At 40.4% G+C, this 72,089-nt stretch overlaps 2 protein-coding genes and 1 long non-coding RNA gene across 3 annotated transcripts; 2 read left to right on the top strand and 1 right to left on the bottom strand.

Moving 5' to 3' along the window:
* Positions 1-15,956: 15,956 nt before the first annotated feature.
* On the bottom strand, positions 15,957-50,462 carry LOC117767920. The gene is made up of 4 exons (XR_004614956.1): positions 50,274-50,462; positions 34,307-34,310; positions 25,113-25,121; positions 15,957-16,174 (listed from the first exon to the last, which is right to left on the bottom strand). It is a non-coding gene; the product is annotated as an uncharacterized LOC117767920 (long non-coding RNA).
* Positions 36,349-50,123, top strand: LOC117767803. Its single transcript, XM_034595676.1, has 3 exons — positions 36,349-36,393; positions 40,447-48,342; positions 49,432-50,123. The coding sequence occupies exon 2, from the start codon at positions 40,497-40,499 to the stop codon at positions 48,333-48,335; it is 7,839 nt and encodes a 2,612-aa protein (XP_034451567.1). The 5' UTR covers positions 36,349-36,393; positions 40,447-40,496; the 3' UTR covers positions 48,336-48,342; positions 49,432-50,123.
* A 7,813-nt stretch (positions 50,463-58,275) lies between the features above and the next one.
* Positions 58,276-70,767, top strand: LOC117767771. The gene is made up of 4 exons (XM_034595625.1): positions 58,276-58,327; positions 58,485-58,529; positions 61,387-69,318; positions 70,393-70,767. Exon 3 carries the CDS (start codon positions 61,437-61,439, stop codon positions 69,309-69,311), a length of 7,875 nt encoding a protein of 2,624 aa, XP_034451516.1. The 5' UTR covers positions 58,276-58,327; positions 58,485-58,529; positions 61,387-61,436; the 3' UTR covers positions 69,312-69,318; positions 70,393-70,767.
* The last annotated feature ends 1,322 nt before the right edge of the window (positions 70,768-72,089 follow it).

The raw sequence follows: 72,089 nt of genomic DNA, 5'->3' as shown, positions 1-72,089 counted from the left end.
GCAGCCGCTAGAGGACAGCAGGGTACAGGTTTTAATCCTGCACAGATGAGGCGTTACTCGGTTGATTATTCAAAAATAAAGTAAATATTACCAACAAAATGAACAATAACACTGCACAACATGTCAAGTCTTTTGTGTGAATCTCATGGGTGGAGCTATTGTCACTTTTGCAACTATTATCAACCACTTCTGTGACTGCAGCTGCCATTAAATGTAGCTTTTTGACTCCTTTTGGAAACTCCATGGCAACAAAAACAGTTTCAGGTAACAGCAGAAAAAGCTGGATCTGGAAAACAGGCTTTAAGAAAATTACACATCGAGGCGGGGAGATGAGGAACTCCTCCAACCTAAGACACTGATTTCTTCAACATTAGTTATTTCCTCCATTGTTATGTTAAACTCTGTTATTTGCTCATCATTGGGCTTGGGAAGTGTTACCCCCCCCCCCAAAAAAACCCCCCAACTCTTTATTATGTATGCCCCTAATATTCCATGTACATATTTTAATTACAGCGTTAGTCTCAATGATAGCACAATAATAGCTGAGGGCGGTTGTTGTCCTAAATCTGTATTCACTTTTAAGTCCATAACGACTTCGATATTTTTGAGTCCATAAAATCAATGCAAGCAAATATTTTGTCAGCCATATAACTTTCATATTGATGTCTTTTCATTAATAAATGTAGCCTACTAACCATGCTGGTCATGTCAGTAGGATTCTTAGGATATCCTGACATAAAAGGTACAAAATGTTAAAGAACCTAAGTACTACAAGTGATATCCACAACAGCAGCTGACATGAATTCAAAGTGAGAGGAGTGGAAAAGAGGCTTATAGTGAACATTGAGTCACTGCTGCCATCTACTGGTGCAATCGGTAGGGACGGTGAAGAGGACAATCTGAGCTTGACACTCAGTGTATAAAGCTTTTCTGATCATAGTAGTGCAGATGTTTCTTTGTTGTATGAATGCTAACCAGTCCTCAGGGGTGGCACTGGATCTAGCCCTGGACATGGCTTTGTCTCTGTTGGCAGTGGAAACTGTATCTGTTTTAAATAAGACATTTGAAGGGGGCGTGTCCGTTAGCAATAACACTAAAAGGCTGGGAAAAGTTTTCCAATCTCTTGGCTGGATTAGAAATGATTAGAAAATTAATGATAAAGGGAAGTCGCTCTTTGTAAGAGTGCTCGATGCTGCACGTTTCACCATTACTAACACAGTACCTGTTTTAATCCTGTTTGGAATGGGCTGTGTACTTGGTCTGTTCCTCGTCATTAGTGAGTCCTCCTCAAACATGATCCTGTTACTTTTTAATGTTTGTGTGCTGGATGGCTTGTGCATAGCTTTTTATAAGCAGTCTATGGGACAGAGTGAAGTTAAAAAAAACTGTGTGTTCATCCTACCTGGTTTATCTGCAAGGAAGATTTGATAGTCAATGTTTTTCATAAAATGAAACTGAATGGTTTGAAATGGTGAAATGGTTTGTGAATGATGAAAAAAAATGATCAAATAATCTGGTAGCAATTTAGACCCACAATTTAACCCATTTGCCAACAGCTGTTGAATTTGATCTGAGGACGTAAAAGAGGACATGTTCAACTCGGTCCTCAGACTCAGGCCCACTGCCCTGTCCCCACTGACTGCTACAGTGCACTGGTCACCTGTTTATTACATTTGTATTGAAATTGAACATACTGTGTATGCATAAATTCGACACTGCCCTTCCCTAGGGCAATGACAACACACATACCAAGTGTGAAGTTGATAAGATGAATGGTTTGTGAGATATACATTCATATACATTCAGATATATATTCAGACAGACAGGCAGACGTTTGTAGAATAAGAAGGTAGATAATAATGTCATTAAGTTCAATTTTACACAAATAGTTGTTGGTAGTCATTAAATTGTATGTGTTTGTGTATTTCTTTTATCTTTCAGGACTTATCTGGTCACACTTCATTGCTTAGATACTGAGAAATTAATAAAAAATGGGGAACGTACCATCAGAGAGTAACATGGGCAACAGCCTGAGATGCTGTGTATGTGATAAAGTCTTGCCTCCGTGCCATTCTTTTGACAATTTGTACCAAGATACTCTCCATGGCCAATATGTTCATGTCTTCAATGGAGGCGAATACTACAGACCAGTCGGTCACAATAATCTATACCAATGCCAACATTGTTTTTATAAGCCAATCAGAGATGAGGAACACAGGAAGAGAGAGGAGGAGAGGAGGAGAGAAGAAGAGAGAAAGAGAGAGCAGCAGAGACAAGAAGAGAGAAAGAGAGAGCATCAGAGACAAAAAGAGATTTTTTTTGGTTTTTAAAACCTTTATTTTCAATATGTATACAAAACATTCATACATGGCTCTTCCTTTGGCTGTGTGCAGTTCTACCTGTTTCCAGTCAGTTTTATTTAAAAAAGGTCCTGTGAGCCCGTCCAGATTCGGAGTAAAACCCAACTCTGGGAAAGGGTCGCTGTCGTCGGGGGGTTCTATTCCAGTCCTGTACTCCTGTAGCATCTTTACCTCCTTGTGAGTCTCTTAATCCATATGTTTAAAATGTTTCCTGCCTGTTGCATGGACCTCTGTCCGATGAGGGAAGCCACAGCCGGGATGTCGGTCAGTCCAGGACCTGCTGCATTGACTATCTTCCTCAGGGTTACAGCTCCGGTGGTGCACAGCATACTGGTGAGGCCTGGTGTTGAGCTGCTCTGGACATCCAGCCTGGCTCCATTGATTAGCGGCTCTTCCAATAGCCAGTGCAGTGAGTTTGCAGGTTCCAGCCTTTTCCATTTAAAAAGGTTCCATGTCTTAAAAAGTGACTGATAAAAAGGAGATAATCCATACAGGGTTAGAAGCTTAAAATCCATTAAGAACAGTGCCCTGTCTAAAACCAGACCAGTTGTCCCCCTCGGGATGCTGTTTGTCACTTGTCTCCAAACAACATCCTGTGGACCTGCAAGATACTTTTGGATAAACTGTAATCTAAAAGTGGCTACCCTGCTTTGAATGTGCACCAGCCCTTGCCCCCCTCCTCCTTTGGTAAAAACAATACACACTGGGGCACCCAGTGTAATCTGTCCCAAAAGAAATCTGTTAAAATGGCTTGTAGTTTTTGTGTGAGTCCTTTCGGTGGTTCCATGCACGCGAGTCGATGCCACAGAGCAGAAGCTACCAGGTTGTTAATTATCAGTGTTCTGCCTCTGTACGATAACTGTGGCTTCAGCCATTTCCACTTGTTAAGTCTCCCTTGTATTTTCTCAGCCACCCCCTCCCAGTTCTTCTGAACTATGGACTCATTGCCGACATATACCCCCAGGTACTTGAGACCATCTCCTCTCCACTTCAACCACCCGGCAGACTGGGTAGCCCCCCCTCCCAACTTCCAACTGCCAGCGCTTCACTTTTCCCCCAGTTTAACCTGGCAGCTGACATGGTTTTAAAATCACTGACAATTTTTCTGAGTTCTTGGATATCCTTCTGTTTTTTACAAAGACGATGATGTCGTCTGCATATGCTGATAAAATGTGGCTCTTTTTAAAATCATTTAAAATCAAACCCTCAATGTTAGCTCTTATCTTATTTAGCATTAGTTCAATCGAAAGTGCGTATACCATCCCTGAGAGCGAGCAGCCCTGTCTCACCCCCCTGTGCACTTTAAAAGGTGCACTCAGGCCTCCATTTATCTTCAGTACACTCTCAATGTCCAGATACAAAACCTTGATCATAGCTATGAGACATGGGCTGAGGCCAAACCTCTCCAGTCTTCCAGAGGTAAAGGTGCTCAACCCGGTCAAAAGCCTTTTCCTGGTCTGGAGAAATGAGACCAGTTTTTATGCCTAATGAACTAGAGAAGTCCACAATATCCCGAATTAAGGACACATTGTCCAGGATAGACCTACCAGGCACACAGTAGGTCTGGTCTTGGTGAATCACTTCCTCCATCACCTCTCTCAGACGGTTTGCCAGCGCTTTAGAAAGGATCTTGTAATCCGTGCATGAGAGTGAAACAGGATGCCAGTTTTTGATCTCCTGAAGATCTCCTTTTTTTGGCAGGAGAGTTATTACCGCCCTCCTGCAGCTTATCGGCAGCACCAAGTCTCTAAAACTCTCGTTAAAAACAGTTAAAAGATCTTCCCCCATCTCGTTCCAGAACTCTTTAAAAAACTCTACCGGAATCCCGTCGATGCCCGGGGCCTTTCCCCCCTCCATGCTCTGCAGGGCCGTGTAGAGTTCTTGCATCGACAGGGGGCCATCCAACCCAGTGTTCACGTCTTGAGGGACTTTGGGCAGCTCTCCACAGAAGGATTCATACATGGCATTGTTCTCGGTGTATTCACTTTTGTACAGATCATTATAAAAACTCACGGCTCTCTTCCGGATCTCCTTGCTGTCACTGAGTTCTTCCCCTTCAGGAGATCGTAGAGTGTGGATGATTCTGCTTTGTCCGTTCTTCTTCTCCATTCCAAAGAAGAATTTCGATGGTGCATCCATGAGCGCTGCCATCTGGAACCGTGACCTGACCAGCGCTATTCTTTGTTTTCTGGAGAAACACTTTTATCTTCCCCGCACTGTAGCTTCTTGTGCTCTTCTGGCTTCCTGACCTGAAGTCGGAGGATTCACTGTCAGCAGAGTCGGTCTCCATGTTGGACTCGGACTCTGCTGCTCCTCTCCCTCCTTTCTTCACTGTTCCTTTTTTTGCCTTTGAGCTTCCACTGTTGCTTCTGGTCTTTCTTTTCAGATGAGGAACTTTAAGCACCTCCTCATCTCTCTCCATGTCAATATCACTTACTTGGCCCTGTTGGACCCCGCCTGTCTCCTCCTGTTCCCCCTCACCTACCTGATCTACCTGTTGGACTCCCCCTGCCCCCTCCTGTCCTTCCTCACTCACCTGATCTACCTGTTGGACCCCCCCTGTCCCCTCCTGTCTTTCCTCACTCACCTGATCTACCTGTTGGACCCCCCCTGTCCCCTCCTGTCCTTCCTCACTCACCTGACCTTCCTTTGGGACCTCCCCTGTCCCCTCCTCACTCACCTGACTTTCCTTTGGGATCTCCCCTGTGACCTCCTGTCCCTCCTCACTCACCTGACTCTCCTGTTGGACTCCACTTGTCCCCTCCTGTCCCTCCTGACCTTCCTGCTGGACGCCCCTGTCCCCTCCTGTTGTTCCTGAGTGTCAGCTGTTTTATTTCTCTGTGGACATACTTTAGCTTGGTGTCCTTCCTTCCCACAGCTGAAGCACTTTGTGTTATTTGATGTCACAAAAATCACGTAGTCAAACTCCTCCACTCTGAGTTTAAACACCAGGTTCAGGTCCTCAGTCCTGTTGTTCATAATCATAAATAAATGCCTTCTGTGGGACACCACGTGTTTTAACAAAGGGGACCTGCATCCTGAGGACACTTTCTTTAGTTGAGACACTATCTTTCCGTGTCTGGATAGTTCTCTTATCAGAGTCTCGTCTCTAATGAACGGGGGGCCGTTGGACAGAGTCACTTTAACCGCCGGTGTGGCGAGAGGCAGAACCGATACAGAGCAGAGACAAGAAGAGCAGAGAAAGAGAGAGGAGCAGAGACAAGAAGAGGAGAGAAAGAGAGAGCAGCAGAGACAAGAAGAGAGAAAGAGAGAGGAGCAGAGAAAAGAAGAGGAGAGAAAGAGAGAGCAGCAGAGACAAGAAGAGGAGAGAAAGAGAGAGGAGCAGAGAAAAGAAGAGGAGAGAAAGAGAGAGCATCAGAAACAAGAAGAGGAGAGAAAGAGAGAGGAGCAGAGAAAAGAAGAGAGAAAGAGAGAGCAGCAGAGACAAGAAGAGGAGAGAAAGAGAGAGCATCAGAAACAAGAAGAGGAGAGAAAGAGAGAGGAGCAGAGAAAAGAAGAGAGAAAGAGAGAGCATCAGAGACAAGAAGAGAGAAAGAGAGAGGAGCAGAGAAAAGAAGAGAGAAAGAGAGAGCATCAGAGACAAGAAGAGAGAAAGAGAGAGGAGCAGAGAAAAGAAGAGGAGAGAAAGAGAGAGCAGCAGAGACAAGAAGAGAGAAAGAGAGAGGAGCAGAGAAAAGAAGAGAGAAAGAGAGAGCATCAGAGACAAGAAGAGAGAAAGAGAGAGGAGCAGAGAAAAGAAGAGAGAAAGAGAGAGCATCAGAGACAAGAAGAGAGAAAGAGAGAGGAGCAGAGAAAAGAAGAGGAGAGAAAGAGAGAGCAGCAGAGACAAGAAGAGGAGAGAAAGAGAGAGGAGCAGAGACAAGAAGAGGAGAGAAAGAGAGAGCAGCAGAGACAAGAAGAGGAGAGAAAGAGAGAGCAGCAGAGACAAGAAGAGGAGAGACAGAGAAAGGCTCAAGAGGCTGAAAAGAGGAGACAAGAAGAACTGAATCAAAGGCTTGAGGAATCACAAAGGCAAGCGGAAGAGCATGAAGAGAGCACCATAAAAGAGGAACTTGTGTCCAAGCGACACGTTCTAATAAGCCATCTGGATGAGTTTGATGCAAAGTACATATCTGATTATGATGATCTTCTGGAAACTCTTTCATCAAAAGGCAGCATCCCGGTGTCAGACCTCAGTCTGGTTCAGCTGAGTGCTGACCAGCTGGGCAGCATCCTGTCAGCCCTGGACAAACTCCTGTTTGATGAATGGATCAGTGCTCCTCCATCTCTGAGCACTCTGCAGCATGCCCAGGTGTTAATCACAGAGCTGTGTGCCCTGTCCCTGGAGATATCTGAGGGAGTTTCCCTGAAGGGCATCTCCAATCATGTGCAGTCCCTGGTGAGCCACATCAGCCAATCAGCATGCAATGTCTCTGAGAGTTTCCTGCTGACTCAAGCCCTGTACCTGAACCTGATGCACTTCTTCACTGACCCTGGCAGCTGTGATGCAGCTTTCATAGCTAAACAATGGGCTGAGCAGGACCTCACAGCTGAAGATCTCTTTCTTATAGAATTCTTGGGCACACTCACAACATCACTACAGAGTGCAGTTGGAAGAGCATCCACGTTCATTTTGAAGATGGAGATCCAGTGCTTGGAGCTTCTCCTATCCACACTCACACATCTAAATGGCAAGGAGAGACATGTAGGATTCAATGAAATACTCCTCAGAATTGTGCAAACAAACAAATGGACACCAACTGAGGCAGTGACTCTGCTCAAAGTGCTGTCAGAGAAATATAAAGAGGATGCTCCCATCACTGAAGTGCTCACATTAGTACAAGTGTATGACCTATCACCAGAGTGGACAGATGACTCCGGACACTCCCTCACCCAAGCTCTGGACGTCCTTGGCCCTGAGAGATTCCTACTTGACTTCTGTAAGACTCTCAGGAAACAAGATGAGAGCAGTCTAGATTCAGCTCTAGCAGAATTAAAAGCACTCAATAACTTAGATGATTCTGTTGTCACCATGATGAAAAACATTACCAATGGTGTCCTAAAATATTCAGAAAATGCCCCAAAAGGTGAACCTTTTATGAGAGATTCCTTTAAAAGTGGAAACCTGACTGCAAATGAAATCCAAAACTCACTCTCTCAGCTGTGCAGAGCAGTGTCTGACACCAAAGGCTGGTGGCCAACAGTGCTGCAGATGCTGAGGTGGTGTGTGCTGGTGCTGACTGAGAAGACCGCAACACTAGGATTTGTTGGTGTGGAGTTGGACCCATGTGTCACAGCCATGTTTGCAGCCACAAAAGTCCTCATGGGAAAGAAAGTGGACATTGTGTTGAGCTCTAACATTCACTCACTCAATCAAACTAAAGAGTGGTCTGACTTCTACAAGCACCTGGGGATTTCACTCAACACAAACTTGAGGAAAGATAACACATCATTGATGGTTGTCTATGAAGCCGACATTGTGTATGGTACAATGGATGACTTTGTGTCTGATTACCTTCAATGTGGCTTGAAGGGAATGGAAGGGGGGAGCCCTCTCCTTAGTCGAGGATTTCTCATTGAAGACAGATGCCTCAGTGCTTCCTATAATCTGGAACTCTCAGTGCTCAAGGAAAATGATGCTTTGGTGTTTGCTTCAGAGACTCTGCAAAGCCTTATGGGTACTTTTTACAGTGAGGAGATGGAACTGAGAGACAGATTTATCAAGGCTCTTTTTCAGGTCCTCCATTCTCACCTTAACAAACGCACAGATGAAGACAGTAAAGTCATAGCCATTTCACAAAAATGCACTGGAAAAGATTTGCCTTCCAATAAGGTCTACATCCTGTCCATTCTTGAGAAACTCCTCCAAGAGTTTAGTGGAGAAACGGAATGTGAGAAACAAGGGGCATCCCTGGTTGGCAACTTGTGTTTGGAGATTCTTTTTTCCCATGCAGGGCAATTCCAGATGGTGTCAAACCTTACAGCACAAAAAAGATGGTCACCAGAGGAAGTTGTAGCCCTCCTTGTAACATTAACTGACCACCATCACGATAAAGACTGTATTTCTATCATGAAGATTTTACATCTGATAGAAACATATCAAGTGTCTTCTAGGTGGACAGATGAGAAGAATCAGTCTCTCCTTGAGCTCTTGAGCATGCTTGTTACTAAGAAAGTGATGCAGCATTTGGAAAGAGGCTTTGAAGATGAGGAAATAAAAAGCCTTGAGTGTCTTTTTGATGAAATACGGCAGATGAAAAACATTGACGAAAAAACCCTGGAGAAATCTTATTCTATAGTAAAGGGGGTTCAAAACATGATTAAATCTGGTGAAATCAAAAAACACACTAATTTAAAGCAAGCTAAGAAGCTGAGTCATAGCCCAAACACAGAGGACTTGCAGGAGATCCTGGCAGTCTTATGCAATGCTGTACATGTGTGCAATGCTGAAGAAGTCCAGCTCATCTGTGTTATGTCAAAGAGATGCAGAAGAATGGACAAACTTCTACAAGTACTTTGACATCACGGCTGACACAAACACAAACAAGACTAAAGATGAAGATAGAAAAAAATGCTACCAGAAGGACGTGGTCTATGGAACAATTGAAACCTTTGCTGCAGATCACCTTCGCCAGATATTTGAGATGAAGGATGTGAGAACAGATCGCAGCTATCAGTGTATCATCATCGATGAAGTGGACTCACTGCTGTTGGATCAGGGAGTGCAGCTGACATATCTCTCCAGCCCCATGGTCTCCATGCAGCACCTGAATGTTATCCTGGCCATGATCTGGGGCCATGCCAGCCAGTATGGCTTCTTGTCCACAGGACACATCACATTCGTACAGGGTCCCCCTTCTTCATTCTACAAGAGCATATTTGACTCAATTGACATGGATGGAATAAATGACCCCATGGACGTTTTACATATTGCTGAAGAGTCAGGGATTGTGCATAAGGGATTTACAGAGGAAATCTACAATAGCGAAAAAGATGAACTTCTCAGGAAACTGAAAACTGTGAGTTAGGATGTTGTGATAGATTTTTTCCAAAAGATTGAGCAGTATGTCCCCTATGGTTTCACTGTGTACACGTTAGATGATAATGGATTGCTCTCTCTTAGAAAGGCCACACCGTACAACAACCCCGACATTCCAGAACTTACATTTTTGTTTTGGATGATGGCTTGTGTTCTGCTCTCTATGATTCAGAGGAAGTTCTCGCCAATCCCATCACAGTGTCATCCCTGGTCAAATCATTCCCTACAGCCGAAGTGACAGACAGTTTGAGCAAAATAGATAAGAAACTAAGGAACTCCAGGCATTTGGCCGAACTGCAGCAAGGGTAAACCTGGATCTGCACAGATAATCATGACCACTGATCATCTACAGGAGTCCCTCAAGACAGTGTCTTCTCTGGAGGAGGCAAAGGAAACAAGGAATAGACTTGTGGACAAATGACAAATGACATGATCGCTGATGTAACTGAGATGAAACTGCGGGAGGACCTTTTCGCAGAGTACTGCAAGACCCTCCACGGAATTTACAGGAACACTGATGGAGATGAGCAAAGAGTTGTTGTTGCCGTCATGAATGAGTTCTGGGGGATTTGGTTGCAAACTAAATCAGAGGAAATTGACAACTTAAAAAGAAATGAATTGGAAAATAGCTTGAAAGCTGATTTGTCCCTTGCACAAAGTCAGTCTCAAAGTCAGACTTCACCATGCTCCAGCATTTACCACTACATCAAGTTTGGGAATCTCGCACTGGGCGAAAAAAAAATGGGATGTCAGCACAAAGCTATTTGAAAAACCAATGGGACAAGATGAAAGTTGGGCAGCCATAGCGTTTTACAATCATGCATACTGCTCTATAAAACAGCAGAAGGGAGATTACCTGACTACGGCCAGCAATGATCTCAAGAAAGCACAGGAGTCTCTGAAGTACCTCAGTGAGGAATGCTTGGTCTGCCTGCAGTTTGTAAAAATATCCTCTGCTGAATTAAAAAGCCTTGAACAACCAACCAGCCTTGAAAAAGTGTTAACAACCAAGTGCATCTTGTTCAGCTACTTTGATAAAAACATTAGTGAGGCTATCGAGAAGCTAAAGGAAATAAAAGACAAAGGAAGGGATGCAACAACCAAGAAATTACGCATGTTCTCCCTGGTGTCAAGCACAGATGAAGATCTCCAAATAGAGGCCTACAATCTGTACAGTAAAGGTCTGGAATATGTGTTTTCCGTGGAAGAGCAGCCTCGGTTCCCATGGGAAGCTCTGCTGGTGTTCTGTCTCGGAATTCTGCAGATTGTTGGAGGGGCACTGCTCACTGCCTTTACGTTTGGAACATTAGCTCAAGTCGGCATGGGGCTGATCGTTGAGGGAATATCAGACTGCATCACTGGCATTGAGTCCATGATTACAGGAGAATTCAGTTGGCAATCATGGGGTATAGAAAAAGCAATATCTATTGGTATTTCTCTCATTGGGTTTGGGGTTGGAAAGCTGATTACAAAAGGCTTCAAAGCTGCTAAAATATTGGTCAAGGGACTAGGAAAAAAATACCAAAGTTTTTCTCCAAACAGGTTAAAGAAGGCCTTAGCGTTGTTACAAAGACAAACATGAAGAATGCAGTGAAACAAACAGCAAAGAAAATGGCAGAAGAAATCATTAGCTATGCATTTGGGAAGGCAGAAGATGCTGTATTGCAAGAAATACTGAAAGGCATTAAGAATGAGATGACAAAGGATATTGCAAATGATGTAAAAACCAACATGGAAAAGGATCCTTTGGCTGGATTGGTAGACTCCATTTTGCTCTCTCACCTTGAGGATAAAAAACAAATGTCTGATCTCCTGCAGGATAAGAACAGAAAGAGCAAACTTCTGGGTATTTTCAAGCAGATAAGCAAAACAGCCTTACAGCCATTCTACGCTGACCTCGAATGGCAGAACAAGCTGAACTCATCCATCGCCAAGGTGATTGACAATGCAGCATCAGAGGCCAAAGGCAAAACACTTGCAGTTCTGAAAGTCATTCAAGGCATTCACATGGCCTCACTCGCAGCAGAAGCCACCAGTACAGTGCTCAGGCTTTCAAGCCAGTTTTTCTCCAACCTTCACAAAGAGCTGAATACATTTAAAGAGAAAAACAAATTGACAGAGAAAGTGAAACGATATGATCTGTCTCCTTCAGAAATGAAGATCCTGAAAGACTTCAAGCAGGATTTAACCAACGAAACCAGTGCTTTATTAGCAGATGCTTTGGTAGAAGTGTTCCACCAAAAGTTCTCCAGTCACTTTGTTTCCAATGCCGTAGGCCAAGTGAATAATGTCATAGGTGGTTATGTAAGAACTGGCTTGAAGAGTGAAAAAACAGAGGACAAACTCAGGGCTGGACAAAACAACAGATACATCTCATACATGTCAGTAGACATGAATTCAAAACGTAAACAGGACAGAGAGTCTGGTAAACACTCAGAGTCTCATGCTGAAAAGATCAAGGACTCCTCGACAGCCACTACTATTCTTGATATCAGAGTCCTTTCAGAAACCACTGGCACTAAGGTTGTCATCCTAACACAGGACAGCCATGGCAAGCTTACCAAAATGCAGGAGCTGAGCCCGAGCACCAAATCTGCCAGTCAAACGGTGACACTGATTTACACACCAAAGAGTTCACAACACCCAGACGGCCATTATGATGTGTCCATCAATAATAAGACGGTGAAAGTAACCAGCAAAGAAAAGAGCAGCCTGTTTCATGCTTTGGCACAAGGCATGAAACCAAAGGCCACCAAAGAAGAGATTGCCTTGGAAGCAGGCCGTCTCCGATCTTTGGATGCTGACACTCTGGTGAAACATTCGGATCGATGGGAGCCTTTCATCAAGTACAAAGAGAGGACGGATGAAATCAGAGGAGGGGACTGGTATATGGCAAAGGAAGCTGGACTAAAAAAGACAGTAAAAGAAAACAAAAAGGTGATCAAGGATGGAAAAGTGACAAAGTACAACGACTGGGTAAAACATGTAAACAGCAAGCCAAGCACTGGACAGTTCATCAAAGCAGCTCACCAACCACCAGTGAGTAGTATATCGCAAGCTGTAGAATTGAATCAGAATAGCAAATTACTATTGGCTCGCACAATCAGCCAGGATAATGTTGTGAGTGCCCTAAAACTGACCATTCTAGGTGCAATACCCAGATTCAAGTTCAATAGTGCCAAGAACTACAGAGACTTTCAGAACAACCGAGTGAGTAAAACCAGGCTTGCCATTTTCGAAAAAAACTTTGAGCAACATTCTAAAGATTTGGTCAACAAATGGTTCAACCATCTTCAAGACAAGGCTGTCATGACAAAGGCTGATCTTGACACCCTAACTGCATGGATCGACAACAAGGGCTTCGAGAATCAAACTGACCCACACAGGAAGCAAGTCTCCAAACTCCTCTAATGCAAAGGTAATATGACATTTAATGTAAAGTGTTTGATAAGGGAGTCTGGTTGGATGGTAAATGTAAAAGAGGCACGTGTTCACAGAGCAGCTTTGCATCCCATGCTGTAGCCATACCTGTGGCAAGAGACGCAAATTGGTGATCAAAGTTATGATCAGATCATAAATTTTAACTTTTAAATGTAACCTCTCTCGACTAACCAGGCATCTGCAGGAGTGTCAGCTGAACATGTGCTCACTTCATTTCCTTCAAACAGCATCAGCAACACATGCTTGGCACCCTATCTGCATGGCACCAAATCATAAAGGATAGTTGCTATGTGGATCAAAGGAGCAGTGTGTAGTCAGATTGATAATGTAGTTTAATTCAAGGATGACAAAAGGTCATGTTTTTAGAATACTTATTCCAAGAGGATAGAACATTTTCAAATAAGATCTCTTCTTTGTCTATCCTTTGCTCCAAGCCCAATTTAAGATCAATATGACATTTCGACTATTTCCTCATACTTGTATGTATGTAGCTCCTGAGAAATGGTCTTCCTCTTGTCTCAACCTGATCCTTAATCCATATATTTAATGATCCGACTTCTGTCTCCCCCCACTAATCTTTATTTGTGTCAGTGAGAACCAAAACACAATGTGACTGGCTTACACATGAGCCTACACAACTTCTGGAATTTGTTTCAGTGATCAAATTCAAATCAAAGAAGCCAATGAACACAGTGTAAGAATTCCTGGTCATGATGATTCATCTCAAATAGAGCTTGTCTCTTGCTCCTCATTTCTCCTACAAAGGGAAGTTCAGGAGAAAAAAATAAGATGATTTATTTCCCAAGAGAAAAATGATGGATAATCTTGGGCAGGAAAATGTTTTTTTTGTAGTTACTAAAATGTGGGAAAAACCTGACAAAGATCCCACTCTGGCACAAAGTGGCATAAATGTGCAAGTTTTACTTTGTTTTTGTTTATTCACTAAAACGTACACGCAAGAGATGACTTACAGTGAATGGTCTACGTTATTATGGTTAGCACTTGATCTAAGTGAAAAATGTACTTGTGTTCTTTTGACAGTGGGATATTGACACCTGACAATATGGCTGGCAAAGAAGTCAGGAAAACTACAGAGGTCTACATACCTGTCATGACGTTCGTGTAGACACCTGTCGGTATTCATTTTAATTATGTTTTTGGGGGGTTTGGTAAATTTATATTGTTTGGGATTTAAAGCTATATCTTATCATACATTGGAATTTAATATTCACATTTAAAATGGGATTTTCTAGTCATTTAACTTGAAACACAAGAGATGCTCTGTGGCTTTCTGCAGTAACCACATGATGTACACTACCGTTCAAAAGTTTGGGGTCACCCAGACAATTTCGTGTTTTCCATGAAAACTCACACTTTTATTTATCAAATGAGTTGCAAAATGAATAGAAAATATAGTCAAGACATTGACAAGGTTAGAAATAATGATTTTTATTGGAAATATTAATTTCGTTCTTCAAACTTTGCTTTCGTCAAAGAATGCTCCATTTGCAGCAATTACAGCATTGCAGACCTTTGGCATTCTAGCTGTTAATTTGTTGAGGTAATCTGTAGAAATTTCACCCCACGCTTCCTGAAGCACCTCCCACAAGTTGGATTGGCTTGATGGGCACTTCTTGCGTACCATACGGTCAAGCTGCTCCCACAACAGCTCAATGGGGTTGAGATCTGGTGACTGCGCTGGCCACTCCATTACAGACAGCATACCAGCTGCCTGCTTCTTCCCTAAATAGTTCTTGCATAATTTGGAGGTGTGCTTTGGGTCATTGTCCTGTTGTAGGAGGAAATTGGCTCCAATCAAGCGCTGTCCACAGGGTATGGCATGGCGTTGCAAAATGGAGTGATAGCCTTCCTTATTTAAAATCCCTTTTACCTTGTACAAATCTCCCACTTTACCAGCACCAAAGCAGCCCCAGACCATCACATTACCTCCACCATGCTTGATAGATGGCGTCAGGCACTCTTCCAGCATCGTTTCACCTGTTCTGCGTCTCACAAATGTTCTTCTGTGTGATCCAAACACCTCAAACTTTGATTCGTCTGTCCATAACACGTTGTTCCAATCTTCCTCTGTCCAATGTCTTTGTTCTTTTGCCCATATCAATCTTTTCTTTTTATTGGCCAGTCTCAGATATGGCTTTTTCTTTGCCACTCTGCCTAGAAGGCCAGCATCCTGGAGTCGCCTCTTCACTGTAGACGTTGACACTGGCGTTTTGCGGGTACCATTTAAAGAAGCTGCCAGTTGAGGACCTGTGAGGCGTCTATTTCTCAAACTAGAGACTCTAATATACTTGTCTTCTTGCTGAGTTGTGCACCGGGGCCTCCCACTTCTCTTTCTACTCTGGTTAGAGCCCGTTTGTGCTGTTCTCTGAAGGGAGTAGTACACACCGTTGTAGGAAATTTTCAGTTTCTTCGCAATTTCTCGCATGGAATAGCCTTCATTTCTAAGAACAAGAATAGACTGGCGAGTTTCACATGAAAGTTCTCTTTTTCTGGCCATTTTGAGAGTATAATCGAACCCACAAATGTGATGCTCCAGATACTCAACTAGCTCAAAGGAAGGCCAGTTTTATAGCTTCTCTCACCAGCAAAACAGTTTTCAGCTGTGCTAACATAATTGCACAAGGGTTTTCAAGGGTTTTCTAATCATCCATTAGTCTTCTAAGGCGATTAGCAAACACAATGTACCATTAGAACACTGGAGTGATAGTTGCTGGAAATGGGCCTCTATACATCTATGTAGATATTTCATTAAAAACCAGACGTTTCCACCTAGAATAGTCATTTACCACATTAACAATGTATAGAGTGTATTTCTGATTAATTTAATGTTATCTTCATTGAAAAAAACAGTGCTTTTCTTTGAAAAATAAGGAAATTTCTAAGTGACCCCAAACTTTTGAACGGTAGTGTATGTGTCTTAATACAAGCTGTTGTTAAACTGAAGAGCATTCATCTATTCCAATGTGATCCTCAACTAAAAAGGAATTTTCTCTTTATTTTCTTTCATTTTATTTGTATGTTAATTTTGGGGTTTGGGTGAAGGTGTGGTGTGGGTGTGGGTGAGGTGTTTGGTTGTTGAACTGTAAGTATGTATGTTCAGATATATGGTATATATACACTGTCTGACATCTATCACACTTCGATATAATCTTCAGCTGTCTTATACAATGAAGAATTTGTTGATGTTCATTATGGTTGGGAAAACTTAATAACAAAGTGTGTGAAATTTGTAACACTAGAAGACTGCGGTATCAGTCATGACTCCATAAACTGTGATCTACTGGAGTGACTAGATTTACTCTCTACCGTGTCACTTAAAACATAAGTATTGGTGTTTATTTCAGCAAAGGTTACATCTGTACAGCTGCTTAAGGCAGATATAAGGCTGATATAAAATGACCTGTCTTATAGAATTCCAAATATTGTCATGTGCATTATACTGTTGGGACCTGGTATTTGTGAACTACAGTTCGGCCTACATGTGTAGTCAAAAGCCTAAGGCTGCATGTCCTTTTATTCTGGAGAAATCCAGAGCCTCCAGAACTCCGTCTCCCAGAGTGCCTCAATGTCACACAGAGGTGTGAAAACCAACCGGGGACACAAGTTTCAACTACTATTGGTCACTCTGGCCCCCATGACCTATGAGGTCACCAAGTCAATATAAGGCCAGGTCTCCCTCTCTTCACTCTCTTTCCATGCACCTCTACGAGAGGAGCACACCGCATCCACAACTCCTCAATTCCTCTTTCGACGCGACCGTCCGAGAGGAGCCCACCTCTCTGTCTGTGCACCGAGCGAGGGAAACCTCCTCCAATCCAAGCTCTACCAACCTTCAAGCAGCGACGCGATGTCCTGCCGGAGACCTTCAAACAGCAACTGAGCTGCACCGCACAACAGAACCACAAAGGCAGGAGCCACAAAACCAGCAAGACGACTTCACAGAACTTCGAACAGCACAGCAACCTTTTCTCCCTTTCCATGGACGGGTAACACAACTGGACTGTTTATTTGATTCCATGTGATGTTTATAAGTTTGATTTGTGTTGCTGTGATATTTTGGTTACAAGTTATTTGAAAGTTAATGTTAGTTATGCTCTTCAGTCTTTCCTTGCATGCATCTAGTAACTTTCCGTAATTTGGCACCAACACAGACACACGCATATCTCAGCACCCATCTCTCTGACCCCCGATACATGTCGTAAACATTCCAAAGGGGGGGGCGTTATCTTTGGAGTGGCCAGCCGCCATTTTGGAAGCACGCTCACTCACACAGACACACAGAGACACAGACACACACAAGTATACTCACATACACATCTTTGTTTAATAAGTACACCGTTAGTGATTTGTGTTTTTATACTTTATTATATTCATAATAAATGTTTTTCTTTCACAAATGTTTTTTTCATTAATGTTGCATAAGTGAATTTTGCCAACCCCTACACTGTCAAGAACTCTATATCCTTCAACTAAGCTAACTATCTACATGGTAATTTTGGTTATAGTTATTAATTTAATTGTTAATCAGAGTTCCAAATTTGTAGATAGTACTTTTATGAGAATTAATCAATAAATTATTTTCCCTTCCTTTGAAGGGTGGTGCCCCGAGGTAACTTTAATCAATTAAAGTTATTATTTAATATTAATATTTTTAATATTATTATTCAATATTTTATTTTGATAACCAAATTTATTGAATGCCGAAAGGCACACCATTTTATGGTATCACGTTTAATGCATTATTGCACAACAATACATACCATCAAAAATAACTGTACTACAAACCCATGATATGGCTGATAATAAATAAAACATTACCCATGATAGAACTCTAACACAATCAAATACAATGAAGTACAAAAATACAATGCAACACTTTAAATGTTTAAGCACAACGCATCTAAGATTGTTGAAGGTGCAGTGGGTCAACATTGGAATCAACTTAAAACAACCCTGTGTGTCACTATACAGATGCCTTGTGCTTATCTGTGAGACACAAGCTGATCAGCCAGTCCTCAATGACCTGAAAAATAAGCAGCCTCGACACTGTTCCCAATTTTGGTCTCCAGATGGCAGTAGACGACATGAAATAATACAGCGTCAGTCCCTTCATTCACTCATCTATCCCAGCAGCAGAGAAGAAAGTATCTTAGAGGAACACAGGTTTTGACTTTCAAGACATTTTTCTGTAACAATTATAAAAGTGTTTCAAACTATCTGATCAGTCCCTGGAGTTTGTTGGGCTGACAGCAAATACATGGAAAGTTGACCAGAATGCTGTGTTGGCAATGCACTGAAATCACAGCTGTGGGAACATTCATTCATCTATCCACTCCATACTGCTCTCTGAGCCTATAGGTCACAGAGAGACCTTCCCCTCATCCTTTGGTGTGGTGGTGGGATGTGGACCCCCAGGCAGATGGTTTGAGGAAAGATCTGCATGTGTGTTTGTGTTTCATCCATCCCCTCCTCCACACTTCCAAGTGGGTAATCAATTAAATGCATCCTAACCACCACCATCCCCCCGTCGCTGCCCCTGCAGATGCAGGCCTACGGATATGACTCAGTGTGGATGTTTTGCATTTTCCAGGGAAGTGGGGAATTGAGCTGTGCTTTGGGGGAGGTAGGGGTAGATTGACCCAAGGATCTCAGCGCACACACAGAGTGAATATATTTGCATCTCTGTATGTGCTGAACAACTTGGGGAAGCCTCTAAAAGTGCGTAAGCAATCATTTGGCACTGGACTGGTCCTTGGCTAAGATATTGTTGCTATAGCTTCAATTCTACCGCGGCACATATGCAGATCACTGTATTAACTGTAGAAATATCTTAAGTGTATTTTTGCTTAATTTGATGAAGGCTGTCAGATTTGATCCGCTCCAATAGAAGACCAGTGTCTGTCTCAGTTGACCAGAAGCTTGTTTAAGCCTTAAATATGCCTTAAATAACACTGAAGCTAAAGCAACAAGCCGCACACTTTATGTCAGCATCCTGACATAAAGTAGATAGACAATATTACACAGACAAACCAGAGGTTACATTAACACTTTATTGTTTGTATCCTCAAACAGTATGTTTCACTTTTACAAGAGAAAATAAAAGTCAATCAATCAATCAAATCAAATCAAATTCAACATTGATGAGATAAGACAGTGTCTAACATTAATGGAGAGGTGTCTGCCATTAGTTTTGTCTTTTTTCTAAATTGCAAATGTGGAATCGCAACACAAACTGCAACCCAAAAATTAACTATCATTAAGAAATATAACAGAACAATGACATACACAAAGTAAAATAATTAGCATTATAATGGTCTATTTTCTATAGCTTACAGACTCCCTGGTTCAACATTGGTCTGTAATGTCTATGTTCTATGTGCACACAGTTTCCCTGTAAGATGATGGATTGTTAGGGACGCAGTTTGAATAATCCGGCTCATAGGCACTGAATACTGTATGTTGGTGCTTAGGAGGTCAAATGTGGTTGATCCTAACAGGAGAGTAGAGATGTATTTAAACAAAGAGGATTAGACATTATGTCAGAGCCATGGGTTGTACTGCACAGTGACATAACCTGTTTCCATGTTTATATTTAAAGAATATAAACATATTATGACAGAAGTGAAGAACCCAGAGAGAATAGTCACCAACTGTGCAGTTCCCCTCAGTGTTCTGGAGCTTTGTAGCATCATTCAGCCTCTGGTTTTATGGCCTGCAGCTTCAGTGGAGCATTATTTTGGTGGAGATCATCATGTATTCACATGATGATCATGTATTCACATGATGATCTCCACCAAAATAATAAAACACTTTTGGAGTGTTGATTTGGCTGATTATTTTAAATATGTTCACTTTATAAATGGTTGATAAGTTGCTATTTATTGCTCTTTAAATGCCATTTTTATTAATAGTTAAAAAAACATTTACTTTGACCCCAAAAAACATCCATCAACCTCATTTCTTGTTGAATTGAGTTTTCGATCCGAATATTTTCACTTTTATTATATATATTTATAATCAAAATAATTGCTGAAATATTAATTGACAAGATAAGACAAAATAATTTATCACATAATAATAATAATAATAATAATTATAATAATTATTATTATAATTATAATTAAACAAAAATAATAATAATAATAATATCACATAACTATTTGAGGTAAAGTGAAATATTAAATATGTTAAAATATGTGTTTTTCTTTTGTATTTCATCATCTCCTGCTGCATATTCCAGCTCAGAACGTGTTTGTTTCCTTCTTTAGTAACTTAATAATAACCATCAGCTCTGTGGTTACGAATATTTGTAAAGTTTTCCAACTCAGCAACAAAATGTAGTAATTTATGTGCAAAAATAAACATTTCAACTGAACTGACATTCTGAGAGTTGTTTAAAATGAAACTTTTGAGAAATAGGAAAACACTCACATGGTACTCAAATACATATATTACGTTTTATATTAATTTAGTTTTTTGTTAAAGATGTAAAATAACAAGCAAAGATAGTTCAAATTCTAGTCCTGACAGGGAAACAAGAAATCCTGTTTTCATTTTCAACAGTGTGCAATGAGGATTAGATGTTTTATAAATGCACATGTCTTTCAGTCTTCATATCCCCAGTTTGTAGACTTGCAGATAAAAAGCTGCAGTCTCCAAGTCCAAACTCAGACTAAAGAGGTTGAGAAACACCAGCCATGACTAAACAGAGCTTGTAAAAATGTCCCTTAAACTGAAGATAAATAATAAAACAGAGGATGTAATACTGAAATATGCTTTTAAGGGTTAATAGCTTTTAGCCAATCTACATTATAAAGCACAACTTCCTCATTAACAAAGTGTTTGCAGAATCAAACATTTCAAACATGTTGAACTCAGTTAAACTGCTCAGTTTAAATAATTCCATGTTTTGTGAAAGTAAAGACAACATTGACAGCATATCTTTCAGTTCAGTACTTTATTGTCCTGCTTGGGGAAATTCAGCTTGTAATAGTCTACCTGTTTGTAGATGTTCTATTGCTACGTGTTAGCATTAACAGCTGTTTACTTACCATTCTAGCAGAAACAATGTTAGTTCAGCATCAAGCTTCATTCCTTCAATCCAGTGGTGGAAAACAGCACCAATGTTAACTCTCATTTCACTTCTCTTTCTGTCACTTCTTTACTCCTACTGAAGTTAGCATGCTAACCAGCTAGCCCCGACCTAGTGTTCACGCTCCAATATTGAATCACTCCAGTCTCCAGTCTGCCCTGAAGAAGTAGCTGTGCTCAGAGGACGTATTACAACCTCTTGTCTTGTAAAGACAATGATGGTTGAAGCTTTTGAAGAGAGACCATCACCACCACCTGCTACCAGCAAGAATCTTTGTACATATAGCACCTTCAACTGCTGTTGGTGTGTTTTTTAAGTCATCAGATAATTCAGGAAAGTAAGTAGTTGGGTTAAAGGAAACGTTTTCCTTCAAATAAATAACAAGGGGACCTGTTGCAGCCATAGCAGCTTTATTTAGCTCCTTTTTCTGCAATAGGGAATCAGGTAATTTACCTTTTTTTCAGACCAGACAGTCATGGATGTTTTACCTCTAACCTGCTGCTGATCTTTTACATTGAGGTTCAACGCGTCTGTGTTGAAACTTTCATCTTTTTGTCAAAATGAACATTATTGTTCCATTTACTCCCATCTATGTTAGCTTTAGGCCAATAGCAACTCTGATATGATTGTGACTTATAACGGTAATTAGCAGGAATCACCAGTCCAAAAGCTATTTTAATAAAATTATCCTGTGTTTAAAAGTACGTAAGTGGTATTAACATTATTCAAATTGAAATGTGTTTATGTTGGTCACCATGAAACAGGTCTGAAGAATTTAAGTTGAAAAGTTTTAAAATACAAATTATTTCTGACATCTGAGTACAAATGGCAGTAAGCACATGCAAAATCAGCGTTGGCATTATGAGGAGGTCTTGGAAAAATGTTCTCTGGCCCCAAAAAGTTTGAGGACCCCTGCTCTAATGAATCTGTTTCAGGGATTGTACACATTGATTTGTAGCCATTACATTTACAGTATCTATCTAAAAAAAAGACTTGGATGATTTGTTTGAATATGCTGAACACGTGTGGTAGCAAAGTGCACTTCTTACACTATTCTGACTGCAGTTACTCTTACGTGCTGTTCAAAAAAGAGACATCAGCTGAAAGTGTAAAGCTATATTTATTGAGGTTAACAACTGTAGTGGAAAAAAACTAAGTCTGGTTGAAACCTATTTTTTAGTTGAAGAGTAACTTTTTGCATACCTGTTTGAGACTTTTATGACCTGAACTGTTTGTGACCTGAAACCTATATAACATGTCTAAATACGTTTATGACCTGAAACCTTAATGACATTTTTTATCAGTTATTTACTCTCCAAAGAATTGAATTTATGTCTTCTCTATCTCCTAAGGAAACGTATGGACCCTATGTAAATCAGATTTCTGTGTTATGATTCCTGTCTCAAACTGCACCTACAGAACCAGTCTGAACTGGCTCAGACAAACAGCCTTAGTTATCCTATATAAGATCCTTGCATTTGACTGTTCTCCATCTTCACTCTGAGATCCCTGTGACTCTCTGTGTTGATCCTTTCTGCAGAAAGCTCCTATTAAAATACACAAAGACAAATTTTGTGTTCCAGCCTCTTGTATTTTCAGATTTCCATCACAATTTGGTGTCAGAAGTGGGATTGCATGACTGGGCACATCTGGACTTGGTGTCTACAGTTGAGTGGCCTTCTTGGGAAAGTATTTTCCAACCTTAACCTCCCCAAAAGGATGGGTGACACGCAGGGACCGAGACCTGAGCCCGGATCTTCTCAGCGCTGCGATCTATCTGGTGAGAATCTGAAAGTTCAAGTGTATTTTATACCAGCATACATAGTGTTATGGAGAAGTTGGTCAAAGGGGATTGGATCCTCCGACGGGTGAAAGCCCCGTAAATGTTTAACCAAGGTTTAGAAGAAACCTGGAAGGTAGACGGACGAGGTACCTTAAGAGTTTGTTAAGACCACAACCACAGAAATGATATAATACTGGTTAGTATTTGGATTGTGTGAAGCAAGACTCCAAAAGCGCGCTATTTAGAGAATTTCTTTAAGGCATTATGATTCATGTTGGTCAGGCAGGATATTTGAAAGTGTATTAAAAAAAAAAAGAGAGAAAAATTGAGAAATTACCAGTGACCAAGTAATTATAAGAGGAAATTACTATTGACTATATTATATAGGGGTATTACATTATTTTGAGGATGTTTATATTACTAAGTTTCATATTGCTCCTTACGAAAGCATTTTGGAGATTGATTGAAGACTTAAGGTAACTAATACTGAAAATATATATTTTTTTAAATAGGTAAAAGACAAATGTAAAGATTTGGATAATGGAACTGATCTGAGAAGTCCTAACATGAACTTCATGTGGAGGAACTATGTTGACACAGCACTAAGTCTGATACAAGTGTGGATGAAAGAATGTGGGTTTCCAGCTGGGGGGAGTTTTAGTATAAGACAGCTAAAACTGCTGAGACTGAAGCCAGAGGAGAAAGAAAAAGTAAGTTAGGCCAGAAAAGTAAAACTTAAATTGCAGGCAGTTAGGAAGGTATGCGGAATGTGGTCAGAAGAATTGCATCAAAGGGACAGAAAACAAACACTGACAGGGACAGATAACTCCTCACAAGTGTTGTGCCATAATGCATCAAACGTGATACCATGAAATGGTGTGCCTTTCGGCATTCAATAAATTTGGTTGTCAAAACAAAATATTAAATATTAATATTTTATTATTAATATTAAATAATAACTTTAATTGATTAAAGTTACCTCGGGGCACCACCCTTCAAAGGAAGGGAAAAGATAGCCAATTTATTGAATAAGTCTCATAAAAGTACTAACTACAAATTTGGAACTCTGATTAACAATTAAATTAATAACTATAACCAAAATTACCATATAGATAGTTAGCTAAGTTGAAGGATATGGGGTTCTTGACAGTGTAGAGGTTGGCAAAATTCACTTATGCAACATTAATGAAAAAACATTTGTGAAAGAAAAACATTTATTATGAATATAATAAAGTATAAAAACACAAATTACTAACGGTCTAATTGCTAAACAAAGATAGGTATGTGTGTGTGTCTGTGTGAGTCAGCGTGCTTTCAAAATGGTGGCTGGCCAAAGAGATAACACCCTTCCCCCACCTATTGGAATGTTTACGACCTGTAGAGATAATGAGGTGAAGAGTTATGCGTGTGTCTGTGTGTGTGCCAAATTAGAGAAAGTTACTAGATTGGATGCAATGAAAGACTGTGAAGAGCATAACAGACTAACATTACTTTCTCAATAACTTGTACCCAAAATATCACAACACCACAAATCAAACTTATAAACCTCACACAGAATCGAATAAACAGTCTTGCTTAGCCTAGTATAATTATTAAGCCCAGTTGTGTTACCAGTCCGTGGAAAGGGGAAAAAGGAAGTTGCTGTGCAGTTCGAAGTTTTGTGTCGTCTTGCTGGTTTCTGTTGAGCTGCGTAGCTCAGTTGCTGGCTGAAGTTTTCCTGCAGGACATCGCATCGCTGCTAGGATGTTGGTAGAGCTTGGAGGGCGAGGAGGTTTCCTTGGTGAGATGAGCTGGAAGCTGCACCTTTGTGCTCCTCTCGAAGAGTTGGATGGGAAGAGAAGATGTGAGCTGCCTCTTCCCACAATCCTTCCACAGCCTTCCCTCCTGTGGAAGGATTGTGGGAAGAGGCAGGAAGAGGCTCGACAGCCTTCTCTCCGTTGAGGGAGTGTAGAAAGAGAACAGAAGAGGCTGAAGAGGCTTTATATTGTCCCGGTGACCTCACAGGTCATGGGGTCCAGAGTGACCAATGGGAGTTGAAACCTGTGTCCCTGGGGGGGTTTTCACACCTCTGTGTGAAGTTGATGCCCTCTGGGAGATTGAGTTCCTTGCTCTGGTTTTTGATGGCCCCTGGGAGACTGAGTCCTGGGGGAACATGCGGCTTCAGGCTTTGATGGCACATGTAGGCCGAAGTGTGGTTTCACAAAAAACCATGGCCCAACACAAGTGTCTCAGTGTCTCAAAATGCAGGTTTGCGACCTCGACTCTGCCCCGCCGAGAAGACGACAACCTGAACAACAACAAGCTCCACCTCAAGCGGATGTTCCGCAGGAAGGAGCCCAGTCTCCACAACCTCCTCCACCTAATAACGTTCCAGACCCACAACTCCTCTCTTCACCTCGAACCAGACAAGCGGGCAATATGGACCGGGTCAGGATCCAGCCCAAATCGCGATGGTTGAAGTGACCTGATGTTGCCAGCCTGTTAAAAGTACAGGCATCAAGTGGGACTCGGGAAAACTCAGCTTATTAAAAGCACATGCAGTTCATGAGGAGAAGATAATTAAGCATGGAGAAAAGAAGAGGAAGAAAAGAGAGACTGATCTGCATAAAGCCTCACTGACAATGTTCAGAGGTACATCGCGGACGCAAAAGAGGAGGATTTCAAGGAAGAGGGGAGACCGCATATGGAATGATGATCCGGACATTTGTTTTCACTGTGGAGAGAAGGGACATTGGGCAAAAATTGTCCGAAGAAACAGCAACCTTACAAGGCTGATTGAACCGAGCGGGGATGGAGGAGAGGGAGGAACCAGCAACTTTGAACAGAGAACGAGACCGTAACACATCAAGAGGGTGAATGCACCACACCAACACAAACATTTATCACAGAAGTAAAGATTTTTGAGAGAAGAAAGACAAACTACTGATAGGAACATATGTCAAGTATCAATCAGATGCTTATGCTTATATGCCAGCGGTTCCCAAACTTTTTAGGCCACGCACCCCCTTTTGCATCCCGACCGGTTTCGCGAAACCCCAATCCACCACACCTTAAACAAAAAAAAACGCAACAGAGCCTATTTATAGCCACATTAAATGTATCATCTTTAATCATGAACATATGATCAGAACACATGTAACAAAATAATCAAGAGATCGCAACAATGCGCTCTCACATTCGAATGAAACTGAAACACTGCAACAAAGTTTCAATAAATTTCAACAAAGTTACACAAGCCGTCACTTTTAAAGAGCAAAGAGGAAGGAGAGGACACACGCACAGGCTCAGAGGCAGATTTTTTCATCATGAGAGAACATGGGGAAAAATGCTGTCATATTTTCAGCCGCATTAGAAAAAAATTGCATCAAATTAAATTTACAATTAACTATACATAAAAGCGGTTACGAAAATTAGAACACCATTAATCTGAATCAAATTACAATAGAGTAACACACGATCCACCACGTAAAGAACAAAGAGTGGCACATGCATAGGCTCAGAAACAGATATGGATCAAAAAGATGATCCATTTGAGGATTTTCAAGTGCAGCACAGGTGGCTCAGCCTGCAGCCAGAGAGAGGAAGGGAGAGGGAGGGGGAGAGAGCACCATTACATTTTTCCTCTCGCGCACCCCCTAGAGGCAGCTCGCGCACACCACACTTTGGGAATCCCTGTCATATGCCAATGCACTCACTCACAGTGTTAGGGAAAGAGATTACATTCCTTGTAGTTTCAGGAGCAACACATTCAGTCATCAAGAGTGATATGTTTGACACACATCCTAAAATGAGCAGATGATTTGTTAGATCTGTGGGGGCTTCAGGAAGCACCATGGTTGAAAAATTAATATCTAGTGATAGCATCACAGAAAAATTCAAGTGTTAATTTTTGCTACCCTCATGTTGTCCAATTAATTTGCTGGGAAGAGATGTAATTTGTCTTGTGGGCATTTCTCTCGTTTCCACCCCATCAGGAGTCATAGTGGTCCGAACAGCTGATCTGGATCCACCCCAGATTTACACATGCATTAAGTATAATGCTGATTCACTGTTATATGTGTATGAGTGGAAGCTCTGTTCATCTGTTGTCACATCAATCAACACTGATCTAGTGGATAAGGCACATTCAGTCACACTAAGAACAGACACCACGTATATGCATCCAGAAGATTTACACTGCACTGCACACATACACAAAGGGAAAGATGCAGATTTTGAAAAAAGATGGTTTAGAGACAGTTGTGAAGAAAGTTGTGTGAGAGAGAAGTTAACGCTAAGTTGCATGTTCTGGAATGAACATAGATGTGCTGTTTCTGTAATTTTACAGAACCAGAAAATAAGTCACCCTCTCAGTTCCTTCACAGATGTTCAGAGGCTGTTTCCTTTTTTGACGTTCCTGGTTCACACTCACATGTCTTGCTGTCAGAGCACAGAAAATATAAATGGCAAGACTTGGGACCATGGATAAAAATATGTGTCAATGCTGACATTTGGGAAAAGACATCAGATCCTGTAGTTCAGTATAATCCATTTTTGAAACTGTATAGAAAATGATTTTCATCTGTTGTTCACACATTCAGGACTGTTCAACTGGTACCAGACACACATACAGACACCCAATATGCACATGCATATTTACATTATACAAACAACATTTCAAGGGCACAATCATGATGTGGCTTTAATTCAAAACATGGAACTTGTGGTTATCACACCAAATTCTGACAATATCCACTGAGACAGGAAGCCATCGATGGTATTACACCAGTTTTCAACTCTCTATTGAAGGCAGGTGTAATTGTTCCTTGCAAGGATTCACTAGTGCACACGATGATTGGCGATTCATCCAAGATTTGTAAGTTGTCAACGCCACAGTACAACAACGTGCTCCGTCTGTTCCAAATCCTTAAACAATGCTCTAGCAAGTTCCGCCGGATAGTAAATGGTTCTCTGTTGTTGATCTGGCAAATGCATTTTTCAGCGTTCAAATTGATAAAGACAGCCAATACTGGTTTGTGTTTGATTCTAACAGCGAAAGTTATACCTTCACACGCCTGTATCAGGGCTATTGTGAATCACTGACCATTTACAACCAGGCACTAAAAGAAAGCTTAAGATCATTAGAGATAACACCAGGAACTGCACTTTTACAATATGTTGACAATGTAATGATTTGTTATCGGACTAAGAATAACGTGAAAACGATTCTGTGGCTCTCCTAAAACATCTAGCTGCAGAAGGTCATAAGGCAAGCCTGAAAAACTGCAGTTTGTCAAAGAACAAGTTTCATTTTTAGGGCATGTGATCACTGCAGAGGGCAAATCCCTCTCCCCTAAGAGAGTAACAGCAATTTAAAATATTCCTAAACCTGTTACAAAGAAACAAGGAATGTGCTCGTATTGCAGATATGCTGTCCTCGAGGCAAACATGGGGGCAAACAGAGACCTGTGGCATTTTTCTCAGCAAAACTTGAACCTATTGCTGCAGGCCTCCTTACTTGTCTTAGAGCTGTAGCAGCTGCAGAGGAGGCTGAGAAGGCATCCAATGATTTAGTAGGATACTAAAAAGATGTAATGATCTAAACCCAGCTACTCTTCTTCCAACAGAAGGAGATGGTGAACAACACAACTGTGTAGTAACAATAACTGAAGTTTGTTCCCCCAGACCAGACTTACAGGAAACACCATTGCAGAATCCAGACTTTGAACTGTTTGCTGATGGATCAGCGTCTCGCAATTCAGACACAGGAGCAAATCAAGTTGGTTTCTCTGTGGTAACAGCACATGATACATTGATTACACGACCACTCCCTGCTTTTCTGTCTGCACAAGCAGCAGAGCTCACTGCTCTCATTGAAGCATGCAAATTGGCTAAGGGGAAAAGGGTGAATATCTACACTGACAGTAGATATGCATTTGGTGTAGTACATGATTTTGGCACAATTTGGAAACACAGACAATTCCTTACGTCATCAGGCAAATCAGCTCTAGTGTCTCAGATGCTTGATGCTGTCCTCCTCCCCAAACAGGTTGCAGTTTGTAAATGTGATGCTCACACTTCTAATAATGACCCAGTGTCACAAGGTAATGCAAAAGCAGCTGCTCGCCAGCCACTACCTGCTTCACACATTCTCTTACAGGTCGACTCAACCACCCCCACGGCTCATTGATGTTTTACTGTAGTTGTGCATTCTCTTATGTTGTCATAAATGACAAAAAGGGGGGAAATGTAGTGGAAAAATAACTAAGTCTGGTTGAAACCTATTTTGTAGTTGAAAAGTAAGTCTTTGCATACCTGATTGAGACTTTTATGACCTGAACTGTTTGTGACCTGAAACCCAGATAACATGTCGAAATACTTTTATGACCTGAAACCTTTATGACCTTTTTATCACTTATTTACTTTCCAAAGAACTGAATTTATGTCTGCTCTTTCTCCAAAGGAAACATATGTAAATCATTTTCCTGTGTATTAATTCCTGTCTCAAACTGCACCTACAGAACCAGTCTGAACTGGCTCAGACAAACAGCCTTAGTTCTCCTATATAAGATCCTTGCATTTGACTGTTCTCCATCTTCACTCTGAGATCCCTGTGACTCTCTGTGTTGATCCTTTCTGCAGAAAGCTCCTATTAAAATACACAAAGACAAATTTGGTGTTCCAGCCTCTTGTATTTTCAGATTTCCATCACAATTGACAGTGAAAGAATTGAATAAATAAAATAAGAAATCAAAGAGTGAAAATGCAGTGTGAGGAAATTATTTGATTTAATAAAAGGCTATGGCAAACAGGAAAGTTTTCAGCATTTAAATAAAAGAACTAAGATTTGCAGCGGACCTGTAGTTCTCCAGGAGCTTGTTCCACAATTGCAGAGCACAGAAACTGAATGCTGCTTCTCCATGTTCAGTTTTGACTGTGGGGACAGAAAGCAGACCTGTTCCAGACAACCTGAGGGGTCTGGATGGTTCATAAAGTAGCAGTAGATCTGTTTCTTTGCCCTGAACCATCAGTGTTTTATAAACCAACAGCCTGATTTTTAAGTTAATTATTTGACAAACAGGGAATCTGTGTAAAGATCTCAGAACTGGAATGATGTTGTGATGGAAATTCATCTTGAGATTTGAAATAATGAAATTCTCAGACTGGAGTTGCCTTTGAGTCTTTTTAATAGTAAGCTCTGCAGAGGTTACTCAACAAGCACGGGTGCTCAAAATGGAACTGCCCCAAAGTTTACAAAAGCCAGAACTTATACAAAGAGGCGTTTCATAAAACATAATTTGAAAAAAAGACATGAAATCATCATCTGTGTCTATCTGCTGTGTCCGTCCGCTGTAGCAGTTGGAAGAAAACATCACCGAATAAGGGCATACACCCTGTTTGTCAAGGTCATAGCAGTGAGACAGCGCCAAATAAGGGTTCCATCCTGTCAGGTAGACAGTATCACAGCAGTGAGACACCTGGTCAGTGGAATTTTCCATTACAATGTGATCCAGTTTCTTGGCTTCTTTATTGTAAAGTCATTCACCTTGTTTCTCTATCTTATGGTATAAAGTCCAACTACTGTCTTTATTGTGTGTGCATATGTGTGTGTATGTGTCTGTTTGTGTGTGGATAAAGGACTTGAACAGAAGGAACTAACTGACTCTTCCCTTCCATGATGATCAGAGACAAACTGGGTGATAAGTTGCTGAACACACTGATCTGTTACTTCAACTCTGTTTATGTTTTTCTTTTATGTTTATGTATGACTAGCAGCACGAGCAGCTTGATTTTGTTTTAGTATTACTATATACAACTGATAATACAGTTATCATCTATTTCATTATCACTGTGCCTCTTTTGTGTTAGATTGTAAATTGCTAAGTTTTCTCCCTGGATATTGTCTTTTACCATTCAGCTCCTCAAGGTGTATAAGCTTCACTTTTTACACCTGTTCCGTGAAATAAAATACAAATTTATACCTCAATAAAACACAAAGTATTAATCACACCACATACATACATGGTACATTTAGTTTGCCCTCCCATGTTTTGAGGGAAGAAAACTTCTAACAAATGTTCTCATACTGTTCTCTGTAATAATAGAGTAGGTTAGATATATTTGCTGTGGTAGATCCCCTTGTCTTACATTTACTTACAGAGACGTCATAGGAGCTGCATTGATGTTTTACTGTAGTTGTGCATTCTCTTATGTTGTCATAAATGACAAAAAAGGGGGAAATGTAGTGGAAAAATAACTAAGTGTGGTTGAAACCTATTTTGTAGTTGAAAAGTAAGTCTTTGCATACCTGATTGAGACTTTTATGACCTGAACTGTTTGTGACCTGAAACCCAGATAACATGTCTCAATACTTTTATGACCTGAAACCTTTATGACCTTTTTAATCACTTATTTACTTTCCAAAGAACTGAATTTATGTCTGCTCTTTCTCCAAAGGAAACATATGTAAATCAGTTTTCTGTGTTTTGATTCCTGTCTCAAACTGCACCTACAGAACCAGTCTGAACTGGCTCAGACAAACAGCCTTAGTTCTCCTATATAAGATCCTTGCATTTGACTGTTCTCCATCTTCACTCTGAGATCCCTGTGACTCTCTGTGTTGATCCTTTCTGCAGAAAGCTCCTATTAAAATACACAAAGACAAATTTGGTGTTCCAGCCTCTTGTATTTTCAGATTTCCATCACAATTGACAGTGAAAGAATTGAATAAATAAAATAAGAAATCAAAGAGTGAAAATGCAGTGTGAGGAAATTATTTGATTTAATAAAAGGCTATGGCAAACAGGAACGTTTTCAGCATTTAAATAAAAGAACTAAGATTTGCAGCGGACCTGTAGTTCTCCAGGAGCTTGTTCCACAATTGCAGAGCACAGAAACTGAATGCTGCTTCTCCATGTTCAGTTTTGACTGTGGGGACAGAAAGCAGACCTGTTCCAGACAACCTGAGGGGTCTGGATGGTTCATAAAGTAGCAGTAGATCTGTTTCTTTGCCCTGAACCATCAGTGTTTTATAAACCAACAGCCTGATTTTTAAGTTAATTATTTGACAAACAGGGAATCTGTGTAAAGATCTCAGAACTGGAATGATGTTGTGATGGAAATTCATCTTGAGATTTGAAATAATGAAATTCTCAGACTGGAGTTGCCTTTGAGTCTTTTTAATAGTAAGCTCTGCAGAGGTTACACAACAAGCACGGGTGCTCAAAATGGAACTGCCCCAAAGTTCACAAAAGCCAGAACTTATACAAAGAGGTGTTTCATAAAACATAATTTGAAAAAAAGACATGAAATCATCATCTGTGTCTATCTGCTGTGTCCGTCCGCTGTAGCAGTTGGAAGAAAACATCACCGAATAAGGGCATACACCCTGTTTGTCAAGGTCATAGCAGTGAGACATCACCAAATAAGGGTTCCATCCTGTCAGGTAGACAGTATCACAGCAGTGAGACACCTGGTCAGTGGAATTTTCCATTACAATGTGATCCAGTTTCTTGGCTTCTTTATTGTAAAGTCATTCACCTTGTTTCTCTATCTTATGGTATAAAGTCCAACTACTGTCTTTATTGTGTGTGCATATGTGTGTGTATGTGTCTGTTTGTGTGTGGATAAAGGACTTGAACAGAAGGAACTAACTGACTCTTCCATTCCATGATGATCAGAGACAAACTGGGTGATAAGTTGCTGAACACACTGATCTGTTACTTCAACTCTGTTTATGTTTTTCTTTTATGTTTATGTATGACTAGCAGCACGAGCAGCTTGATTTTGTTTTAGTATTACTATATACAACTGATAATACAGTTATCATCTATTTCATTATCACTGTGCCTCTTTTGTGTTAGATTGTAAATTGCTAAGTTTTCTCCCTGGATATTGTCTTTTACCATTCAGCTCCTCAAGGTGTATAAGCTTCACTTTTTACACCTGTTCCGTGAAATAAAATACAAATTTATACCTCAATAAAACACAAAGTATTAATCACACCACATACATACATGGTACATTTAGTTTGCCCTCCCATGTTTTGAGGGAAGAAAACTTCTAACAAATGTTCTCATACTGTTCTCTGTAATAATAGAGTAGGTTAGATATATTTGCTGTGGTAGATCCCCTTGTCTTACATTTACTTACAGAGACGTCATAGGAGCTGTAATGTAAATAATAATCATAATCATCTTCATTTCTATAGCAGTTTTCAAATAACAGGTTTACAAAGTGCGTCACAGACATAAAAACAGAAAATACATGCAGTGCAATTACAAATTTAAACATGTTAATGGAAGAAAAAATTTATAGAATATATCAATAAAGCAAACAAAAGTTTGTTAAAAATGCATTTTTAAAAGAGGACAGTAAGGTTGCTTGTCTGACTGAGAGGGAGGTTCTTCCACAGTGAATGCCCTCCCTCCCTCTGTATAGAGTTGCCATGGGTACTGAGAATAACAGCTGGTTAGCAGAAAGAAAATTGAGAGCATGGGTAAAAGGGGTGAGAAGGTCTGCTAAGTGAAGGAGTGCAAGGCCATTCAGTGATTTAAAAACAAGTAAAAAAAATCATCATATGTCCGACTTCTTGTGAGAAACTTACCTGCTATGTTGTGCAAGTTGGAGACGGTTGATTGACTTCTGGAAGAGCCAGGCAAATAGAGAGTTGGAGTAATAGCTGGACACAAAGGCATGAATGAGAATTTGTGCACAATAGAATTAAAGGAGTGATCTGATCTTGTCCAATCACATGTGTACTCACAAAGCACTGTTAGATCCCCCTTGCTTGGTTTGGGTACCCCTTTGTTACAATGTATACTGGTATAAATGGGTGATTTAGATCCCAGATTTGCAGTTAATGGAAAAGCACAGAGAAATTGATGCCACAATAAAATCAATTTATTACAAAAAGTTATGTCCATCTTACCATGTTTCTTATGTTTGCACTCAAAAGCCTTCACCATCTTGTTGTATTTATATCGAAAAACTTGAAATTAACCTACAACAAAAGATAAGCTAGATAAGACAGGTAAGATTAGAAAACAAGTTTAGAAAAAGGTAGGATTAATGTCTTGGCATGCAGCTAAAACACAATATAAAAGATATACGATAAAAAAGTATATCTTCTATCTAGTGCATCTAACTTTGTGTCCTGTTCTGTAGAGAGAATGTCCCAAAGCAACTTTTTCACAATCTAACACAAAATGTAGTTTGTCAGTAGTAGTACTAGTATCCAGGCAGACAGCTAGTAGTCGGGCAGACAGCCAGTATCAAGGCAGACAGCTAGTAGTCAGCTATTAATATATTTGACATAACCTGTACATGTAAGTAAATGTTCTCAGCTCCAGCAGTATGCTTGAGCATGACAAGCTACAACACCATTAAGCTGATTTATGCATGAAAACAAACTATACTAACATTACATGTGTTTGTAAACAACTTTACTTACAGTCAAAAACAGCAGAGGCAGAAAGCAAGAAATAAAACCACTGGAGGTGTGGCAAGTGATCATCTCCAGCATTGTTGTTTTTGTTTTTGAAAGATAACTAACTCTAACATGAGCATGAAACACAACATGGAATGTGTACAATTCTACATGAACATACTGACAGCATCACTTAAATAACCTCACGAATGTGATCGCAGAAATGCTGACCTTGTAAGTAAAACATTGGCAAAGACAGTTTGAGCCAGATCTCGTATCAGCAGAAGTACTGCTAAAGGAATGTGGCCTCATGTAACATAGACCATCTCGAAATGTGTTCTGAGTGATCGGATCTCAAATGTCTCCTCAGTGTTTCTTTAAAAAATTAAAGAAACAAGAAAAAATCATCGAAGCTACATCACTGATCCTCACCCTGCAACACTCCTGACATGCAGAAATATGATTCCACAAAGCATTACTCATATAAATTACATATTCAGTAAGTAAATAAGTAAATAAATAACGTAAAAAGTAAAGTACGATTTCTTATATAATGTGGCAGTATAATACACATTTATTAGGATTTTTTATTGCTGCTTATTTCAAACAGACGTTGTTTTGATTTTAATCTCACCATGTTCTACTCAGGATCACTGCTCCTCTACCCAGTGCTCCTACAGTAGCTTATTAATGCAATTGTATAATACTTTAAGTATTTATATTTGACCTTACTTTTTAAACTTGTGTTTTCAGTTGATTCTCCATCTTCCCTCTCCCTTCTCCATTAATCCAAATCAACTGAGCTGCAACGTAAGAATGTATCACAGGTAATAGTCAGACAGACAGCGAGTAGACAGACAGCTAGTATCCAGGCAGACAGCTAGTAGTCAGGCAGACAGGTAGTAGTCAGGCATGCAGGTAATAGTCAGCCAGACAGGTAGTAGTCAGGCAAACAGCTAGTAGTCAGACAGAGAGGTAGTAGTCAGGCAGACAGGTAGAAATCAGGCAGACAGGTAATAGTCAGGCAGACAGCTAGTATCCAGGCAGACAGGTAGTAGTCAGGCAGAGAGGTAGTAGTCAGGCAGACAGGTAGAAATCAGGCAGACAGGTAATAATCAGGTAGGCAGGTAATAGTCAGCCAGTCAGGTAGTAGTTTTCAGGGAAAGACTCTCCCACCCACGACCTGACTATTCCCTTTGACAACTCTGTGTTAGCCCCCACCCAGACTCCTCGGAACCTGGGTGTGGTCCAGGCTCTGGTCATCTCAGGCTTAGACTATTGTTACTCCCTCCTGGCAGGTCTACCTGGTAGCGCCATCCGACCTCTGCAGCTCATCCAGAATGCAGCAGCTCGACTGGTCTTTAACCTAAATTCAGTCACACTACTCCCCTCCTCCACTCTCTTCACTGGTTACCAGTGGCTGCCCGTATCCGTTTCAAAACATTAGTACTTGCGTACCGTGCTGCGAACGGATCGAGTCCAGTCTACATCCAGGACATGGTCAAACGCTGCACCCCAGCCCCTTCACTCCGCTCTGCATATGCCAATCGGCTTGTTGCTCCCTCACTGCGAATTAATCATGACAGTTTGCTGTCCTGGCTCCTAAATGGTGGAATGAGCTCCATAATGATATCAGGACAGCAGAAAGTCTAAACATCTTCAGCCGCAAACTAAAAACACATCTCTTCCGACTATACCTTGAATAAAAGTTTAAACTAACAATTTAGTAGCACTTAAATGGCACTTACCTATAGCACTTTGTAGTTTGGCTTTCTTGAAGAAATGGTACTTTCTTGATTCTTGTTGTTCTGGGTTTGTACCCTCATGGTTGAGTGCACTTATTGTAAGTTGCTTTGGATAAAAGTGTCAGCTAAATGAAATGTAATAATGTAGTCAGGTAGCAGTCAGGCAGACAGGTAGTAGTCAGGCAGACAGGTAGTAGTCAGTCATTACATTCAGTCATTCTTCCATTACACTATAAGTCCGACCCATGGATCCACCCCATTAAGGTGTGGTCAACAGTATATAACTCAGGTACATTTGAACAGGTGGGTCTGAGACTCACACTTGTCTCTGGAGGAGGTATGAAGCTTACAGATGATCATTTTTTTCCTTTCACTGTATCTCATTGTTTGTGTGGTATTATTGTCTGGAGCATTTGTCTGATACAGCTGTGTCTGTTCTGTGTGCTTCTGTTTCACTCAGAAAGGAGTTCATGAGCTTCAGTGTTGGCTGCAAACTACATTGACAGTAAGTACATGATTTTATTCTGGAAAATGTATTTTGAGCTGCATGCTTCCCATTGAACTTATTACAAACTGTTTTGTTTACATATGAATTGTTTTGTGTGATTGTGATTATTGTGATTAATGTATTTGGACACTAGCCAAGACTTAGATGTCCAAGATAGATGTCATGTCATATGTCAGGGGATCATGGGGTTGAATTATGTGCAGCATATGTTTAGACAGAGTCAAGATGTTAACAATTATATGCTTTGGATAAAAGCCCCTTACAGGACAGGTCTCAACAAGTAGTGGTTAACGGTACAAATATCAGCAGCGCTGTGCTCATTTCAATAACTGTCTATCCAAGTGTATCAGATCATGTCAGCCAAAATCCAACGATTCTTTGACTCACACGCAAATTTCGGACTATAAACTCTGCTTCAGCTTTGTATGTCTGTCTGGCTTGTGAAGACTCTGGTCATGTGCAGTGAGAGCACGGGTAGGCTGGTTGGTTAGTGACAGACAGACACGCCCACCAATCATTTCATTTGGTCCAAATGATTGGTCCTGTGAGAGCCACAGACACTAGCTTCTGTCTAAAATCTTATTTTATTTTATTGATGACTGTCGGGATGTGAAGAGGATTTCAACAAATAAAATGGAACGTTTTTCAGAACAAATTTCGAGCCCTACCTTTAACTATTGTTAAAGCCACACATTTACTGTGATAAATACTCCTAATGTTATATTGTAACTACATTAGATATTGCTATTGTCTTACTCTAAATACATGAAATACTTTTACTGTGATATTTTAACCACATAAATTACATTTACTTTAATATTTTACCTATGTTTAGGACCTTAACTGTGATATCTAGTTACATTAAACACTGTTATTGTGTTCATCAAACTACATTAAATACTTTATCGTAATATTTTCACTCCATTAAAGTACTTATACTGTCTATTTTAGCAACATTAAATACCTTTACTCTAATATTCTAAGAAAATCTTCTACCATTACTGTCATATTTTAACTACATTAAATACATTCACTTTGATCATTTAAGTAGATTAAATATTATTATTGCCATACATTAAATAAACTTTTATTGTCATTTAAAAAATTTAATATTTTAACTTTACAAAATACTTTTATTGTCATACTTCATTAAATTATTTTACTGTGATATTCTAACCACATGAAATACTTTTACTGTTCTTTTTTAACTACATAAAGGAGCTTACTTATCTCATCATACTTAAAGTGCTAAAGTACTTTTACTGTCATACTGCAGCTACATCAAATACATTGACTTTGATTGGTTAACTGCATACAATGATTTTGCTTGATACTTGATAAGCACATTAAACACTAATACAGTGGTTCTTAAACTACATCAAGTATTTTACTATCATATGATAACTATATCAAATATCTTGACTGTCATAATGTAACTGTAAATAAATATTTTTACTGCTATCCTACTTGTAGGATATTTGCGTATTTAATCATAGTCTGAGTACGATTTTTAAAGTAGTAATATTTTACTAAATAAAGGATTTTACTGAATAAAAGATGTCAGTTAAAATAACAAAACATAACAGAAGGCGTGACTCTTGGCTGGGTCCATATTTTAACTGCAGTATCAGTATCAAGTGTGAAGAATAAATACAACTCTCTTCAGTTTTGATATTACACTGAGGGAGAATGGGTTTGCAGGCATTAACACACAGTTCATATGAATACACGAAACACAACCAGCATTAATCAATTGCTGCAGGCGTAAAAAACTTAACACTAAATATACAATAGATATGAAATCATCACAAAAAAAAAAACGTACCTACAATATTTAAAACAGCAGCAGATGAAGCCACAAATAGAAACATTGTTAGTGTCGTGTTGGTCGAGATGATTCTGACCCAGCAGGTCTCCCTTAGTCAATGTCCTCAGGAAGTTTGACTGTGTAACAGTAAACTTTTACGGTACATTTTATCCTCATGTTACTTCTATATCTGTATTTGTTTTCTTGACCATGATACTTTTATTACCTGTCCGTTGTGGTGAATGTTTGACTGCTGGTCCTGATGCACTGTGATGTTTGGTGCAGTTTGGTAGAGCAGCCGCTAGAGGACAGCAGTGTACAGGTTTTAATCCTGCACAGATGAGGCGTTACTCGGGTGATTATTGGGTAAAAGGTCTTTCCTTTTAAAGCATCTCTTATTTGAGTTTCAAAAATAAAGTAAATATTACCAACAAAATGAACAATAACACTGCACAACATGTCAAGTCTTTTGTGTGAATCTCATGGGTGGAGCTATTGTCACTTTTGCAACTATTATCAACCACATCTGTGACTGCAGCTGCCATTAAATGTAGCTTTTTGACTCCTTTTGAAAACTCCAGGGCAACAAAAACAGTTTCAGGTAACAGCAGAAAAAGCTGGATCTGGAAAACAGGCTTTAAGAAAATTACACAGCGAGGCGGGGAGATGAGGAACTCCTCCAACCTAAGACACTGATTTCTTCAACATTAGTTATTTCCTCCATTGTTATGTTAAACTCTGTTATTAGCTCATCATTGGGCTTGGGAAGTGTTACCCCCCCCCCCAAAAAAACCAACTCTTTATTATGTATGCCCCTAATATTCCATGTACATATTTTAATTACAGCGCTAGTCTCAATGATAGCACAATAATAGCTGAGGGCGGTTGTTGTCCTAAATCTGTATTCACTTTTAAGTCCATAACGACTTTGATATTTTTGAGTCCATAAAATCAATGCAAGCAAATATTTTGTCAGCCCTATAACTTCCATATTGATGTCTTTTCATTAATAAATGTAGCCTACTAACCATGCTGGTCATGTCAGTAGGATTCTCAGGATATCCTGACATAAAAGGTAAAAAAAATGTTAAAAAACCTAAGTACTACAACAGCAGCTGACATGAATTCAAAGTGAGAGGAGTGGAAAAGAGGCTTATAGTGAACATTGAGTCACTGCTACCATCTACTGGTGCAATCGGTAGGGACGGTGAAGAGGACAATCTGAGCTTGACACTCAGTTTATAAAGCTTTTCTGATCATAGTAGTGCAGATGTTTCTTTGTTGTATGAACGCTAACCAGTCCTCAGGGGTGGCACTGGATCTAGCCTTGGACATGGCTTTGTCTCTGTTGGCAGACTGTATCTGTTTTAAATAAGACATTTGAAGGGGGCGTGTCCGTTAGCAATAACACTAAAAGGCTGGGAAAAGTTTTCCAATCTCTTGGCTGGATTAGAAATGATTAGAAAATTAATGATAAAGGGAAGTCGCTCTTTGTAAGAGTGCTCGATGCTGCACGTTTCACCATTATTAACACAGTACCTGTTTTAATCCTGTTTGGAATGGGCTGTGTACTTGGTCTGTTCCTCGTCATTAGTGAGTCCTCCTCAAACATGATCCTGTTACTTTTTAATGTTTGTGTGCTGGATGGCTTGTGCATAGCTTTTTATAAGCAGTCTATGGGACAGAGTGAAGTTTTAAAAAACTGTGTGTTCATCCTACCTGGTTTATCTGCAAGGAAGATTTGATAGTCAATGTTTTTCAAAAAATGAAACTGAATGGTCTGAAATGGTGAAATGGTTTGTGAATGATGAAAAAAAATTATCAAATAATCTGGTAGCAATTTAGACCCACAATTTAACCCATTTGCCAACTGCTGTTGAATTTGATCTGAGGACGTAAAAGAGGACACGTTCAACTCGGTCCTCAGACTCAGGCCCACTGCCCCGTCCCCACTGACTGCTACAGTGCACTGGTCACCTGTTTATTACATTTTTATTGAAATTGAACATAATGTGTATGCATAAATTCGACACTGCCCTTCCCTAGGGCAATGACAACACACATACCAAGTGTGAAGTTGATAAGATGAATGGTTTGTGAGATATACATTCCACATTCAGACAGACAGGCAGACGTTTGTAGAATAAGAAGGTAGATAATAATGTCATTAAGTTAAATTTTATATAAATAGTTGTTGGTAGTCATTAAATTGTATGTGTTTGTGTATTTCTTTTATCTTTCAGGACTTATCTGGTCACACTTCATTGCTTAGCTACTGAGAAATTAATGAAAAATGGGGAACGTACCATCAGAGAGTAACATGGGCAACAGCCTGAGATGCTGTGTATGTGATAAAGTCTTGCCTCCGTGCCATTCTTTTGACAATTTGTACAAAACTACTCTCCATGGCCAATATGTTTATGTCTTCAATGGAGGCGAATACTACAAACCAGTCGGTTACGATAATCGATACCATTGCCAACATTGTTTTTATAAGCCAATCAGAGATGAGGAACAAAGGCAAAGAGAGGAGGAGAGGAGGAGAGAAGAAGAGAGAAAGAGAGAGGAGCAGAGAAAAGAAGATGAGAGAAAGAGAGAGGCTCAAAAGGCTGAAAAGAGGAGACAAGAAGAACTGAATCAAAGGCTTGAGGAATCACAAAGGCAAGCGGAAGAGCATGAAGAGAGCACCATAAAAGAGGAACTTGTGTCCAAGCGACACGTTCTAATAAGCCATCTGGATGAGTTTGATGCAAAGTACAAATCTGATTATGATGATCTTCTGGAAACTCTTTCATCAAAATGCAGCATCCCGGTGTCAGACCTCAGTCTGGTTCAGCTGAGTGCTGACCAGCTGGGCAGCATCCTGTCAGCCCTGGACAAACTCCTGTTTGATGAATGGATCAGTGCTCCTCCATCTCTGAGCACTCTGCAGCATGCCCAGGTGTTAATCACAGAGCTGTGTGCCCTGTCCCTGGAGATATCTGAGGGAGTTTCCCTGAAGGGCATCTCCAATCATGTGCAGTCCCTGGTGAGCCACATCAGCCAATCAGCATGCAATGTCTCTGAGAGTTTCCTGCTGACTCAAGCCCTGTACCTGAACCTGATGCACTTCTTCACTGACCCTGGCAGCTGTGATGCAGCTTTCATAGCTAAACAATGGGCTGAGCAGGACCTCACAGCTGAAGATCTCTTTCTTATAGAATTCTTGGGCACACTCACAACATCACTACAGAGTGCAGTTGGAAGAGCATCCACGTTCATTTTGAAGATGGAGATCCAGTGCTTGGAGCTTCTCCTATCCACACTCACACATCTAAATGGCAAGGAGAGACATGTAGGATTCAATGAAATACTCCTCAGAATTGTGCAAACAAACAAATGGACACCAACTGAGGCAGTGACTCTGCTCAAAGTGCTGTCAGAGAAATATAAAGAGGATGCTCCCATCACTGAAGTGCTCACATTAGTACAAGTGTATGACCTATCACCAGAGTGGACAGATGACTCCGGACACTCCCTCACCCAAGCTCTGGACGTCCTTGGCCCTGAGAGATTCCTACTTGACTTCTGTAAGACTCTCAGAAAACAAGATGAGAGCAGTCTAGATTCAGCTCTAGCAGAATTAAAAACACTCAATAACTTAGATGATTCTGTTGTCACCATGATGAAAAACATTACCAATGATGTCCTAAAATATTCAGAAAATGCCCCAAAAGGTGAACCTTTTATGAGAGATTCCTTTAAAAGTGGAAACCTGACTGCAAATGAAATCCAAAACTCACTCTCTCAGCTGTGCAAAGCAGTGTCTGACACCAAAGGCTGGTGGCCAACAGTGCTGCAGATGCTGAGGTGGTGTGTGCTGGTGCTGACTGAGAAGACCACAACACTAGGATTGGTTGGTGTGGAGTTGGGCCCATGTGTCACAGCCATGTTTGCAGCCACAAAAGTCCTGATGGGAAAGAAAGTGGACATTGTGTTGAGCTCTAACATTCACTCACTCAATCAAACTAAAGAGTGGTCTGACTTCTACAAGCACCTGGGGATTTCACTCAACACAAACTTGAGGAAAGATAACACATCATTGATGGATGTCTATGAAGCCGACATTGTGTATGGTACAATGGATGACTTTGTGTCTGATTACCTTCAATGTGGCTTGAAGGGAATGGAAGGGGGGAGCCCTCTCCTTAGTCGAGGATTTCTCATTGAAGAGAGATGCCTCAGTGCTTCCTATAATCTGGAACTCTCAGTGCTCAAGGAAAATGATGCTTTAGTGTTTGCTTCAGAGACTCTGCAAAGCCTTATGGGTATGTTTTACAGTGAGGAGATGGAACTGAGAGACAGATTTATCAAGGCTCTTTTTCAGGTCCTCCATTCTAACCTTAACAAACGCACAGATGAAGACAGTAAAGTCATAGCCATTTCACAAAAATGCACTGGAAAAGATTTGCCTTCCAATAAGGTCTACATCCTGTCCATTCTTGAGAAACTCCTCCAAGAGTTTAGTGGAGAAACGGAATGTGAGAAACAAGGGGCATCCCTGGTTGGCAACTTGTGTTTGGAGATTCTTTTTTCCCATGCAGGGCAATTCCAGATGGTGTCAAATCTTACAGCACAAAAAAGATGGTCACCAGAGGAAGTTTTAGCCCTCCTTGTAACATTAACTGACCACCATCACGATAAAGACTGTATTTCTATCATGAAGATTTTACATCTGATAGAAACATATCAAGTGTCTTCTAGGTGGACAGATGAGAAGAATCAGTCTCTCCTTGAGCTCTTGAGCATGCTTGATACTAAGAAAGTGATGCAGCATTTGGAAAGAGGCTTTGAAGATGAGGAAATAAAAAGCCTTGAGTGTCTTTTTGATGAAATACGGCAGATGAAAAACATTGACGAAAAAACCCTGGAGAAATCTTATTCTATAGTAAAAGGGGTTCAAAACATGATTAAATCTGGTGAAATCAAAAAACACACTAATGTGACACTAATGAAGCTGAGTCATAGCACAAACACAGAAGACTTGCAGGAGATCCTGGCAGTCTTATGCAATGCTGTACATGTGTGCAATGCTGAAGAAAAGTGGTGGCCCAGAGCCACTCAGATGACAAGCTGGTGCTTCTTGGCCTTGTCTGACACTGGAAAGCTTCTGGAGATGGGAACTGGAGAGGGGAAGTCATCCGTCATAGCAATGTTTGCAGCGCTGCGTGTATTCCGGGGAGAAAAGGTTGATGTGGTGTCCAGCTCATCTGTGTTATGTCAAAGAGATGCAGAAGAATGGACAAACTTCTACAAGTACTTTGACATCACGGCTGACACAAACACAAACAAGACTAAAGATGAAGATAGAAAAAAATGCTACCAGAAGGACGTGGTCTATGGAACAATTGAAACCTTTGCTGCAGATCACCTTCGCCAGATATTTGAGATGAAGGATGTGAGAACAGATCGCAGCTATCAGTGTATCATCATCGATGAAGTGGACTCACTGCTGTTGGATCAGGGAGTGCAGCTGACATATCTCTCCAGCCCCATGGTCTCCATGCAGCACCTGAATGTTATCCTGGCCATGATCTGGGGCCATGCCAGCCAGTATGGCTTCTTGTCCACAGGACACATCACATTCGTACAGGGTCCCCCTTCTTCATTCTACAAGAGCATATTTGACTCAATTGACATGGATGGAATAAATGACCCCATGGACGTTTTACATATTGCTGAAGAGTCAGGGATTGTGCATAAGGGATTTACAGAGGAAATCTACAATAGCGAAAAAGATGAACTTCTCAGGAAACTGAAAACTGTGAGTCAGGATGACGTGATCGATTTTTTCCAAAAGATTGAGCAGTATGTCCCCTATGGTTTCACTGTGTACACGTTAGATGATAATGGATTGCTCTCTCTTAGAAAGGCCACACCGTACAACAACCCCGACATTCCAGAACTTACATTTCTTGTTTTGGATGATGGCTTGTGTTCTGCTCTCTATGATTCAGAGGAAGTTCTCGCCAATCCCATCACAGAATTCATCTTAGGTAAGATTCAGTACACTCCATGCACAAACAATACAGGGAAAATCAGCATCCCTGGATTCTTGAAAAATCTGATAGAGAGTAAATTGCCAGTTTGGGTTCAGAATGCCTTTCTGGCAAAGAGACTGAGGCAAGGACGAGAGTATGTTGTGGAAAATGACTGTGTCTGTCCCGTTGACTACAGATCCACAGGTATTGTGGAACTAAATAAGAAATGGGGTGACGGCCTGCAGCAGTTTGTTGAGATCAAACACCAAATCAAAATGAGCACGATTTCAACAGTGACAAACTTTATCTCTAACCTTTCCTTTTTTGAAAAATACAATGGGAAAATATATGGGACCACGGGGACACTGGGGAGTGAAACTGACATGCTGTTTTTGCAGGATCTATATCCCAATCTCTCAGCCTGTAAAATGCCAACTTTCAACCGGAGGAAATTATTTGAGGTCAAGGGCAATCTGGAGACTTCAGCTGAAGAGTGGAAATCTAAAATTACCCATGTGGTTATGGAACAAATTTGCCCAAATTCATACAGAGAGGGGAGAGCAGCCTTGGTGATCTGTGAAACTATTACCAAAGCCAAAGAGCTCTATGAAACGCTCAAAAGTGTCATCCCAGGTCAAATCATTCTCTACAGCCGGAGTGACAAAGACAGTTTGAGCAAAATAGATAAGAAACTGGATCCTGGGGATGTCATTGTTGCCACAAACCTGGCTGGACGTGGCACCGACATCAAAGTGTCTAAAAAGGTGAACAAAAATGGGGGATTATTTGTGGTCCTCTCCTTCCTTTCTGAGAACACAAGAGTGGAACTCCAGGCATTTGGCCGAACTGCACGCAAGGGTAAACCTGGATCTGCACAGATAATCATGACCACTGATCATCTACAGGAGTCCCTCAAGACAGTGTCTTCTCTGGAGGAGGCAAAGGAAACAAGGAATAGACTTGCAGCAGAAAGGACAAATGACATGATGGCTGATGTAACTGAGATGAAACTGCGGGAGGACCTTTTCGCAGAGTACTGCAAGACCCTCCACGGAATTTACAGGAACACCGATGGAGATGAGGAAAGAGTTGTTGTTGCCGTCATGAATGAGTTCTGGGGGATTTGGTTGCAAACTAAATCAGAGGAAATTGACAACTTAAAAAGAAATGAATTGGAAAATAGCTTGAAAGCTGATTTGTCCCTTGCACAAAGTCAGTCTCAAAGTCAGACTTCACCATGCTCCAGCATTTACCACTACATCAAGTTTGGGAATCTCGCACTGGGCGAAAAAAAATGGGATGTCAGCATGAAGCTATTTGAAAAAGCAATGGGACAAGATGAAAGTTGGGCTGCCATAGCTTTTTACAATCATGCATACTGCTCTATAAAACAGCAGAAGGGAGATTACCTGACTACGGCCAGCAATGATCTCAAGAAAGCACAGGAGTCTCTGAAGTACCTCAGTGAGGAATGCTTGGTCTGCCTGCAGTTTGTAAAAATATCTTCTGCTGAATTAAAAAACAGTGGACAACCAACCAGCCTTGAAAAACAGTTAACAACCAAGTGCAACTTGTTCAGCTACTTTGATAAAAACATTTGTGAGGCTATCGAGAAGCTGAAGGAAATAAAAGACAAAGGAAGGGATGCAACAACCAAGAAATTACCCATGTTCTCCCTGGTGTCAAGCACAGATGAAGATCTCCAAATAGAGGCCTACAATCTGTACAGTAAAGGTCTGGAATATGTGTTTTCCGTGGAAGAGCAGCCTCGGTTCCCATGGGAAGCTCTGCTGGTGTTCTGTCTCGGAATTCTGCAGATTATTGGAGGGGCACTGCTCACTGCCTTTACGTTTGGAGCATTAGCTCAAGTCGGCATGGGGCTGATCGTTGAGGGAATATCAGACTGCATCACTGGCATTGAGTCCATGATTACAGGAGAATTCAGTTGGCAATCATGGGCTATAGAAAAAGCAATATCTATTGGTATTTCTCTCATTGGGTTTGGGGTTGGAAAGCTGATTACAAAGGGCTTCAAAGCTGCTAAAATGTTGGTCAAGGGAATAGGAAAAAAACTTAAGTCATTACCAAAGTTTTTCTCCAAACAGGTTAAAGAAGGCCTTAGCGTTGTTACAAAGACAAACATGAAGAATGCAGTGAAACAAACAGCAAAGAAAATGGCAGAAGAAATCATTAGCTATGCATTTGGGAAGGCAGAAGATGCTGTATTGCAAGAAATACTGAAAGGCATTAAGAATGAGATGACAAAGGATATTGCAAATGATGTAAAAACCAACATGGAAAAGGATCCTTTGGCTGGATTGGTAGACTCCATTTTGCTCTCTCACCTTGAGGATAAAAAACAAATGTCTGATCTCCTGCAAGATAAGAACAGAAAGAGCAAACTTCTGGGTATTTTCAAGCAGATAAGCAAAACAGCCTTAGAGCCATTCTACGCTGACCTCGAATGGCAGAACAAGCTGAACTCATCCATCACCAAGGTGATTGACAGTGCAGCATCAGAGGCCAAAGGCAAAACACTTGCAGTTCTGAAAGTCATTCAAGGCATTCACATGGCCTCACTCGCAGCAGAAGCCACCAGTGCAGTGCTCAGGCTTTCAAGCCAGTTTTTCTCCAACCTTCACAAAGAGCTGAATACATTTAAAGAGAAAAACAAATTGACAGAGAAAGTGAAACAAAATGATCTGTCTCCTTCAGAAATGAAGATCCTGAAAGACTTCAAGCAGGATTTAACCAACGAAACCAGTGCTTTATTAGCAGATGCTTTGGTAGAAGTGTTCCACCAAAAGTTCTCCAGTCACTTTGTTTCCAAGGCCGTAGGCCAAGTGAATAATGTCATAGGTGGTTATGTAAGAACTGGCTTGAAGAGTGAAAAAACAGAGGACAAACTCAGGGCTGGACAAAACAACAGATACATCTCATACATGTCAGTAGACATGAATTCAAAACGTAAACAGGACAGAGAGTCTGGTAAACGCTCAGAGTCTCATGCTGAAAAGATCAAGGACTCCTCGACAGCCACTACTATTCTTGATATCAGAGTCCTTTCAGAAACCACTGGCACTAAGGTTGTCATCCTAACACAGGACAGCCATGGCAAGCTTACCAAAATGCAGGAGCTGAGCCCGAGCACCAAATCTGCCAGTCAAACGGTGACACTGATTTACACACCAAAGAGTTCACAACACCCAGACGGCCATTATGATGTGTCCATCAATAATAAGACAGTGAAAGTAACCAGCAAAGAAAAGAGCAGCCTGTTTCATGCTTTGGCACAGGGCATGAAACCAAATGCCACCAAAGAAGAGATTGCCTTGGAAGCAGGCCGTCTCCGATCTTTGGAGGCCGACACTCTAGTGAAACATTCGGATCGATGGGAGCCTTTCATCAAGTACAAAGAGAGGACGGATGAAATCAGAGGAGGGGACTGGTATATGGCAAAGGAAGCTGGACTAAAAAAGACAGTAAAAGAAAACAAAAAGGTGATCAAGGATGGAAAAGTGAAAAAGTACAACGACTGGGTAAAACATGTAAACAGCAAGCCAAGCACTGGACAGTTCATCAAAGCAGCTCACCAACCACCAGTGAGTAGTATATCGCAAGCTGGAGAATTGAATCAGAATAGCAAATTAGCCAAAGCAATGCTTGAAGTGGCACCAAAGTCAACTGCTGATGTGGACAATTGCAAAGGCCTTGGACTTCCAACTATTTATGTGCCAACAGAAATACAACGTGAGTTTCCCAGTACAACAACAAAACAATTCAGGGAACTATTGGCTCGCACAATCAGCCAGGACAATGTTGTGAGTGCCCTAAAACTGACCATTCTAGGTGCAATACCCAGATTCAAGTTCAATAGTGCCAAGAACTACAGAGACTTTCAGAACAACCGAGTGAGTAAAACCAGGCTTGCCATTTTCGAAAAAAACTTTGAGCAACATTCTCAAGATTTGGTCAACAAATGGTTCAACCATCTTCAAGACAAGGCTGTCATGACAAAGGCTGATCTTGACACCCTAACTGCATGGATCGACAACAAGGGCTTCGAGAATCAAACTGACCCACACAGGAAGCAAGTCTCCAAACTCCTCTAATGCAAAGGTAATATGACATTTAATCTAGAGTGTTTGATTGGATGGTAAATGTAAAAGAGTCTGGTTGGATGGTAAATGTAAAAGAGGCACGTGTTCACAGAGCAGCTTTGCATCCCATGCTGTAGCCATACCTGTGGGAAGAGACACAAATCGGTGATCAAAGTTATGATCAGATCATAAATTTTAACTTAACTTTTAAATGTAACCTCTCTCGACTAACCAGGCATCTGAGTGTCAGCTGAACATGTGCTCACTTCATTTCCTTCAAACAGCATCAGCAACACATGCTTGGCACCCTATCTGCATGGCACCAAATCATAAAGGATAGTTGCCAAGTGGATCAAAGGAGCAGTGTGTAGTCAGATTGATAATGTAGTTTAATTCAAGGATGAAAAAAGGCCATGTTTTTAGAATACTTATTCCAAGAGGATAGAACATTTTCAAATATGATCTCTTCTTTGTCTATCCTTTGCTCCGAGCCCAATTTAAGATCAATATGAGATTTAGACTATTTCCTCATACTTGTATGTATGTAGCTCCTGAGAAATAGTCTTCCTCTTGTCTCAACCTGATCCTTATTCCATATCTTTAATGATCCGACTTCTGTCTCTTCCCATTAATCTTTATTTGTGTCAGTGAGAACCAAAACTCAATGTGACTGGCTTACACATGAGCCTACACAACTTCTGGAATTTGTTTCAGTGATCAAATTCAAATCAAAGAAGCCAATGAACACAGTGTAAGAATTCCTGGTCAGGATGATTCATCTCAAATAGAGCTTGTCTCTTGCTCCTCATTTCTCCTACAACGGGAAGTTCAGGAGAAAAAAATAAGATGATTTATTTCCCAAGAGAAAAATTATGGATAATCTTGGGCAGCAAAATGTTCCTATATTTTTTTGGTATTTACTAAAATGTGGAAAAAACCTGACAAAGATCCCACTCTGGCACAAAGTGGCATAAATGTGCAAGTTTTACTTTTTGTTTTTGTGTATTCACTAAAACGTACACACAAGAGATGACTTACAGTGAATGGTCTACGTTATTATGGTTAGCAGTTGATCTAAGTGAAAAATGTACTTGTGTTCTTTTGACAGTGGGATATTGACACCTGACAATATGGCTGGCAAAGAAGTCAGGAAAACTACAGAGGTCTACATACCTGTCATGACGTTCGTGTAGACACCTCTCGGTATTCATTTTAATTATGTTTTTTGGGGGTTTGGTAAATTTATATTGTTTGGGATATAAAGCTATATCTTATCATACATTGGAATTTAGTATTCACATGAAAATGTAAGAGTTGCAACTTGCTATATAACCCAAAGATTACAGCAAGCATATCTTATCCTATGTATTTCACATGTGTTTTAGATAGCCTGTTTTAAAGTAAGTCTGAAAAAGTGAATTCCATGGTAAAATATTTTGTCTGCCATTGGTTATTCAGATCGCTACAACAATCATACATGCCATCAAGAAATCTAGATGTGTAATCAGAGAAATCCTAAATGCTGTTCTGCGATGGGATAAGTGTATTTCAGGCTAAGTTGTGTTTATTGTTGCTTATGTCACATTTAAAATGGGATTTTTTAGCCTTTTAACTTTGATTGTATTAACTTTAAAATGATTTAACAGACTTAAACCATATAAGTGAAACACAAGAGATGCTCTGTGGCTTTCTGTAGTATCCACATGATTGATGTGCGTTAATACAAGCTGTTGTTAAACTGAAGAGCATTCATCTATTCCAATGTGATCCTCAACTAAAAAGGAATTTTCTCTTTATTTTCTTTCATTTTATTTGTATGTGTTAATTTTGGGGTTTGGGTGAAGGTGTGGTGTGGGTGTGGGTGAGGTGTTTGGTTGTTGAACTGTAAGTATGTATGTTCAGATATATGGTATATATACACTGTCTGACATCTATCACACTTCGATATACTTGCACTTCCTGTGCAAGTATATTTGAGATTTATAGGGTACTGCATACCTGACATTCTAATCCCAACCCTTAATCTGCACTGTCGATTCCTTTATAGAGTGTTCAGTCGTATATTCTTTGGCTTGTCAGTGCTGTGTGAAAATCTCAAAATAAATCAGAATATCAACAACATAAGTATTGGTGTTTATTTCAGCAAAGGTTCCATCTGTACAGCTGCTTAAGGCAACCTGAAATAAAATGACCTGTTTTATAGAATTCCAAATATAGTCATGTGCATTATACATACCATGAAAAATTACTGTACTACAAACCCATAATGTTTGCATTGCAAACTACCAATGTCCATTATATAAAGCACCTTCCACAGACAATAGTCACAGAGTGCTTTGCAATGAAAGAGAGCAAATCAGATAGAAACAAATAAAGAAACTAAAATAAGAAATAGCTGATAAAATGTACATGAGGAGCACTTTGTTTTGCCTCCTTCTACAAATGAACTCCTTGTGACAAACATCTGCAGTTATTCTTAACATGTATTCTAACACAACATTACAGGAGAATGGTTATTCGGCGCATTTGTGTACATGTTGATAGCTTCGAGTTGGTTGATGAAACAGAAGGACTGCTGCCACTAAAGGATGGTCTTTACTGAAATGAGATGATCTTCTTCCTACCCTGCCTCCAGTCAGAGAGATAGTCAGTTACATCATCCAGTAGCTACACTAAACTTTCCCACAGTGAAGTCTGCTCAGCAGAAAAGAATAAAGCTAAATACAATTCAATCATTCAAATGGAGCCAGAGTGGTGTTTACTGTCAGTCACTGTGTTGTTAGCCAACAGTAACAATAAGCAGTTAAAACAAGTGCTGTATCCACACTAAACCAGCATCCTTCTGCAACTGAAAACAGCACAAGGCATTAGGCATCATAGATTTATGTGCAGGGGGTGCAGTAAATGGTAAATGTTTTGTATTTATATAGCGCTTAGCTGATGACCACTCAAAGCTCTTTACAGTACAGTTTTACATTCACCCATTCACACACACATTCATACAGTGCCTCTATTAGCAGCACTTTTTTGTTCTATGAGGGGCAATTCGGGGTTCAGCATCTTGCCCAAGGACACTTCGGCATGCAGATGGGGAAGACTGGAGATTGAACTGCCGACCTTAAGGTTGGAGGACGACCGTTCTACCCCTCAGCCACAGCCGCCCCAGTAGCTAGCAGGTTAGCCCACCTACAACAGATGATGACAGCGGGTGAAGGAAGGAATCGTTTTAGGTGCCCTAGTGCCAGGTTAAACAACTGGAGAGAGATATAATGAACAGTCTGCAGTGAAATCCAACACACTGACATTGAAAACAAATACATTTAGCTTTATTCATACTGAATCTCATCAAACCATCTCATCACTTCATCAGTTCTACTGGAAATAAATAATCAGTCAATGTCAAGCAATGTCATGAGATGGACAGACAGCTAGTAGTCAGCTATTAATATATTTGACATAACCTGTACATGTAAGTAAATGTTCTCAGCTCCAGCAGTATGCTTGAGCATGACAAGCTACAACACCATTAAGCTGATTTATGCATGAAAACATTACTATAAAACATTCACTCTGTGCACGTATTGAGACAGACCAGTTTGTCAAGAACAAATGGCAAGACCGGGCAGAGAGCAGCTGCTGCTTCCACCATCTCAAAAAGAGGAGAGCTCCTGCACCACGATACATCCCTACACCTGTAAATACGGGGGTCATAGCTGACAACACAGCTATTAAAAGTATTTCCTTTTAGTAATTACAGTAGTCTTTTTTTATTTAAAAAAATTGTGAAGTATAATATGAATTTCAATATTTAAACAATGAACAGCACCACGTCTTCTACTTAAATCAGTTTCCAATGATGAGAAAAGAGGGGATGTGGAGACTGAGAGAAGAGGGAGTGAAAGTGAAGAGGACATGGCTTGTGAGGAGATACAGATACCCCTCTTATCTGCTATCGGCCGGTTCAGAGGTTCAACTTGAACCAGTTTGCTTTTCTTGCTGTATGAACGTCACTCTATATAAGTCTGATTTTCCTGCAAAACTAGCACAAGCTCCACAATGGCAGACTACAGCTTCTCTTTTCACATCAAATCAAATTTATTTGTGTAGCCCATATTCACAAATCACAATTTGCATACAGGAAAAATGTAGAAACATCAGAGAGAGTTGCAAATGGGGGATTCCTCTCCCAGGATGGACAGAAGTGAATAAGATGCCGTTTCAGTTTTATTCAAAAAATATTCAATCTTCTTTGCAGATTACACATGACACAAACTCTGCTTTTAAAAAAACGAAGTAATAATCCCACCCTGGCCTCTGACGTAAGCAGTTCTATAAACAAGCAAACTGTTGCTACCAGAGTCCAACCAGTCTTTGTGTTTCGATTGCCAAAGAGCTGGTTCGAGACGGGCACCGGCTCTGAACTGGCCGTTGACTTGCCTTGTTGGAAAAGGGCCGAGAGAGAGCAGGGGGCGAGCGTCTATTGAAAAAATTAAAGAAACAAGAAAAAATCATCCAAGCTACATCACTGATCCTCACCCTGCAACACTCCTGACATGCAGAAATATGATTCCACAAAGCATTACTCATAATATAAATTACATATTCAGTAAGTAAATAAATAACGTAAAAAGTAAAGTATGATTTCTTATATCATGTGGCAGTATAATACACATTTATTAGGATTTTTTATTGCTGCTTATTTCAAACAGACGTTGTTTTGATTTTAATCTCACCATGTTCTACTCAGGATCACTGCTCCTCTACCCAGTGCTCCGACAGTAGCTTATTAATGCAATTGTATAATAATTTAAGTATTTATATTTGACCTTACAACTATTGTTACTCCCTCCTAGCAGGTCTACCTGGTAGCGCCATCCGACCTCTGCAGCTCATCCAGAATGCAGCAGCTCGACTGGTCTTTAACCTAAATTCAGTCACACTACTCCACTCCTCCGCTCCCTTCACTGGTTACCAGTGGCTGCCCGTATCCGTTTCAAAACATTAGTACTTGCATACCGTGCTGCGAACGGATCGGGTCCAGTCTACATCCAGGACATGGTCAAACGCTGCACCCCAGCCCCTTCACTCCGCTCTGCATCTGCCAATCGGCTTCTTGCTCCCTCACTGCGAACTATTCATGACAGTTTGCTGTCCTGGCTCCTAAATGGTGGAATGAGCTCCATAATGACATCAGGACAGCAGAAAGTCTAAACATCTTCCACCGCAAACTAAAAACACACCTCTTCCAACTATACCTTGAATAAAAGTTTAAACTAACAATTTAGTAGCACTTAAATGGCACTTATAGCACTTTGTAGTTTGGCTTTCTTGAAGAAATGGTACTTTCTTGATTCTTGTTGTTCCGGGTTTGTACCCTCATGGTTGAATGCACTTATTGTAAGTTGCTTTGGATAAAAGCGTGCCAACGCACACACTCACAGTGCTAGGAAAATAGATAACATTCCCTAGCACTGTGAGTGTGTGCTTTGGATAAAAGCGTGCCAACGCACACTTTCACAGTGCTAGGGAAATAGATAACATTCCTTGTAGTTTCAGGAGCAACACATTCAGTCATCAAGAGTGATATGTTTGACACACATCCTAAAATGAGCAGAAGATTTGTTAGATCTGTGTTAGATTCAGGAAACACCGTGGTTGAAAAATTCACAACCCCCTTAATATCTAGTGATAGCATCACAGAAAAATTCAAGTGTTAATTTTTGCTATCCTCATGTTGTCCAATTAATTTGATGGGAAGAGATGTAATTTGTCTTGTGGGCATTTCTCTCGTTTCCACCCCATCAGGAGTCATAGTGGTCCGAACGGCTGATCTGGATCCACCCTAGATTTACACATGCATTAAGTATAATGCTGATTCACTGTTATATGCGTATGAGTAGAAGCTTTGTTCATCTGTTGTCACATCAATCAACACTGATCTAGTGGATAAGGCACATTCAGTCACACTAAGAACAGACACCACGTATATGCATCCAGAAGATTTACACTGCACTGCACACATACACAAAGGGAAAGATGCAGATTTTGAAAAAAGATGGTTTAGAGAAAGTTGTGAAGAAAGTTGTGTGAGAGAGAAGTTAACGCTAAGTTGCATGTTCTGGAATGAACATAGATGTGCTGTTTCTGTAATTTTACAGAACCAGAAAATAAGTCACCCTCTCAGTTCCTTCACAGATGTTCAGAGGCTGTTTCCTTTTTTGACGTTCCTGGTTCACACTCACATGTCTTGCTGTCAGAGCACAGAAAATATAAATGGCAAGACTTGAGACCATGGATAAAAAAATGTCAATGCTGACATTTGGGAAAAGACATCAGATCCTGTAGTTCAATATAATCCATTTTTGAAAGTGATTAGAAAATGATTTTCATCTGTTGTTCACACATTCAGGACTGTTCAACTGGTACCAGACACACATACAGACACCCAATATGCACATGCATATTTACATTATACAAACAACATTTCAAGGGCACAATCATGATGTGGCTTTAATTCAAAACATGGAACTTGTGGTTATCACACCATAATCTGACAATATCCACTGAGACAGGAAGCCATCGATGGTATTACACCAGTTTTCAACTCTCTATTGAGGGCAGGTGTAATTGTTCCTTGCAAGGATTCACTAGTGCACACGATGATTGGCGATTCATCCAAGATTTGTAAGTTGTCAACGCCGCAGTACAACAACGTGCTCCGTCTGTTCCAAATCCTTAAACAATGCTCTAGCAAGTTCCGCCGGATAGTAAATGGTTCTCTGTTGTTGATCTGGTTTGTGTTTGATTCTAACAGCGAAAGTTATACCTTCACACGCCTGTATCAGGGCTATTGTGAATCACTGACCATTTACAACCAGGCACTAAAAGAAAGCTTAAGATCATTAGAGATAACACCAGGAAGTGCACTTTTACAATATGTTGACAATGTAATGATTTGTTATCGGACTAAGAATAACGTGAAAACGATTCTGTGGCTCTCCTAAAACATCTAGCTCCAGAAGGTCATAAGGCAAGCCTGAAAAACTGCAGTTTGTCAAAGAACAAGTTTCATTTTTAGGGCATGTGATCACTGCAGAGGGCAAATCCCTCTCCCCTAAGAGAGTAACAGCAATTTAAAATATTCCTAAACCTGTTACAAAGAAACAAGGAATGTGCTCATATTGCAGATATGCTGTCCTCGAGGCAAACATGGGGGCAAACAGAGACCTGTGGCATTTTTCTCAGCAAAACTTGAACCTATTGCTGCAGGCCTCCTTACTTGTCTTAGAGTTGTAGCAGCTGCAGAGGAGGCTGAGAAGGCATCCAATGATGTAGTAGGATACTCCCCACTCACCCTGCTGGCCCCAAATGCTGTGTCTGTGATTTTGTTGGAACAAAAGACATCTCATTTGTCTGCTGCACGCTGGTTTCGTTATAATGCTATTCTGTTGGAAATGCCTAACATCACTGTGAAAAGATGTAATGTTCTAAACCCAGCTACTCTTTTTCCAACAGAAAGAGATGGTGAACAACACAACTGTGTCGTAACAATAACCTAAGTTTGTTCCCCCAGACCAGACTTACAGGAAACACAATTGCAGAATCCAGACTTTGAACTGTTTGCTGATGGATCAGCGTCTCGCAATTCAAACACAGGAGCAAATCAAGTTGGTTTCTCTGCGGTAACAGCACATGATACATTGATTACACGACCACTCCCTGCTTCTCTGTGTATTGGAAAATTCCACTGAAATGTAGTGGAAAAATAACTAAGTGTCCTTTTTTATCACTTATTTACTTTCCAAAGAATTGAATTTATGTCTTCTCTATCTCCTAAGGAAACATATGTAAATCAGTTTTCTGTGTTTTGATTCCTGTCTCAAACTGCACCTACAGAACCAGTCTGAACTGGCTCAGACAAACAGCCTTAGTTCTCCGATATAAGATCCTTGCATTTGACTGTTCTTCATCTTCACTCTGAGATCCCTGTGATTCTCTGTGTTGATCCTTTCTGCAGAAAGCTCCTATTAAAATACACAAAGACAAATTTGGTGTTCCAGCCTCTTGTATTTTCAGATTTCCATCACAATTGACAGTGAAAGAATTGAATAAATAAAATAAGAAATAAAAGAGTGAAAATGCAGTGTGAGGAAATTATTTGATTTCATAAAAGGCTATGGCAAACAGGAACGTTTTCAGCATTTAAATAAAAGAACTACGATTTGCAGCGGACCTGTAGTTCTCCAGGAGCTTGTTCCACAATTGCAGAGCACAGAAACTGAATGCTGCTTCTCCATGTTCAGTTTTGACTGTGGGGACAGAAAGCAGACCTGTTCCAGACAACCTGAGGGGTCTGGATGGTTCATAACGTAGCAGAAGATCTGTTTCTTTGCCCTGAACCATCAGTGTTTTATAAACCAACAGCCTGATTTTGAAGTTCATTCTTTGACGGACAGGGAATCTGTGTAAAAATCTCAGAACTGGAATGATGTTGTGATGGAAATTCATCTTGAGATTTGAAATAATGAAATTCTCAGACTGGAGTTGCCTTTGAGTCTTTTTAATAGTAAGCTCTGCAGAGGTTACACAACAAGCACGGGTGCTCAAAATGGAACTGCCCCAAAGTTTACAAAAGCCAGAACTTATATCTGCTGTGTCCATCCGCTGTAGCAGTTGGAAGAAAACATCACAGAATAAGGGCATACATCCTGTTTGTCAAGGTTATAGCAGTGAGACACCGCCTACAGTAGCTTATTAATGCAATTGTATAATACTTTAAGTATTTATATTTGACCTTACTTTTTAAACTTGTGTTTTCAGTTGATTCTCCATCTTCCCTCTCCCTTCTCCATTAATCCAAATCAACGTAAGAACGTATCACAGGTAATAGTCAGACAGACAGCGAGTAGACAGACAGCTAATATCCAGGCAGACAGCTAGTAGTCAGGCAGACAGGTAGTAGTCAGGCAGACAGGTAGTATCCAGGCAGACAGGTAGTAGTCAGGCAAACAGCTAGTAGTCAGACAGAGAGGTAGTAGTCAGGCAGACAGGTAGAAATCAGGCAGACAGGTAATAATCAGGTAGGCAGGTAATAGTCAGCCAGTCAGGTAGTAGTTTCCAGGGAAAGACTCTCCCACCCACGACCTGACTATTCCCTTTGACAACTCTGTGTTAGCCCCCACCCAGACTGCTAGGAACCTGGGTGTGGTCCAGGCTCTGGTCATCTCATGCTTAGACTATTGTTACTCCCTCCTAGCAGGTCTACCTGGTAGCGCCATCCGACCTCTGCAGCTCATCCAGAATGCAGCAGCTCGACTGGTTTTTAACCTAAATTCAGTCACACTACTCCCCTCCTCCGCTCTCTTCACTGGTTACCAGTGGCTGCCCGTATCCGTTTCAAAACATTAGTACTTGCGTACCGTGCTGCGAACGGATCGGGTCCAGTCTACATCCAGGACATGGTCAAACGTTACACCCCAGCCCGTTCACTCCGCTCTGCATCTGCCAATCGGCTTGTTGCTCCCTCACTGCGAACTAATCATGACTGTTTGCTGTCCTGGCTCCTAAATGGTGGAATGAGCTCCATAATGATATCAGAACAGCAGAAAGTCTAAACATCTTCCACCGCAAACTAAAAACACACCTCTTCCGACTATACCTTGAATAAAAGTTTAAACTAACAATTTAGTAGTACTTAAATGGCACTTATAGCACTTTGTAGTTTGGCTTTTTTGAAGAAATGGTAATTTCTTGATTCTTGTTGTTCCGGGTTTGTACCCTCATGGTTGAATGCACTTATTGTAAGTTGCTTTGGATAAAAGTGTCAGCTAAATGAAATGTAATAATGTAGTCAGGTAGCAGTCAGGCAGACAGGTAGTAGTCAGGCAGACAGGTAGTAGTCAGTCATTACATTCAGTCATTCTTCCATTACACTATAAGTCCGACCCATTAACCACCCCATTAAGGTGTGGTCAACAGTATATAAGTCAGGTACATTTGAACAGGTGGGTCTGAGACTCACACTTGTCTCTGGAGGAGGTATGAAGCTTACAGATGATCATTTTTTTCCTTTCACTGTATCTCATTGTTTGTATGGTATTATTGTCTGGAGCATTTGTCTGATACAGGTGTGTCTGTTCTGTGTGCTTCTGTTTCACTCAGAGAGGAGTTCATGAGCTTCAGTGTCGGCTGCAAACTACATTGACAGTAAGTACATGATTTTATTCTGGAAGATGTATTTTGAGCTGCATGCTTCCCAGTAAAATTATTACAAACTGTTTTCTTTACAAATGAATTATTTTGTGTGATTGTGATTACTGTGATTAATGTATTTGGACACTAGCCAAGACTTAGATGTCAAAGATAGATGTCATGTCATATGTCAGGGGATCATGGGGTTGAATTATGTGCAGCATATGTTTAGACAGAGTCGAGATGTTAACAATTATATGCTTTGGATAAAAGCCCCTTACAGGACAGGTCTCAACAAGTAGTGGTTAACGGAATGATTGGTCCTGTGAGGACAGACACTAGCTTCTGTCTAAAATCTTTTTTTATTTTATTTTATTTATGACTGTCGGGATGTGAAGAGGATTTCAACAAATAAAATGGAACGTTTTTCAGAACAAATTTCGAGCCCTACCTTTAACTATTGTTAAAGCCACACATTTACTGTGATAAATACTCCTAATGTTATATTGTAACTACATTAGATATTGCTATTGTCTTACTCTAAATACATGAAATACTTTTACTGTGATATTTTAACCACATAAATTACATTTACTTTAATATTTTACCTATGTTTAGGACATTAACTGTGATATTTAGTTACATTAAACACTGTTATTATACAATATTTTCACTACATAAAATACTTGTACTGTCTATTTTAGCAATACCTTTACTCTAATATTCTAAGAAAATCTTCTACAATTACTGTCATATTTTAACTACATTAAATACATTCACTTTGATCATTTAAGTAGATTAAATATTATTATTGCCATACATTAAATAAACTTTTATTGTCATTTAAAAAATTTAATATTTTAACTTTACAAAATACTTTTATTGTCATACTTCATTAAATTATTTTACTGTGATATTCTAACCACATGAAATACTTTTACTGTTCTTTTTTAACTACATAAAGTAGCTTACTTATCTCATCATACTTAAAGTGCTAAAGTACTTTTACTGTCATACTGCAGCTACATCAAATACATTTGCATACAATGATTTTGCTTGATACTTGATAAGCACATTAAACACTAATACTGTGGTTCTTAAACTACATCAAGTATTTTACTATCATATGATAACTATATCAAATATCTTGACTGTCATAATGTAACTGTAAATAAATATTTTTACTGCTATCCTACTTGTAGGATATTTGCGTATTTAATCATTGTCTGAGTACGATTTTTAAAGGAGTAATATTTTACTAAATAAAGGATTTTACTGAATAAAATATGTCAGTTAAAATAACAAAACATAACAGAAGGCGTGACTCTTGGCTGGGTCCATATTTTAACTGCAGTATCAGTATCAAGTGTGAAGAATAAATACAACTCTCTTCCATTTTGATATTACACTGAGGGAGAATGGGTTTGCAGGCATTAACACACAGTTCATATGAATACACTATACACAACCAGCATCAATCAATTGCTGCAGGCATAAAAATTAACACTAAATATACAATAGATATGAAATCATCACAAAAAAACAAAACGTACCTACAATATTTAAAACAGCAGCAGATGAAGCCACAAATAAAAACATTGTTAGTGTCGTGTTGGTCGAGATGATTCTGACCCAGCAGGTCTCCCTTAGTCAATGTCCTCAGGAAGTTTGACTGTGTAACAGTAAACTTTTACGGTACATTTTATCCTCATGTTACTTCTATATCTGTATTTGTTTTCTTGACCATGATACTTTTATTACCGGTCCGTTGTGGTGAATGTTTGACTGTTGGTCCTGATGCACTGCTACCATCTACTGGTGCAATCGGTAGGGACGGTGAAGAGGACAATCTGAGCTTGACACTCAGTTTATAAAGCTTTTCTGATCATAGTAGTGCAGATGTTTCTTTGTTGTATGAACGCTAACCAGTCCTCAGGGGTGGCACTGGATCTAGCCCTGGACATGGCTTTGTCTCTGTTGGCAGACTGTATCTGTTTTAAATAAGACATTTGAAGGGGGCGTGTCCGTTAGCAATAACACTAAAAGGCTGGGAAAAGTTTTCCAATCTCTTGGCTGGATTAGAAATGGAGAATATTCTTGAAAATGAATGATAAAGGGAAGTCGCTCTTTGTAAGAGTGCTCGATGCTGCACGTTTCACCATTATTAACACAGTACCTGTTTTAATCCTGTTTGGAATGGGCTGTGTACTTGGTCTGTTCCTCGTCATTAGTGAGTCCTCCTCAAACATGATCCTGTTACTTTTTAATGTTTGTGTGCTGGATGGCTTGTGCATAGCTTTTTATAAGCAGTCTATGGGACAGAGTGAAGTTAAAAAAAACTATGTGTTCATCCTACCTGGTTTATCTGCAAGGAAGATTTGATAGTCAATGTTTTTCAAAAAATGAAACTGAATGGTCTGAAATGGTTTGTGAATGATGAAAAAAAATTATCAAATAATCTGGTAGCAATTTAGACCCACAATTTAACCCATTTGCCAACTGCTGTTGAATTTGATCTGAGGACGTAAAAGAGGACACGTTCAACTCGGTCCTCAGACTCAGGCCCATTGCCCTGTCCCCACTGACTGCTACAGTGCACTGGTCACCTGTTTATTACATTTGTATTGAAGTTGAACATAATGTGTATGCATAAATTCAACACTGCCCTTCCCTAGGACAATAACAACACACATACCAAGTGTGAAGTTGATAAGATGAATGGTTTGTGAGATATACATTCCACATTCAGACAGACAGGCAGACGTTTGTAGAATTAGAAGGTAGATAATAATGTCATTAAGTTAAATTTTATATAAATAGTTGTTGGTAGTCATTAAATTGTATGTGTTTGTGTATTTCTTTTATCTTTCAGGAATTATCTGGTCACACTTCATTGCTTAGCTACTGAGAAATTAATAAAAAATGGGGAACGTACCATCAGAGAGTAACATGGGCAACAGCCTGAGATGCTGTGTATGTGATAAAGTCTTGCCTCCGTGCCATTCTTTTGACAATTTGTACAAAACTACTCTCCATGGCCAATATGTTTATGTCTTCAATGGAGGCGAATACTACAAACCAGTCGGTTACGATAATCGATACCATTGCCAACATTGTTTTTATAAGCCAATCAGAGATGAGGAACAAAGGCAGAGAGAGGAGGAGAGGAGGAGAGAAGAAGAGAGAAAGAGAGAGGAGGAGAGAAAAGAAGAGGAGAGAAAGAGAGAGCAGCAGAGACAAGAAGAGAAGAGACAGAGAGAGGCTCAAGAGGCTGAAAAGAGGAGACAAGAAGAACTGAATCAAAGGCTTGAGGAATCACAAAGGCAAGCGGAAGAGCATGAAGAGAGCACCATAAAAGAGGAACTTGTGTCCAAGCGACACGTTCTAATAAGCCATCTGGATGAGTTTGATGCAAAGTACATATCTGATTATGATGATCTTCTGGAAACTCTTTCATCAAAATGCAGCATCCCGGTGTCAGACCTCAGTCTGGTTCAGCTGAGTGCTGACCAGCTGGGCAGCATCCTGTCAGCCCTGGACAAACTCCTGTTTGATGAATGGATCAGTGCTCCTCCATCTCTGAGCACTCTGCAGCATGCCCAGGTGTTAATCACAGAGCTGTGTGCCCTGTCCCTGGAGATATCTGAGGGAGTTTCCCTGAAGGGCATCTCCAATCATGTGCAGTCCCTGGTGAGCCACATCAGCCAATCAGCATGCAATGTCTCTGAGAGTTTCCTGCTGACTCAAGCCCTGTACCTGAACCTGATGCACTTCTTCACTGACCCTGGCAGCTGTGATGCAGCTTTCATAGCTAAACAATGGGCTGAGCAGGACCTCACAGCTGAAGATCTCTTTCTTATAGAATTCTTGGGCACACTCACAACATCACTACAGAGTGCAGTTGGAAGAGCATCCACGTTCATTTTGAAGATGGAGATCCAGTGCTTGGAGCTTCTCCTATCCACACTCACACATCTAAATGGCAAGGAGAGACATGTAGGATTCAATGAAATACTCCTCAGAATTGTGCAAACAAACAAATGGACACCAACTGAGGCAGTGACTCTGCTCAAAGTGCTGTCAGAGAAATATAAAGAGGATGCTCCCATCACTGAAGTGCTCACATTAGTACAAGTGTATGACCTATCACCAGAGTGGACAGATGACTCCGGACACTCCCTCACCCAAGCTCTGGACGTCCTTGGCCCTGAGAGATTCCTACTTGACTTCTGTAAGACTCTCAGAAAACAAGATGAGAGCAGTCTAGATTCAGCTCTAGCAGAATTAAAAGCACTCAATAACTTAGATGATTCTGTTGTCATCATGATGAAAAACATTACCAATGGTGTCCTAAAATATTCAGAAAATGCCCCAAAAGGTGAACCTTTTATGAGAGATTCCTTTAAAAGTGGAAACCTGACTGCAAATGAAATCCAAAACTCACTCTCTCAGCTGTGCAAAGCAGTGTCTGACACCAAAGGCTGGTGGCCAACAGTGCTGCAGATGCTGAGGTGGTGTGTGCTGGTGCTGACTGAGAAGACCGCAACACTAGGATTTGTTGGTGTGGAGTTGGACCCATGTGTCACAGCCATGTTTGCAGCCACAAAAGTCCTCATGGGAAAGAAAGTGGACATTGTGTTGAGCTCTAACATTCACTCACTCAATCAAACTAAAGAGTGGTCTGACTTCTACAAGCACCTGGGGATTTCACTCAACACAAACTTGAGGAAAGATAACACATCATTGATGGTTGTCTATGAAGCCGACATTGTGTATGGTACAATGGATGACTTTGTGTCTGATTACCTTCAATGTGGCTTGAAGGGAATGGAAGGGGGGAGCCCTCTCCTTAGTCGAGGATTTCTCATTGAAGAGAGATGCCTCAGTGCTTCCTATAATCTGGAACTCTCAGTGCTCAAGGAAAATGATGCTTTGGTGTTTGCTTCAGAGACTCTGCAAAGCCTTATGGGTACTTTTTACAGTGAGGAGATGGAACTGAGAGACAGATTTATCAAGGCTCTTTTTCAGGTCCTCCATTCTAACCTTAACAAATGCACAGATGAAGACAGTAAAGTAATAGCCATTTCACAAAAATGCACTGGAAAAGATTTGCCTTCCAATAAGGTCTACATCCTGTCCATTCTTGAGAAACTCCTCCAAGAGTTTAGTGGAGAAACGGAATGTGAGAAACAAGGGGCATCCCTGGTTGGCAACTTGTGTTTGGAGATTCTTTTTTCCCATGCAGGGCAATTCCAGATGGTGTCAAATCTTACAGCACAAAAAAGATGGTCACCAGAGGAAGTTTTAGCCCTCCTTGTAACATTAACTGACCACCATCACGATAAAGACTGTATTTCTATCATGAAGATTTTACATCTGATAGAAACATATCAAGTGTCTTCTAGGTGGACAGATGAGAAGAATCAGTCTCTCCTTGAGCTCTTGAGCATGCTTGATACTAAGAAAGTGATGCAGCATTTGGAAAGAGGCTTTGAAGATGAGGAAATAAAAAGCCTCGAGTGTCTTTTTGATGAAATACGGCAGATGAAAAACATTGACGAAAAAACCCTGGAGAAATCTTATTCTATAGTAAAGGGGGTTCAAAACATGATTAAATCTGGTGAAATCAAAAAACACACTAATCTAAAGCAAGCTAAGAAGCTGAGTCATAGCACAAACACAGAGGACTTGCAGGAGATCCTGGCAGTCTTATGCAATGCTGTACATGTGTGCAATGCTGAAGAAAAGTGGTGGCCCAGAGCCACTCAGTTGACAAGCTGGTGCTTCTTGGCCTTGTCTGACACTGGAAAGCTTCTGGAGATGGGAACTGGAGAGGGGAAGTCATCCGTCATAGCAATGTTTGCAGCGCTGCGTGTATTCCGGGGAGAAAAGGTTGATGTGGTGTCCAGCTCATCTGTGTTATGTCAAAGAGATGCAGAAGAATGGACAAACTTCTACAAGTACTTTGACATCACGGCTGACACAAACACAAACAAGACTAAAGATGAAGATAGAAAAAAATGCTACCAGAAGGACGTGGTCTATGGAACAATTGAAACCTTTGCTGCAGATCACCTTCGCCAGATATTTGAGATGAAGGATGTGAGAACAGATCGCAGCTATCAGTGTATCATCATCGATGAAGTGGACTCACTGCTGTTGGATCAGGGAGTGCAGCTGACATATCTCTCCAGCCCCATGGTCTCCATGCAGCACCTGAATGTTATCCTGGCCATGATCTGGGGCCATGCCAGCCAGTATGGCTTCTTGTCCACAGGACACATCACATTCGTACAGGGTCCCCCTTCTTCATTCTACAAGAGCATATTTGACTCAATTGACATGGATGGAATAAATGACCCCATGGACGTTTTACATATTGCTGAAGAGTCAGGGATTGTGCATAAGGGATTTACAGAGGAAATCTACAATAGCGAAAAAGATGAACTTCTCAGGAAACTGAAAACTGTGAGTCTGGATGACGTGATAGATTTTTTCCAAAAGATTGAGCAGTATGTCCCCTATGGTTTCACTGTGTACACGTTAGATGATAATGGATTGCTCTCTCTTAGAAAGGCCACACCGTACAACAACCCCGACATTCCAGAACTTACATTTCTTGTTTTGGATGATGGCTTGTGTTCTGCTCTCTATGATTCTGAGGAAGTTCTTGCCAATCCCATCACAGAATTCATCTTAGAAAAGATTCAGTACACTCCATGCACAAACAATACAGGGAAAATCAGCATCCCTGGATTCTTGAAAAATCTGATAGAGAGTAAATTGCCAGTTTGGGTTCAGAATGCCTTTCTGGCAAAGAGACTGAGGCAAGGACGAGAGTATGTTGTGGAAAATGACTGTGTCTGTCCCGTTGACTACAGATCCACAGGTATTGTGGAACTAAATAAGAAATGGGGTGACGGCCTGCAGCAGTTTGTTGAGATCAAACACCAAATCAAAATGAGCACGATTTCAACAGTGACAAACTTTATCTCTAACCTTTCCTTTTTTGAAAAATACAATGGGAAAATATATGGGACCACGGGGACACTGGGGAGTGAAACTGACATGCTGTTTTTGCAGGATCTATATCCCAATCTCTCAGCCTGTAAAATGCCAACTTTCAACCGGAGGAAATTATTTGAGGTCAAGGGCAATCTGGAGACTTCAGCTGAAGAGTGGAAATCTAAAATTACCCATGTGGTTATGGATCAAATTTGCCCAAATGCATACAGAGAGGGGAGAGCAGCCTTGGTGATCTGTGAAACTATTACCGAAGCCAAAGAGCTCTATGAAACGCTACAAAGTGTCATCCCAGGTCAAATCATTCTCTACAGCCGGAGTGACAAAGACAGTTTGAGCAAAATAGATAAGAAACTGGATCCTGGGGATGTCATTGTTGCCACAAACCTGGCTGGGCGTGGCACAGACATCAAAGTGTCTAAAAAGGTGAACAAAAATGGGGGATTATTTGTGGTCCTCTCCTTCCTTTCTGAGAACACAAGAGTGGAACTCCAGGCATTTGGCCGAACTGCACGCAAGGGTAAACCTGGATCTGCACAGATAATCATGACCACTGATCATCTACAGGAGTCCCTCAAGACAGTGTCTTCTCTGGAGGAGGCAAAGGAAACAAGAAATAGACTTGCAGCAGAAAGGACAAATGACATGATGGCTGATGTAACTGAGATGAAACTGCGGGAGGACCTTTTCGCAGAGTACTGCAAGACCCTCCACGGAATTTACAGGAACACCGATGGAGATGAGGAAAGAGTTGTTGTTGCCGTCATGAATGAGTTCTGGGGGATTTGGTTGCAAACTAAATCAGAGGAAATTGACAATTTAAAAAGGAATGAATTGGAAAAGAGCTTGAAAGCTGATTTGTCCCTTGCACAAAGTCAGTCTCAAAGTCAGACTTCACCATGCTCCAGCATTTACCACTACATCAACTTTGGGAATCTCGCACTGGGCGAAAAAAAATGGGATGTCAGCACAAAGCTATTTGAAAAAGCAATGGGACAAGATGAAAGTTGGGCTGCCATAGCTTTTTACAATCATGCATACTGCTCTATAAAACAGCAGAAGGGAGATTACCTGACTACGGCCAGCAATGATCTCAAGAAAGCACAGGAGTCTCTGAAGTACCTCAGTGAGGAATGCTTGGTCTGCCTGCAGTTTGTAAAAATATCTTCTGCTGAATTAAAAAACAGTGGACAACCAACCAGCCTTGAAAAACAGTTAACAACCAAGTGCAACTTGTTCAGCTACTTTGATAAAAACATTAGTGAGGCTATCGAGAAGCTGAAGGAAATAAAAGACAAAGGAAGGGATGCAACAACCAAGAAATTACCCATGTTCTCCCTGGTGTCAAGCACAGATGAAGATCTCCAAATAGAGGCCTACAATCTGTACAGTAAAGGTCTGGAATATGTGTTTTCCGTGGAAGAGCAGCCTCGGTTCCCATGGGAAGCTCTGCTGGTGTTCTGTCTCGGAATTCTGCAGATTATTGGAGGGGCACTGCTCACTGCCTTTACGTTTGGAGCATTAGCTCAAGTCGGCATGGGGCTGATCAGTGAAGGAATATCAGACTGCATCACTGGCATTGAGTCCATGATTACAGGAGAATTCAGTTGGCAATCATGGGCTATAGAAAAAGCAATATCTATTGGTATTTCTCTCATTGGGTTTGGGGTTGGAAAGCTGATTACAAAGGGCTTCAAAGCTGCTAAAATGTTGGTCAAGGGACTAGGAAAAAAACTTAAGTCATTACCAAAGTTTTTCTCCAAACAGGTTAAAGAAGGCCTTAGCGTTGTTACAAAGACAAACATGAAGAATGCAGTGAAACAAACAGCAAAGAAAATGGCAAAAGAAATCATTAGCTATGCATTTGGGAAGGCAGAAGATGCTGTATTGCAAGAAATACTGAAAGGCATTAAGAATGAGATGACAAAGGATATTGCAAATGATGTAAAAACCAACATGGAAAAGGATCCTTTGGCTGGATTGGTAGACTCCATTTTGCTCTCTCACCTTGAGGATAAAAAACAAATGTCTGATCTCCTGCAGGATAAGAACAGAAAGAGCAAACTTCTGGGTATTTTCAAGCAGATAAGCAAAACAGCCTTACAGCCATTCTACGCTGACCTCAAATGGCAGAACAAGCTGAACTCATCCATCACCAAGGTGATTGACAGTGCAGCATCAGAGGCCAAAGGCAAAACACTTGCAGTTCTGAAAGTCATTCAAGGCATTCACATGGCCTCACTCGCAGCAGAAGCCACCAGTGCAGTGCTCAGGCTTTCAAGCCAGTTTTTCTCCAACCTTCACAAAGAGCTGAATACATTTAAAGAGAATAACAAATTGACAGAGAAAGTGAAACAAAATGATCTGTCTGCTTCAGAAATGAAGATCCTGAAAGACTTCAAGCAGGATTTAGTCAACGAAACCAGTGCTTTATTAGCAGATGCTTTGGTAGAAGTGTTCCACCAAAAGTTCTCCAGTCACTTTGTTTCCAAGGCCGTAGGCCAAGTGAATAATGTCATAGGTGGTTATGTAAGAACTGGCTTGAAGAGTGAAAAAACAGAGGACAAACTCAGGGCTGGACAAAACAACAGATACATCTCATACATGTCAGTAGACATGAATTCAAAACGTAAACAGGACAGAGAGTCTGGTAAACACTCAGAGTCTCATGCTGAAAAGATCAAGGACTCCTCGACAGCCACTACTATTCTTGATATCAGAGTCCTTTCAGAAACCACTGGTACTAAGGTTGTCATCCTAACACAGGACAGCCATGGCAAGCTTACCAAAATGCAGGAGCTGAGCCCGAGCACCAAATCTGCCAGTCAAACAGTGACACTGATTTACACACCAAAGAGTTCACAACACCCAGACGGCCATTATGATGTGTCCATCAATAATAAGACAGTGAAAGTAACCAGCAAAGAAAAGAGCAGCCTGTTTCATGCTTTGGCACAAGGCATGAAACCAAATGCCACCAAAGAGGAGATTGCCTTGGAAGCAGGCCGTCTCCGATCTTTGGAGGCCGACACTCTAGTGAAACACTCGGATCGATGGGAGCCTTTCATCAAGTACAAAGAGAGGACGGATGAAATCAGAGGAGGGGACTGGTATATGGCAAAGGAAGCTGGACTAAAAAAGACAGTAAAAGAAAACAAAAAGGTGATCAAGGATGGAAAAGTGAAAAAGTACAACGACTGGGTAAAACATGTAAACAGCAAGCCAAGCACTGGACAGTTCATCAAAGCAGCTCACCAACCACCAGTGAGTAGTATATCGCAAGCTGGAGAATTGAATCAGAATAGCAAATTAGCCAAAGCAATGCTTGAAGTGGCAACAAAGTCAACTGCTGATGTGGAAAATTACAAAGGCCTTGGACTTCCAACTATTTATGTGCCAACAGAAATAAAACGTGAGTTTCCAAGTACAACAACAAAACAATTCAGGAAACTATTGGCTCGCACAATCAGCCAGGACAATGTTGTGAGTGCCCTAAAACTGACCATTCTAGGTGCAATACCCAGATTCAAGTTCAATAGTGCCAAGAACTACAGAGACTTTCGGAACAACCGAGTGAGTAAAACCAGGCTTGCCATTTTCGAAAAAAACTTTGAGCAACATTCTAAAGATTTGGTCAACAAATGGTTCAACCATCTTCAAGACAAGGCTGTCATGACAAAGGCTGATCTTGACACCCTAACTGCATGGATCGACAACAAGGGCTTCGAGAATCAAACTGACCCACACAGGAAGCAAGTCTCCAAACTCCTCTAATGCAAAGGTAATATGACATTTAATCTAGAGTGTTTGATAAGGGAGTCTGGTTGGATGGTAAATGTAAAAGAGGCACGTGTTCACAGAGCAGCTTTGCATCCCATGCTGTAGCCATACCTGTGGCAAGAGACGCAAATTGGTGATCAAAGTTATGATCAGATCATAAATTTTAACTTAACTTTTAAATGTAACCTCTCTCGACTAACCAGGCATCTGCAGGAGTGTCAGCTGAACATGTGCTCACTTCATTTCCTTCAAACAGCATCAGCAACACATGCTTGGCACCCTATCTGCATGGCACCAAATCATAAAGGATAGTTGCTATGTGGATCAAAGGAGCAGTGTGTAGTCAGATTGATAATGTAGTTTAATTCAAGGATGAAAAAAGGTTTTTAGAATACTTATTCCAAGAGGATAGAACATTTTAAAATATGATCTCTTCTTTGTCTATCCTTTGCTCCGAGCCCAATTTAAGATCAATATGAGATTTAGACTATTTCCTCATACTTGTATGTATGTAGCTCCTGAGAAATGGTCTTCCTCTTGTCTCAACCTGATCCTTATTCCATATCTTTAATGATCCGACTTCTGTCTCTTCCCATTAATCTTTATTTGTGTCAGTGAGAACCAATACACAATGTGACTGGCTTACACATGAGCCTACACAACTTCTGGAATTTGTTTCAGTGATCAAATTCAAATCAAAGAAGCCAATGAACACAGTGTAAGAATTCCTGGTCATGATGATTCATCTCAAATAGAGCTTGTCTCTTGCTCCTCATTTCTCCTACAAAGGGAAGTTCAGGAGAAAAAAATAAGATGATTTATTTCCCAAGAGAAAAATGATGGATAATCTTGGGCAGCAAAATGTTCCTATATTTTTTTGGTATTTACTAAAATGTGGAAAAAACCTGACAAAGATCCCACTCTGGCACAAAGTGGCATAAATGTGCAAGTTTTACTTTTTGTTTTTGTTTATTCACTAAAACGTACACACAAGAGATGACTTACAGTGAATGGTCTACGTTATTATGGTTAGCACTTGATCTAAGTGAAAAATGTACTTGTGTTCCTTTTACAGTGGGATATTGACACCTGACAATATGGCTGGCAAAGAAGTCAGGAAAACTACAGAGGTCTACATACCTGTCATGACGTTCGTGTAGACACCTCTCGGTATTCATTTTAAGGATGTTTTTTGGGGGTTTGGTAAATTTATATTGTTTGGGATATAAAGCTATATCTTATCATACATTGGAATTTAGTATTCACATGAAAATGTAAGAGTTGCAACTTGCTATATAACCCAAAGATTACAGCAAGCATATCTTATCCTATGTATTTCACATGTGTTTTAGATAGCCTGTTTTAAAGTAAGTCTGAAAAAGTGAATTCCATGGTAAAATATTTTGTCTGCCATTGGTTATTCAGATCGCTACAACAATCATACATGCCATCAAGATCTCTTGTGAAACACAAGAGATGCTCTGTGGCTTTCTGTAGTATCCACATGATTGATGTGCGTTAATACAAGCTGTTGTTAAACTGAAGAGTTAAACATCTATTCCAATGTGATCCTCAACTAAAAACAAATTTTCTCTTTATTTTCTTTCATTTTATTTGTATGTGTTAATTTTGGGGTTTGGGTGAAGGTGTGGTGTGGGTGTGGGTGAGGTGTTTGGTTGTTGAACTGTAAGTATGTATGTATCAGATATATGGTATATATACACTGTCTGACATCTATCACACTTCGATATACTTGCACTTCCTGTGCAAGTATATTTGAGATTTATAGGGTACTGCATACCTGACATTCTAATCCCAACCCTTAATCTGCACTGTCGATTCCTTTATAGAGTGTTCAGTCGTATATTCTTTGGCTTGTCAGTGCTGTGTGAAAATCTCAAAATAAATCAGAATATCAACAACATAAGTATTGGTGTTTATTTCAGCAAAGGTTCCATCTGTACAGCTGCTTAAGGCAACCTGAAATAAAATGACCTGTCTTATAGAATTCCAAATATAGTCATGTGCATTATACATACCATGAAAAATGACTGTACTACAAACCCATAATGTTTGCATTGCAAACTACCAATGTCCATTATATAAAGCACCTTCCACAGACAATAGTCACAGAGTGCTTTGCAATGAAAGAGAGCAAATCAGATAGAAACAAATAAAGAAACTAAAATAAGAAATAGCTGATAAAATATACATGAGGAGCACTTTGTTTTGCCTCCTTCTACAAATGAACTCCTTGTGACAAACATCTGCAGTTATTCTTAACCTGTATTCTAACACAACATTACAGGAGAATGGTTATTCGGCGCATTTGTGTACATGTTGATAGCTTCGAGTTGGTTGATGAAACAGAAGGACTGCTGCCACTAAAGGATGGTCTTTACTGAAATGAGATGATCTTCTTCCTACCCTGCCTCCAGTCAGAGAGATAGTCAGTTACATCATCCAGTAGCTACACTAAACTTTCCCACAGTGAAGTCTGCTCAGCAGAAAAGAATAAAGCTAAATACAATTCAATCATTCAAATGGAGCCAGAGTGGTGTTTACTGTCAGTCACTGTGTTGTTAGCCAACAGTAACAATAAGCAGTTAAAACAAGTGCTGTATCCACACTAAACCAGCATCCTTCTGCAACTGAAAACAGCACAAGGCATTAGGCATCATAGATGTATGTGCAGGGGGTGCAGTAAATGGTAAATGTTTTGTATTTATATAGCACTTAGCTGATGACCACTCAAAGCTCTTTACAGTACAG

This window comes from Hippoglossus hippoglossus, chromosome 9, assembly GCF_009819705.1.
Source record: "Hippoglossus hippoglossus isolate fHipHip1 chromosome 9, fHipHip1.pri, whole genome shotgun sequence".
In the NCBI taxonomy this organism is placed as follows: domain Eukaryota; kingdom Metazoa; phylum Chordata; class Actinopteri; order Pleuronectiformes; family Pleuronectidae; genus Hippoglossus; species Hippoglossus hippoglossus.
Note: the sequence above shows the minus strand (reverse complement) of the source record. Positions and strands in the feature narration are given on the sequence as shown.

What these genes read in the sequence shown, in the direction of transcription:
- LOC117767803 (XM_034595676.1), top strand. Translation starts at nt 40,497, where the DNA reads ATGGGGAACGTACCATCAGAGAGTAACATGGGCAACAGCCTGAGATGC.
- LOC117767771 (XM_034595625.1), top strand. Translation starts at nt 61,437, where the DNA reads ATGGGGAACGTACCATCAGAGAGTAACATGGGCAACAGCCTGAGATGC.